This window comes from Marmota monax, unplaced genomic scaffold (assembly GCF_021218885.2).
Source record: "Marmota monax isolate L192 unplaced genomic scaffold, Marmota_monax_Labrador192_F-V1.1 WCK01_AAM20220418_F8-fsc00038, whole genome shotgun sequence".
Lineage (NCBI taxonomy): Eukaryota > Metazoa > Chordata > Mammalia > Rodentia > Sciuridae > Marmota > Marmota monax.
Window position 1 is genome coordinate 3,062,626 of NW_026692498.1, and position 69,128 is coordinate 3,131,753.

At 58.4% G+C, this 69,128-nt stretch overlaps 2 protein-coding genes across 8 annotated transcripts in view; one reads left to right on the plus strand and one right to left on the minus strand.

Moving 5' to 3' along the window:
- Positions 1 to 29,875: 29,875 nt before the first annotated feature.
- On the minus strand, positions 29,876 to 60,020 carry Nadsyn1 (NAD synthetase 1). 2 transcript variants are annotated; one of them, XM_046444908.1, is made up of 21 exons: positions 59,796 to 59,999; positions 58,720 to 58,780; positions 55,943 to 56,059; positions 52,967 to 53,020; positions 52,503 to 52,592; positions 49,533 to 49,584; positions 48,578 to 48,666; positions 48,284 to 48,401; positions 47,531 to 47,662; positions 44,877 to 44,951; positions 43,526 to 43,650; positions 43,013 to 43,061; positions 42,495 to 42,597; positions 41,989 to 42,157; positions 40,894 to 41,029; positions 39,533 to 39,639; positions 36,564 to 36,695; positions 35,767 to 35,836; positions 32,436 to 32,564; positions 31,715 to 31,891; positions 29,876 to 30,114 (listed from the first exon to the last, which is right to left on the minus strand). In XM_046444908.1, the coding sequence occupies exons 1-21, from the start codon at positions 59,878 to 59,880 to the stop codon at positions 30,064 to 30,066; spliced, it is 2,121 nt and encodes a 706-aa protein (XP_046300864.1). In that variant the 5' UTR covers positions 59,881 to 59,999; the 3' UTR covers positions 29,876 to 30,063. The 2 variants fall into 2 exon arrangements, with proteins under 2 accessions (XP_046300864.1, XP_046300865.1); XM_046444909.1 differs by lacking the exon at positions 58,720 to 58,780 and having other exon boundaries at positions 59,796 to 60,020.
- A 3,091-nt stretch (positions 60,021 to 63,111) lies between these two features.
- The window catches only part of Dhcr7 (7-dehydrocholesterol reductase), a 13,960-nt gene continuing 7,943 nt past the window's right edge, over positions 63,112 to 69,128 (plus strand). For 2 of the 6 annotated variants that reach the window (XM_046444914.2, XM_046444910.2), the window contains exons 1-2: positions 63,112 to 63,249; positions 67,225 to 67,340. The gene's annotated coding sequence lies outside the window, so the exon portion shown is untranslated. The other 4 variants (XM_058579382.1, XM_046444911.2, XM_058579381.1 and 1 more) reach the window with 3 other exon arrangements.

Below are 69,128 nucleotides of genomic sequence, written 5' to 3' on the forward strand. Positions count from 1 at the left end.
CGGGCTGGGAGTCAGATCCTCCATGCCACAGTGTCAGTGAGGCACAGCGGCTGTCCATTGTCAATGGAAATGGACATTTGAGTTTGGGCCCAAGCAGGTCCAGCAAATCCAGAAAGCTCCACAAGCAGGTGGCCCAAACCTCAGTGTCACCATGTCCACTGTAGCTCACACTTGATGCCTGAAGGGAGCCCCCTCACCAGCTCGGAAGAGGGGAGCTTGGGTCTTGCTCACGGTTGGTGGGTGTGTTGCTCCAGGCTTAGGATGGACTTTTCCATGCCCCAGGCCTGCCCAGGGGAACCCCAGGGCAGCAATAGCAGAGTTACCACGGGCAGGGCTGCAAGTATCTCGGGCTTCAGATTCCACGGAGAAGGCCAAGGTGTGGAGTCAGGATGTCTGAGGACTCCTGGGCAGTGGCTAATGGTGGGTTGGTCACCAGGGTCTGAGAGGCAGTGATGGTCCCTGCAGCCTCCAGGGCCCAGAAAGTGCTCAGGACCCTCAAGGACGAAGGTACAGGTCATCCTGCAGCAGACAGAGAGCTAGCCATGGTGAGGACATCCTGAATGCATGAGGGAGGAGGGGTGAGGAGCTCTGACTGTGGCCCTGGGGAGCTGGCTGTCACCTGGAGCAGCCACCCACGGTTCTGCAGGCTCAGCCAGGCTTGGGCTTGCATGGGGCACAGGTGGACTCGAGCAGTGTGGGGCAGAAGGGGGCGGATGGGGGAGGATGCCACCTGCCCCCCACCTCACATCCTCTGGGCCTCTCCACTGATGCCAGGTGCACACAGATATGCCTTGCTCTGTGCCCGAAGTGCCCCTGAGAGCTTCCTGTCTTAGCTTTCTGCCCCGGGGCTTCCCTGGCACTGTGAGGCAGGAAGGCAGGAACCAGCCTGGCACGCCCAGGCAGCCTGGTGTTCCCGCTGTTACTGGTGACGAGTCCTTGCTTCCCCAATGCTAAAGTATAACACCAGAGAAGCAGGCCGAGGCAAGATCAGAGTGGAAAGTAGAGGCTTTATTAAAGGACAGCAGAAAAGACTTCTCCCGGAGGAAGAAGGGGACCCAAGAGGTGGAATCCGTGGAAGGGCGATGTCTTCCCCTTTTTATAGCTAAGGACTTCATCTGGTTCGCCCCCCCCATTCCTGTCCTTTGTTCTGTTATTTTTTAGTGATGGAATGTAGGTGGGAAGGCCCGAAGGGTGGGCCAAAGGAGTAATCTGGGCAGGAAGAACTTTTGGGTCAGCATCTCCACGTTTGCTGGGAGCTGTTTCATTAACACTTCTTTGGGATGGGCTCTGGGCCTTGGGGACATTAACATTCCAAGAGTTGTTCTGCTTTTTCCGGACTCCATTCTCAACATGGTCTTCATTTTGGATCTTACTCGATATTAGACCCAAGTTACCTAACTACTGACTACCTAACTTTAAATCTGGCTTCACTGGTGCCAGGGCTCTCTCCTGGGCAGCCCTCGAGTGGCAGGGGATGGGAACCTCTGGTGCACAGCTCTGAGGGTGTACTGTGTGCCCCTCAGCAGGTTCTGGCTGGACCCAGACCCAGTGTCCAGCAGCTGCAGCAGACCTGTTCTCTCTCTGTGCACGTGGACCACCTTATTTCCTCTTCCTGGTCCCCATCTGTGCATCCTGAGATTGTCTCCTAAAGAAATCATTCCCTCCCAAGTCCTCCTTCCAGAACTTGCTTGCAGGAGGCCCCTGGATCAAGACACCTTTCACTCAAGGGCAGTTTTCTGGGCTGGGTTTTGGGTCTTTCTCTTGAGAATGCCGCAAGAGGAGCTCAGCCACTTGCTGATCTGCCTGGACTCATCCTTGTGGAATTCAGAGAATGTCAGGGTGGGCGACGACCCCCCCCCTCCTCAGCCCTAGCACTTTCCAGCATCCCAGAGACAACAAGGGACAGCTCCTGGACATGGTCCAGGGGAAGGCATCCCAGGCCTCGCACAGTGTGTGCTTCCAGGCTGTGGCCAGGGTCCGCTCATCCCCATAGTGCAGGGGACACCCCCGGTGCACGCGAGCCCGTGGAGGCAGGGTTTGGGCTGAAGTTCTCCAAGCCTCCCCAGCTCCCCGGGCGGGACTTTCACTTCTGAAAAAACAGAGGAGGCTTCAGGCTATAATATCACTGGAAATTCTTGGGAAAAAAAAAAAGAACCAACATCTTTTTAAGTACATGTCAGCGTTTCTGTAAGGCGGGGAGATTCCAGGAGACTAAGAAGGGGGAAGCTGGCATGGGCGCCTGTCCAGATGGACGCACCACTTCCTGGAACTCAGGCCCTTGGATTTGAGGAGCTCGTGGGTGAGAACCAACAATGAAAACCTCAGAATAAAGCAGGGGCCCTGCTGGCCCATGTCCCTAAAGCACTGCCCTGAAGGGTCCTGTCGGTCGGCGATGGAGAGATGGAGAGGGCACTGACCTGAGGCCCCGGGCAGGAGGCGATGCCCGAGCTCACAACCACAGGCCATTGTCACGTGGATAAGGGGTTTGGGTTTTAATTTTCACCCCTCCCGGGACACCACTATGACTGACCCTGAGGGTGATCCCTACATCCCACAGCTCTGACTGTCCCGCTCCACCCCTGACTTGGGAAGACCCCCCACCCCAGGATCAGAATGGGGAGACCTACTGGTTCTCTCTGAGTTCCCAACTTCTGAATTTGCCCTGGGAGTGAGTTGAGCTTGCATAAGAGACCAGGCTGCACCCTGCCCAAGGAGCAATAATTCAAATGACCTTCATCTCTTGTGGTCCCAGGTTGTCCTCAGGCACCACCCAGGCTACGGCCAGGTTTATCCTACCCACGTGGCTCCTTGCTTCATCCGACCTGGCCCAAGTCCGCCACCCTGGCCTTCCAACACTGCCAGGAGCTCGTGGCTCTCATTCCACGTTCCTGACGCACAGCCGCTCCCAGATGGTCTTTCCACCTGTCTTCCCTGAGTGACAGCTTCTGGCAGATTGAGGGAACTCATAGCTCCTGAGCTGGGAGCAGGCAGGAGCAGGGGTCCCACCATCCTCATCTCCACTTTAGATCATTTCCCTCCTCTGTCCCAGACCCTCAGATTCTGAGGTGCACAGACTCCTGGCTGCACCGTGGTGGCCAATCCCTGCTGATCCCGGCAGCCAGGGGGTCAGCTCCTCATCTGCCGCCTCTGCACCTGAGCTGGTTCCTGAGCATCTCCAGTGACCTCAACACCACACATGTGATCCACTCGGTGCTCTGGACGCCCGGTTCCTGATCTTGCCACGTCCTTCTGTCCTCTCATCCAAACAGCCATCGCTCCACAGGGTGTTCTGTGGGTCCTGCAATACTGACCCCTCCTTCAGTCTCTGATAAGCACCACTCCCACCTTCCACCACCTGCTACGTTCCAGCTCATCTATTCTAGTTCCTTGAATTCAGTCACTTCATGTCATTGGTGCCTTCAAATATCTGATCCTATTTGGTTTTCAGCATCTGTGGAGAGGTTGAGTCCTGCTCTGATTTACTTCAAGATGTATAGGACAGCAGTCCTCAGGCTGCTCCTGCCCTGAGTGACTCCATGGTGTGTAGAACAGCAGTCCTCAGGCTGCGCCTGCCCTGGTGACTCCATGGTGTGTAGAACAGCAGTCCTCAGGCTGCGCCTGCCCTGGTGACTCCATGGTGTGTAGAACAGCAGTCAATAGGCTGTGCCTGCCCTAGTGACTCCATGGTGTGTAGGACAGCAGTCCTCAGGCTGTGCCTGCCCTGAGTGACTCCATGGTGTGTAGGACAGCAGTCCTCAGGCTGTACCTCCCCTGAGTGACTCCATGGTGTGTAGGACAGCAGTCCTCAGGCTGCTCCTGCCCTGGTGACTCCATGGTGTGTAGAACAACAGTCCTCAGGCTGTGCCTGCCCTGGTGACTCCATGGTGTGTAGAACAGCAGTCCTCAGGCTGCGCCTGCCCTAGTGACTCCATGGTGTGCAGAACAGCAGTCCTCAGGCTGTGCCTGCCCTAGTGACCCCATGGTGTGCACAAGAGCAGTTCTCAGGCAGCACCTGCCCTGAGTGTCTTCATGGCGTACAGACTATATAGAGTTCCCAGGCTGCCTGGCCTGACTTATTCTATCTTAGAAAGCACTAGTCTTTCATGACTGTCTCCATTTTGAGTTTGAACACTGAGGTGCAATGACTCTACAGCTTGTTTATACAAGTAAACAACCTCCTTCTGCCTGGCACAATCATAGGCTCAAACTGATAAATAAATTAACTGTACTAATAAAAATGACCTGTGGACTTATCAAATTAATCAGAAGCATGTGGTGGGTGATGGGCATATCCACTGGGTCAGGAAGCCAGGCCCAGGAGCGTAGTGAACACACCAGACCACTGGATGAAGCAACCCCTCACCTGACACCCGTAGAAGGAGGAGTACTCAAACTGGACACAGTGGTAGCCTGACCACACCTGGCCACAAGCCTTACCCAGGAAAATTGCCACAGCAATGAACCTTTAATCCTCTGTCCTCGGGCTTCAGCAGGACGTGGTTCCTCCTGCCGGTGACCACCATCACGCCCCACTCCAAGCTGCCATCTTGAAGTGCTACTCCAGGCTGACACTCTGAAGCTGTGGTCATCTGGACCCTGGGCCAGAATAAGTTCCTGTGGTCTGACAGCTCTGGGCCCTGAGCAAGTTCTTCAGCTGGTTGGGATTAGTTTCCAATCTTATCTGACCACCTACAGTGTCTGCCTTTGTTCTCAGTTCATGGTCTGAACCCTGTGGCTGCCTTAACCCTTTCTTAGCCTGTCTGTGATGGCTGGGCTTAGGACTGGCAGGTGACCCAGTGTTTTCAGAACTCCACTGCTGATGGTGGCGCAGCCTGTGGATTTCTCTATTGAATAAATTCTGACTTTGTGGGAAGAGGCAAACATGTTTGGTCTGTTCATGACATGGCTTGCTCATGACCGCACGCAGTATCCTGTACCTCCTCTTCAGCAAGGTGTCTGGTCAGGATCCTGCCCATTCCCAATGGAATTGTTGTTTTTCTTGTATTTGAATTTAGTGGTCTTTGTATAGAAATTGGATAAAAGTCTCTTGTTGTATATATAATTTGAAAATTTTCTCTCATCATTTTAGCATGATCTTTCTCAGAACAAATACTTAAATTTTAGTGTTTTGTCAAAGAACTCTTCATCCAACCCCAGGTCATGAGATTCTCACCTCTTTTCTTATGAAAGTGTTATAAACCAGCCACGTTTGTTCCAGTGCAGGCTGTGTGCTGCAGTCTGGCTGCAGCAAACTAACCGGGGGGTGACGAGGAACTTGTGAAGATTGATACAGCAGGAGTGGGAGCCGTTTATTGTAGGACAGGAGGGGTGTATATACATTACTGAATACACACAGCTTATCTTAATTAACATAAACTCGATACAGCAGTCAACCAATAAGGAATCATCATCTTAATTACACACAGCTTAGCTTAATTGACATCATCTAGACACAGCAGTCAGTCATTAAGGAATCTATCATCTTAATGGCTCTCTAGCGTTACTTCTCAAACCACTCCCTCTGGCAAAATGCCAGGCGCCATCTTGACTTGTTTACGAACCCTAACAGCTGTGGACTGAGAGCCAGGAGCACCAGTGCCTGCAGGCAGGAGAAGATGGTGTCTCCTCTCAAAACGAGAGTGGACTCATCCTTTCTCCACCTTTTTGTTTTATTTTGGCCCTCAATAGATTGAGTGACCACACTGGTGAGGGAGTCTTATCTCAGTCAACTGATTTGAGCATTCATCTATTTCAGAAACAGATGCAGACCCAGAAATAATGCATTCTGTACCAGCCATCTGGGCATCCCTTAGCCCAGTCAAGTTGACACAGAGTCAAACATCACACTGCCCCCGCACCATTTATTGGAAAAATTTTTTCTTATACCATTGAATTTCTTTTGCATCTTTGTTTAAAGAATCAATAGACTGTATTTGCAAGGATTTATTCCCAAACTCTTTATTTCATTCTAGTTATTAAATATCTGTCTTTTTGCAAATACCAGATTATCCAGATTTTTGTAGCTTTGATACTTTAAAAATTAGATAGGGTGAGTCCTCCAACTTTGATATTTCTTTTTCAAAATTACTTAATATATCCTAATTTCTGTTTATATATGCATTTTTTGCCTTTATATATGTAGCTGAGACTTTGATACAAATTATATTAAACATATGATTAATTTGGGGACAGCTGACATCATCTTTACTGTATTGAGTCTTCCAATCCATGAACATAGTATGTTCTTATTTCTTTATACTTTCTTTAATTTTTTCCACTTGATTTTTATGAATTTAGCATATAGATCTTGTGCATGTATTGTTAGATTTATACCTAAGTGTTTCAATTTTTAGGAGCTACTGTAAAAGGTATTGTGCATTTAATTTTTGTTTCTCATTGTCCTTTACTAATATATAAAATTATGGCTGATTTTTTTTGTATTGACCTTGTACTCTGTGATGATGCTAAAATCACTTATTAGTTCTGGGAGTGATTTGTTAAGTTTCTTGGGCATTTTTTAAATAGACTATGATGTCATTTGTAAAATAGAAATATATTTATTCTTATTTTCTGATTCAGATATATTTTCCTGCTATATTATTTATTTATTTATAGATAATTCTTTTCCTGGGCATAGAATTCTAGATTTGTTGTTATAATCTTATGTCACTCAGTTTTTTATTCCATTATATTTGAACTTTTGTGGTTTTCAACAGCAATTTAGCTATCAGTCTTTTAATTAATAATTTGAAGGCAATGCTTCTTTTTTTTCTTGACTTGCCTTAACATTTCCTTTTTTATTTTTGATAGTTATGTGACTCTGGTGTACTCAGGTTGACACTACTTGTATTTATTTTGCTTAGGGTTTGCAGAAATTCTTGAAATTATAATTTAGTGTGTTTTGTCAGTTTTAGAAAACTCTCAACCAGTCTCTTCAAAATGTTAAAGAATCTCCTCTTCCCCATTCTCTCTCTCCTCTATGAGACTGAATATATGTAGTAAGACATTTTCATCTTATCTTGTATATCTATAATGCTCTTTTCTGGATATATACATCTTTTAATCTCCATGCCCAAGTACACAAAGTCTTCCATCTTCTGCATTTAAGATGCTGTTAAATATATATATTGAGATCTCAGTTTATATGCTTTTTAGTTCTAAAATTTCCTTTATTTGTAACTTTTAATTTTTAAATAATCATAGATTCTCAGGGAGTCAGGATAAAGAGTTCCCATATACCCTCCATGCATTATCTGTCAAAGGGAGTGTTTTATAGAACTGTAGTAAAATATCAAAACCAGGAAAGTCACTTTGTCACAACCCCCAGGCCTGACCTAGATCACATTGTTTTAAATTCACTAACTTGTGTGAGCACACTTTGTGTGTGTGTGTATGTGTGTGGTGTGTAGTCTTGTGCCATTGTATTGCATGTGCACATTTGTGTACGCAGGACAATCAAGACTCAGAACCTCTCCATCACCCCAAGATCCTCCTCCCACTCCTCTTGCCCCGCCCCAGGTTTGGGCTAGTAGGAACAAGGCTTCCTCCTTTGGTAATCCAAGAAAGTGGTATAAGTGGCGTCCTACGGTGTACCATCTTTCCTGATGAGCTGTCTCCACTCTACACAGTTCTCCTGAGACCCTCTGGTTGCTCGTGTTTTCTTATTTCCCTCTCCTGCTGGGTAGTACGCCATGGCTTCACCACCCACCTACTGAAGCACCCTTGGCCTGTGCACCGTCCCTGGGTTTTGGTGATTAAAAAAGGACGTGTTGCCCACATGCACATATGCGTTTGCGTAGATACCAGCATTTATTTTGGGGGCTAAATGGCCAGGAGTCAACGCTTGGACGTTACGGAAAGTGTATGATGAGTTTTCAAAGACATCTTCAACCCCCCAGTAATTTCCCGAGTGTCTGTACCAAGGTATCATCCCACCAGCAAAGTAGGATGCATCCAGTTTCCAGTTGTAGGAGAGGTCAGTTTCTCCACCCACTTTCCAGAGTTCATGTCCTCACCATTTTTTAAGTGGTTCTAATGGGTATTTCTCCACTTTGGGACAACCTCCATATCTTTTGATATGTTTTCTAATTTCTATTTTTTTAATGCTGAGTTCCTGAGAACCCTTTCTATATTCTAGACAGAGGTCTTGGCAGACACGTAGTCTGCATATATTTTCCCCACCTGTCTAGCTTCTCTCTCAATCCTCCTAACATGGTAAAAATTTTTAAATTGGATAAAGTCCAATTTATCAAAGTTCACTCTTTTTTTTTAGTTGTATATGGACATAATACCTTTACTTGTTTAATGTGAGGATTGAACCAGTGCCTCACACATGCTAGGCAAGCATTTTACCACTGAGCCACAACCCCAGCCCCAAAGTCAGCTTTTACAGATCATGCTGTTGGTGTTATGTGTGAGAGCTCGCACCTCGTTCTACGTGCTCAAGTTTTTTCTCCTGTTTTACATTCATATTTATCAATGAGTTGGTTGGTTTTTGCTTAATATGTATAGGTGTGTTTTTTGTTTTGTTTTGTTTTTGTCTGTCTAGTTACTCCAGACCATTTCTTGAAGATGACCATCTTCTCTCCAGTGAATTGCCTTTGCGACTTCGCAAAAGTCAGTGGACAGTACTTGTGTGGGTCTTTCTGATTCCCTCTTCCGTTCTATTGAACTCTCTGCCTATCTCTCCATTCCTACCTCGATTGTCATGCTATAAAACATGCCTTAAATGTAGAGGGTAGAGTGGCTCCTCCATTTTCTTCTTTTCAAAACTGCACTAGCTATTTGAGCTTCTTTGTCTTTCCACATTAATTTTAGAGTGGCCTTATCTATATTTAAAAGACGTCTGGCTTAGATCTTGGTGGGAATTGCATCAGACCCATAGACCAGCTTGTGGGGAACCTGCGTCCACTACACTGAGTCCTCCCGTCAGGACATGGCACATGTTGAAGGCATGTTCACCGGTATCTCTCTACATTTTGCATAGCTTTCTGATTTCTTTCATTGGCATTTTATAGTTTTGATTGTACGCGTTATGTGCACATGTTGTGTTTATGTCTAAACATCACTTCTGAGTGAAGATCAATAGCATGTGTGATGGTTGGATCTGGAATGTCCCCCAGAGGCCCTGTGTTGAAGCCTTGGTCCCCAGTGCAGCAGTGCCCAGAGGCTAGCATTGGGGTGTGATGGGGTCACCAGGGCTCTGATCACTTCAGTGGACTCATCCATTGATGGATTCATAATTTGACGGCGTTATGGGAGGAGGTGGGAACCTTAGGAGGTGGAGCTAGTCAGAGGAAGCCAGTCACTGGGGTGTGTCCCTCACCCTGTCCCCTGCTTCCTGAGTGCCTTGGGCTGAGCAGCCCTCCAGCACCAAGCCCTTCCTCCATGATGTTCTGTTTCGCCTCAGGCCCAGGGCAATGGAGCCACTGAGCAGGAATGGAGCCTCGGAAACCGTGAGCCAAAATAAATCTTTCCTCCTCCGAGTTGATTTTCTCACGTGTTTTGTCACAGTGACAAAAAGCTACTAACACAATGGGGTTTTAAATTTTTATTTTAGATATAATGGTAGTAGAGTGTATTTTGACATATCATCCGTGCATGGAGAACGACTTCCCACTCCTGTGGTTGTACGTGATGTGGAGTGTCTCTGTCCTGTGTTCGTGGGAACATGGGAAGGGGAGTCGGCCCCACTCCACTGTCTTGCCCATCCCCCTCCCCCTTCATTCCCCTTATCTCATCCAGTGAACTTCTATTCCCCCTCCACATACTGTGTTTTTAGTTTTTATATTTGTTACCAGTATGTAGAATACGCTTTTTATGTATAGATTGGGTTCCCCAAGACCCTGCTGAACTCACAGTTGGTTCTTGGAGTTTTGTTGGGGAACCCTTGGGATTTCTGCAGAGGCTATCACGTCCCGTGAGTATTTACCTGATGCCTGGGCTCCTCTCTAGTACTTTCTGTAGCCTCTCTGTGAATGTGTGTGTGTGTGTCTGTCTGTCTGTCTGTCTATGTGTGAAAGAGAGAGAGAGGGGGGAGGGATAGAGAGAGGGATAGAGAGCGCTTCCCCAGTTGCTGTAGCGACTCGGTTTCCTTACACAGCTATTCCATCCAATCAGAAGAGGAATTCTCAGTACTGACTTCAAACATAGACGAATGGGTCATCTGTGAGTTCTAAACATTCAGGTCTCTAGGATGGACTTGTATTTATTTTGATTTGTTCCATCTGGCCCAGGCCAAGTGGATTTCTTTCAAGAATAAGCAGTCTATTTTTTTTTTCCTGGTAAGTTCTAAGCCAAATTGAATAGAATCTTTTTTTTTTAATGCTTTTTAAGGTGGAAGACATGTGCGGCGTCTAAGACCAGCTGTAGCAGCATAGTGAGCCCACAGACCCCCACCCCACCCACCGCCCACACCTGGCCGACTCTGCTTCCTGATGGTCTCCGCCCTCTGCCCCCGCCCAGGGCAACCCCCAGGTGTAAGGGAATTTAATTTACACTTACTTCAGTGTGTGTATCTAACAGGAAGGCTCTCAGAAGGCCACGCCATTGTCATACCTAAAAACACCAGCACTTCCTACGCCCAGTATCATCAGTGGTCGGTGAGGCTGTGGCCAGGAGCATTGTCCTCAGAAGGCCAGGCAGAGGTGGCTCTGGGATCCCGGGTGCGGCCCCGGCAGTGCGAGCACACACATCTGGGCCCAGCTATTTTTAAATGCTTTTTCTCCCATTATCTAAATGGGCGTGGAGCTCCACCATGACACGCCACTTTCTGGAACCATTGCTACTAACGGGTGAATCCTACGGGAAGGTTGTCCTCTGGACAGGCAGGTTGCTGAAATGGGGGTGGCTTACCGTCCTGAGGGGGGCTGAGGGGGGCCAGAGCTGCGGAACAGGGCTATCAACCGGGAAGCCACTGCTGCCCTCCAGCCCAGGGCAGCTGCCCTCCCAGGACCAGGAGAGACAGGGCCCCAGGCAGGAGCAGACTCTGGTCAGAGGGCAGCGTGCCTGCAGGAAGTGTCCCCCGCCCCACTCCCAGCTGGAACCTGACTCCTAGGCAGTGGATACTGGAGGAGGCGGCCTTTGGGAGGTGATTGGGTCTTCCTGGCCCGGGCCTTGCAGAGATGGAGGAGGCCAGGCTTCTCCTACTTCCGTGTGACAACGCAGCTCAAAGGCGCCATCTATGGGTCAGGGAGCGACCTCTGCAGACCCAGGGCAGGATCTCACCAAGGGTCAGAGCTTTGCCGGGCAGCCAGGGAGCTACGGCCTCTGCCTGGTCATCTGAGGACAATGCTCCTGGCCCCAGCCTCACCGACCACTGATGATACTGGGCGTAGGGAATGCTGGTGATTTTTAGGCCTGACCACAGCGTGGCCTTCTAAGAGCCTTCCTGTTAGATACACATACTGAAGTAAGTATAAATAAATCACGCCACAGGCCGGCCTGTGGCTGCCGCCCTCCACTACCGTCTGCAGCCGGCCGCCTCCTGCTCCCTGGCTCCTCTTCTGCTCTGATGTCAGTCTCATTGGGTTCAGGGCCACTTGGATAGTCCGGGAGGCTCTCATCTGGAGGTTCTTCACTGAATTACATCTTCAAAGACCCTTTTTCCAAACAAGGTGGCATCCACAGGCACCAGCAGCAGTTAGGGCTTGGACAAGTCATTTTGGGGTCCACCATTCGGCCCTCTCCAAATCTCTTTTTGGCCCAAGACCTCAGAGAGGGCACAACCCCAGAGATGGCCTTCATGGTCTGTGTCAGGATAAGTGCACAGAGAAGCCTCCTAGCAGCCGGCGGAGTCTGCCATCAGGTGGGACTGGCTGGGGAAGGCGGGACAGGCATGTGCATCCACCAGATGGGAGATACCTGTCTGTGCGGCTGGGGTCCTCCTGGGCTCCAGCTTCTGGTATCCAGCCTCGACTTGTGGGCCTCTGTAAGACACTCAGGTGCCGATGCAGACACTGGGAACCCTGACCCGATGACCGTGGAGACGAGATGGAGACGAGATGGAGTCGTACGAGCACGAATTCACAGCTGAGCCTTGGCTGGGCCTCTGCCTGGGCAGGAAGCCCCAGCTCCACAGGGAAGTCCAGGCCCACTCCTGGAGCCCAGGAAGCAGCTGCTCAATGGCTGCTGGGGTGGATTAGGGAGGCATGACGCAGGCGGACCTCAGCTGGTGCAGGCCCTTTAACCCAGGTGTCTTGACCTGCGGGAAGGAGGAGCCAGTGAGGCACCTGGCTCTGAGGACACCCTGTGCAGTGTGAGGCGGGTAAACCAGGCACCTTTGGTATCTGACAAAGTGTGGGTGAGGGTGGGACCTTTCCAGGGCCACCAGGGAGGAGTCAGGGCAGGAGGGCATCTCTGTCCCTACCATCTCAGGTGGTCATTGCAGGGGACGGGGAGCCTGGCTGGTCTGAGGTGGTCTCCAGCCCAGGCACCCATGTCTCCAGAGAACAGGAGGCCGGGCTGAGCCCTAGACCATGCCCTATCTGGACTAGCTCACGGAGGTGGCAGTGGCCAGGGACAGACACTGACAGTCTGAGCAGCTAAGGGCCACTTCTGGATGCTTCTACCCCAGGAATAGGTTTTCTTTGATTGGTAAAAAAGAAGCATCTAGAAGAAAGACTGAGACTAAAATAACGATCCAGACAGGAAATGTTTACGGTTCACACAGACCTGACCTCCTCCTCTGACCAGCAAGAGCAGGAGCAGAGAAGGCCACTGCCCAGGGCCGTGTCCCCGACTTTCCTTGTGAGTGGGCAGGAGTTTTGGAAGGCTCTTCACCACAGAGGACAACAGCCACGTCCACCCGGTAACCGGGCTTGCAGACTGAAGCCAGGGCACCGGTCACCTCATCTTTCACAGTTACCAGGACCCTAAGGACAGACCCAGGAGGAGTCATGGGAGGGCCAGGGCTTTCCACATGGGCAAGGTGGACAATGCCGGGAAGAGCCGAGGGCCTCTCAGAATCCAGTCTTGTGCCCGGAAGTGAAGAAAGGAACCATCCCCCCGATGAGCCAGCTTACAACAGAAGCTCAGTCCCCGCCCTGACGCGGCGCTGCCGTCGCTCTGCCAGGGACGCCTCCATCTTGGAACACGAGTGTCGATCTCTTTCCTTCTGTCTGGAGAACGAGAGCCTTAAAGGTGTTTTACTTCAAAGAAGGAAAGAGGTGTCTGGGCACCAAGCTCCTGACCGGTGTTCCGGGTGGACCCTGTCCCCGCTCAGTGGGAAGGAAAAAAGCCCGCGGACGTGCACTGGGCGTATTGGAAGTGAGTTTCCTTTGAAAATTGTGGTTCAGAGTTTCTGTGTGGCTGGACGCAGTGTTCACACCTACGGTCCCGGGGGCTCGGGAAGCCTGAGGCAGGAGCACCACGTTTGGAGCCAGCCTGGGCGACTTAGCAAGACCCTGTCTCCACCTCAAGATAATTAAAAAAATAAAATAAAAAAGGTTGAGGGAGGGTCGCACAGTCTGACACTTACTAGGATGCACGAGGCCCTGGGTTCAATCCCCAGCACGGAAAAAAACCACGATTCCGTGTGCTTTCAAGTAAAAGAGAAAAGAGGCGACTCAGATGAGGAAGAATTCATTCCCGTGGACTGAAATGCGTGGACACAGAGCAAGCCGCCTGGGGACAGGTGGCTTTTCTTCTCCTCTCTGTGTTGGGGATGGGTGGGGGCCTCGAGCCTCGTGGGTGGAGATGGCGCGAGGCTGGGGACTTGCGGCCTCACTAGATGGCATCCCTGGCTTGTTGTTCCAGCTTTCACTGGGTGAGGTCCAGCCCAAGTTGTGGCATTTGGGGACATGGTAAGGAAATAAGAGGCTGCTGCAGGCCAAGGAACGACCTTGGGAGGTCCGCCTCCAGCAGAGGGCAGAGCCCAGGTCAGGGGTGCCTGGCACTGCTGGTGTGCGAGGAGGCTGAGCAGAGGCCCCTTGCCTGGAGCAGGAGGCCGGGCCTCCTCAGCTGCCTGGGTTGTCCAAGGAAACAGGAAGCGTCCACAGTTCCATATCCGACTGGCAACTGTGGGAGAAATCCCTCTCATCCTCGGATCTACTCAGAAAGTTCTCGAGGGCCTGCTGGGGCCACCACAGTGGCTCTGACTCACCAGCCAGGTTTGCTGTGACCGGCCATCAGGCTAGATGGCCCAGGGCCCCTACCGGCAGAGCCTCTTTCCTGGGCGTTACCCATGTCCACTGTGATCATGTGGCAAGGAAACACAGTGCGTAGGAGCGGACGTACCCCATGTGGACACCATAACCCCCAAAGCACAGCTGTGAGCAGCTCGCATGGCCTGAAAGCTATGCCTCCGTGACAATGAATCTTATTTGTCTCATCCGTTATGATAGGTAGGTCTCTGTGACCACCTCACTGGGAACCCCCCCGAGAGCAGAGTGTCGTCACATGACCGCAACAGGAGGACTTGATCTGGACCCAGCTCCCCACGAGGCCCAGGAGACCAGCCTAAGGCAGCCGCTGGGCTGAGCTGCCCCATCCCCAACCCAAACTCAGCTGTCCACCTGACCTTCTGTGAATCCCAAGGACAAGGCGGACACTCTGCCCCAACCTGAGAAGGAGCGTGACTCCCCAGGGCCACCCTGCCTCCCTCTGTCTCTGTGGCCTCCTCGGCTCGGCTCAGAGTGAGGCCTTTCCGCTGCACCTGCTGTGATCCCGTCCTGTCCCTGTCCCTGTGTGGCGAGCAGGTGCCACTATCCAGACTCTTTCGAGTGGGGCACATCTGACCCAGGCATGTGGCTTTTCTGGCACTGGTCAGTTCTCTGGGTCCAGCTGGTCAGTTCAGTTCAGTCTTGACACGGCCCCCAGAGCCGGCTCACAGGGGGCTCCATGGCCCCTCTTCAGACCGAGCCGAGTGGCCCCGCTATGGTCGCATGTGAACGTCCCCCAAGGCTCCTGTGCGGAAGGCCTGGTCCCCACGGCAGCCGTGTTGGGAGGTGGCTCCTGGGAAGCCATGGGGTCACGCGGGCTCTGACCTCATCAGAGGTGGACAGGCGGGGCTAGTTGAAGGGAGAAGGTCCTCTGGGGCATGCATTGGGGCCCTGGATTTCTCTATCTCCTTCCTGGCAGCCACGACCAGCCACCTAGCCGTCCACGGCCTGTCGGGATCGCCACGACACCCCCAGAACTCAGGGGCACACCTCACTTTGCCAGTTCATTGTAATGGACATCAGAGGGGACCCGGTGGACAGCAGATGAGGGTGTGCAGGGCTAGGCCTGGACAGTCCTGAGCGCAGGGGCTCCTGTCCCCTGGAGCGGGGCACGCTGCCCTCTGGCAGATGGGTGTGTTCGCCAGCCTGGACGCTCGTCAAACCTGTTGTTCCAAGTCTCTCTCCAGCCAGACCTCAGTTCCCTGTCCTTTCTGGGGTTTGTGGGTGACCCCGAATGTCCCCACCCTTCAGAGAGGCCTGTTCCAGGAGGTGGGGGCCACCTGGTCAGCTCATCGGCAGGACAGCCGTGATGGGAAGGCTCCTGGTGAGCAGCACTGGCTCCCCGCACCCGCGGCGGGAACCAGGGACAAAGTCCAGGCAGACTTCCTGTGCCTCAGCAATGCAGGGCGGAGTCTGAAGACGACCTGCCAAGTTGGGCGTGTGGACACCTGGGGAGGGGGGGGACGGACACACCTCTTCCTGAGGGGCAGCGCTGGGGACCAGGTGGATGGTCAGCCGCGGCTCTCAGGTGCACGACAGGAAGGGGCCAGCTGATTGACAGGTCCTGAGTGTCTGTCGCTCTAAATCCACAGGAGAAAAGGACAGAAATGAGGGCTCCCGGGAGACGTTGCTGTGAACACAGAGGATGCCACCCCACCAAGCGGCTTGCGGCACCCCAGAGCGGGCAGGCAGGGCCCTCAGGTGTGTGCATCTGATGGCTGACAGGACAAGAAAGGGCAGAATTCAGACAAGGCTCCAGCCTGGACCCAGGACTCTGCAAAGTCAGGCCTGAAGAAAGGAGGGGGAGGATGAGAAACGACCCCCAAGCCAGGAAGCAACCCCAGATTCCATAGGGCAAGCCGAAGGAGGGCTGAGGACGCCAAGCAGAGCACACGGGAAGGAAGAGACACCTTGTTGAGGACCACAACCAAGTCAAGATGGCGCCTGGCGGTTTGCCAGGAGGAGTGGTTTGTGAGCCAGCGCCACCGAGCCATTAAGATGGTGGGGACTGCTCATTGGCTGACTGCTGTATCTGGATGATGCTAATTGAGTCAAGCTGGGTGTCATCGGTTAGGTATATATACCTCTGCTGCCCCACAATAAAGCGGTTCCGCTACCTTGAGTTCCCGCTCAGTTCCCGCTGAGTTCCCCGGCAATAAAGCAGTTCCCGCTTCAACCTTCAAGTTGCTTGTCACCTCCCGGTTATTTGCCCAGCCGGACTGCGGCAACACCCGGATTCAGGTACCCACAGGTGACAGCTGGGGAAATCTCTGGCTGAGGCAGTGACGGATGTCTGCCACAAGAGGGCGCTGCTCCCACGCGACTATGGTGGCGGCTGGAGCTCCAGTTGGTGACAGCCACACCCCATGGGGAAGGGCCACAGAAACGCTCAGTCCCCGGCCTGAGCCAAGGGTGGCTGGCAGTGGGCGCTGGGCTGTGATGGCCACACAGGTGTGCCACCGAGCGGTGCGGGGATAGCAGAGACAAGGAAGGGACGCGGGAGGAGCCAGCCAGGGTGGAGATTCCTGAACACGTCAAGGTGCCTGAGCACGGTCCCCCACTGCCCACGTGCAGGAGCCTGGGGGAGGCCGGCCTCAATCTGGAGCAGGCTGCCAGAGTCAGGGCTGGGCGGGACCTGGGCAGGCTGGGCGGGACCTGGGCAGGCTGGGCGTGCAGCCTTGACCCCAGGCCCGTGTGCCCTCACTCCTGAAACCCGCTCCTGGGCTGCTCACCAGGAGACTGCTTAGACCACGCAGCCCCGGGCTTGTCCCTGGTCCCCTTCTGGACACTTCCCCCAGGAGCAGCCTCTGCCTGCCTGGCTTGTGGCTCGGCGGCTCCTCAGGGTTCCTTGGGCTTCAGGCCGGGCAGCGGCTCCAGCTCTGCTGGGAGATGGACTTCCTTCTCCGTCTGGGGGCTGGGAGTGTGGGGGCAGGGCGGGGGTCCCTGGGTGGGGCTCAGATGCTCAGGCCGGCTTCTCCCCTGAAGGAGTGGGAAAGTGTCCGAGAAGCTCCAAGTTCCCTTCGGGTGGGCCTGTGGACTCTGGCGGGAGTCACGGGAGGGGTGTAGGGGGACAGGAATTGGCGTCCACGAGAAGTCAGGGCAGGACCGTCCACGCTCCTTCAAGGCCTCTCCCCTGAGTGGCAGGTCACTAGCTGGAGGGAGGTTGGTGTGGGCCATGCAGCCTGGAGAGAAGACCCTGCCCAGGATGTCCTGTGGAGGAGGTGACTGGGTGGCAGGGCTGAGCTCAGCAGGACAGCAGGCGAGCCGAGGGGCAACAAAAGCTCTGGTCCCAAAGGCCCCTGCAGAAAGAGCAGCCCGAGACGCAAGCAGATGTGAACAGACCCTCCTGAGGCACAGATGGGTGACCACTGGGGTCTTTGGAAGAAGAAAACCTTTGCAGAGAGGAAACCAGAAGGATAAGGCTGGGCCCCACCCAGAGGACTGGCGCCAGCAGAGCCTGCAGGCCAGGGGCAGGGCAGGCAAGGCTCGCTGATGTCCTGCACCTTCTCAATTCACCTGAATCCTGCCCCCCATGGAGGCATGAGGAGGTGGGCAACCGGGAGATGCAGGATTAGAAGAGGCCCGGGGGTGCCCCACAGATGGCTCTAGTGTCTTCCTGAGACTCCCAGAGAGGGAGGAGCCCCCACCTCTAGTGCACCCAGCAGGATACTGGAGTGGTCATCTCCCCATTAAATGCACCTCAAAGACCATACCCAGCAACGGGGATGCTCCCAGAAACAGCCCCACGTGCCTTGTTGGCAGACACTCAACCCAACTTGGGTGGTCATGAGCGTGCCGTGCCAGGGAATGACGGACACTCTGAAGGGTGTGTCCTCGGTGGGATCTGAAAAGGCTGATGTCGGAGAAGCTGAGAGTGGGAGGGGAGAGGACGGAGCGCTGGGCCCAGGGCAGCGCTGCTGCTATCTGCAGGAGGGACAGTCCCTGTGCCGCCGAGGACAAACGAGAGCAGTATTGTTCTGCGGATCCCAGAGTGTGAGAGGGTCCACACCACACAGGTGATGAGCGCTCAGGACGCTTGCCCTGCTTCAGACAGCGTTGATGGGCACCGAGGTCCATGGCGCAGTGCCCCAGCCACAGGCAACCTTCAAGCTTCCCTGTGTCCACTGAGAATAGAGTGTGAATTTCTCTTCTGTTTCCCGAGCTGGTGATGTGTCAGGCACCGCCGAGGCTCCCTCTAATTTTCAGGGATGGCTGCCTTGAAGCGCAACATGGCTGAGCGCTGGCCCCAGACCCACGTGTCTCTGAGAGTCACCAGAACATTTCAGACCCAGCCTGTGCATGGATACCCCATCTGTCCACAGATCCCCTACCTGTCTGTGGATCCCCTACCCAATCCACAGATCCCCTACCCATCCACAGATCCCTGACCTCTCCACAGATCCCCTACCCATCCACTGATCCCCTACCTCTCCACAGATCCCCTACCCATCCACTGATCCCCTACCTCTCCACAGATCCCCTACCTCTCCACAGATCCCCTACCTGTTGTGGATCCCCTACCTGTCTGCAGATCCCCTACCCATCCACTGATCCCCTACCTCTCCACAGATCCCCTACCCATCCACAGATCCCTGACCTCTCCACAGATCCCCTACCCATCCACTGATCCCCTACCTGTCCGTGGATCCCCTACCTCTCCACAGATCCCCTACCTGTCCGTGGATCCCCTACCTCTCCACAGATCCCCTACCCGTCCACAGATCCCTGACCTCTCCACAGATCCCCTACCCATCCACTGATCCCCTACCTCTCCACAGATCCCCTACCCGTCCACTGATCCCCTACCTGTCTGCAGATCCCCTACAGACATGAGCAGTTTTAGGTTCCGTGGGAACTAGAGATCCCTCGTGTGTACCTCTGGGAACATGGCACAGAGTGGGGAACACCCCTGCCCGACATGAGTGATGGCACTTCTGAAGACGAGGGATGAGACTGGCTGCCAGCACCTGTCCCCGGTCTGTGTCTGTCCCTCTGGGGACTTCCCTGTGGTTTCCCAGAAGCACACACATCAGAGTTGGCAGGTGGCTGTGGAGCCCCAAAGCCCAGGAGAGCTGAGTCTAGTACAGTGAACCTGGGCATCTGTGCTTCCAGACCCCCTCCTGAGCCCTCAGGCCCCCCGAGCCAGCGCGCCTCCCCACGTGGTGCCCCCTGAGCTCACGCTGCCATCTCCGTCCCCCGGGACTGCATGGCTGGCAGCCTCTCCCAGGGGACCCCCTGCCCTTCACCAAAGATGCGACTATTCCTCCCCTGAGGCACCTGGTCCCTTTCCCCTGCAGGCTCCCCTTCGGGATGGATAAGCAGTCACCTCCCTCACCACCTGTGGCCTCTGGCCTCCCTGGTCCTGCGGGTTAAGTCACTCCATCTGGACTGGAATCTCTCCTGCTCCGTCCCAACACAGGGGGGGTATCCAACCCAACACGGTGCACATGTGGGCAGCTCCTCCGGGCCCTCCAACACCCCACTGCGTGGCCCTCAGCTCCAGAGCGGGTCCCCAGGTTCCTCAGGGAACACCTGTGACGTGACACGAGCCACTCTGTCCACCTGGACATCTTGCCTCTAAGTGTGCACAGGAAGCCACAGAGGCAGGGTCTTCATCTCATCGTCCATGATGACTTCTCCCACGACTGCAAGGCTCCGAGGACACACCCCAGGCAGTGCCTGTCCCCTACCCGTGCCAGCACCCTCGCATCTCTCCATTATATGGACGTCACAAATAAAAGGATGAAACAAGGGTCTCACCCGTGTCCTGCGCGGGTGATGGAATTTGGGGTTCCGCGACGTGGAGTGAGGTGGCTGCAAGATGAAGCCGAGAAAGAAAAGGTGGCCACAAAACCACGAGGCACAGAACGCGGCTTTGGAAAGGGGCTGGGCCGGCCCTCCGCCCCTCGGGTCCTGGCTGGGCCCAGGGGCACGTCCCGTGCCGTCAGTGTGCGGTGAGAGTCACAGAGGGCAGGGGTGGGGACCGGCCAGGCGGCTGGGCTGAGGCCTTTGCCTGTGGCCCTCGTCAGGGCAGGCCGTGGCATCCGGGGCACCCTGCCAAGCACCCAGGAGGATCCCCACCATCCTGGGACTCAAGGCACCACAGCCCCCAGGTTCTGTCCCGAAACCCAGGTCACTAAGGGATTTGGGGGTGCTGTGGGTGACTGGGGAATCTGAAGAAGCGGAAGTTTGCGATTTCAGTGTCAGACCCCGTTCCTGGGCCTTCCCAACAGCGGCAGAGGCAGCATGCCCTCCGTCCCCGTGCCATGCCCAGTGAGGACCCTGTGCTGCTCCCACCAGCAGCCTCTGGGTGCCCCAGGCGGAGCCACTGGAGCCTCCTCCCAGCCAGGACCCAGGGGAAGGCGGCTGAGGGGCAGAGCCAAGGAGCTTGGGTAAGCGCGCTGGGCAGGGGCGCAGGCCCACAGCTGACCCATCTGTGGCTTCGTGAAGAAAGGCAGCTGTGGTGGCAGGACCCGAGGGAGGAGGCCGCAGCCCGGGGTCGGGAGGACCTGCCTGCTGAGCACTGTCATCCCTTCAGCCTCATGCTGGCCTGGTGACACTTCTGTTAGGACACGTGAGAAACTGCTGCACGGACGTTGTGTGACATGAACTCTCAGGCAGAATCAGCCTGAGTGATCCATCTCCTGGTCCCTCTTTGGGGAGGCCATGTCTTGAGACACCACGTGTCATCGTTGGAGGGACGCAGCCCTGCACCGCCCACGTCTCGAGGGTGCTCTGTGCACAGAGGGAGGGGAGCAGGCCTGGGCAGCAGGAACGCCACCCTCCCTGGGCACTCAGGGCCTGCGGACAGAGCCGGGGTGGGGGACACTTCTGCTCCATGGTACCTCATCCAGGACAGCATGCGGCAGGGCTGGCTACCCCACTCTCTGTGGCAGCTTCCCTGGGAATCGCCAGGGCCTGTCCTCAAGGACTCACCCTGGGTCTGTGTCGGGGGACCCTGGGGGCACACTGCCACAGACGTGGTGGTTTAAGACCACGGGAAGGCCAGGCCTCCCGGTCCTGGAGCCAGAGTCGAGGTGCAGGCACGGCAGGGCCGGCTCTCTTCAGATCCTGGGGCCCTGTGCAGAACTCGGTGCCCTTGGGTGGCTCTAGTCCAGGGTGTCCTTGCAGGGTGTCCATCCCCTGTGAGGGTCAGCTCCTGCACTTCTCTTATCACCCTCCCAGTGGTGGGCTTCAGGGCCCACTTGGTGCCAGTGTCACCTCAGCACATCCTGACCACATCTGCAAAGACCCTATTTCCAAATAAGGACACACCCAGTGCCAGGTTTGGGCACAGCACGTCTCCCCGCAGGCCGTCCAGATCCTCTGCGGCATCGCGGTTGTGAGCACGGGCCTCCCTGTGGCCTGCACCCCCTTCACCCGTCACTTCAGCCTTGCGGTCTCCAGCTTGGCCATCTCGGGATACTCATTGTAGGCGCCAAGTGTGTGAGTGGATGGCGGCGGGCGGGCAGGTCTCGGGTGGGGAGGCCATCCAGCCCACTCGCCAGTTACCTGCCAGGGTCCCCTCACTTGGACAGCAAAGCTGCAGGGGAGTGCCTTGTTTTGAGGGTCCCCTGCCAGGAGTGGGAGCAAGCTGGGCGGGGGACGGGGCTCTGCCGTGGGCAGCGGTGACTCGCTGGCTCCAAGAGCAGCTGTTCTGAAAATCATCTGAGGCTGATCCAGGGTCCTGGCCCCGGGGGTTCCTCTGTAGATTGACCCCATACTTCACAGCCCCAGTGGGGCCCTTTTATTGAAATGAACAGGGTCCTTTCACTCACAATTATGCGTGACAAGAGAAATGCCTAGGATGTCCCTGGCACACGGGGACGCAGGATCACCTGCTCCTTCGCACACTGGGAGAAGCACGGGGGTGGGGACAGGAGGGAGTTAGGAACAGGAGGGCCCCGAGCTGGCGGGGGTGGGCAGGCGGTCTCTGGGGTCTGCTCTGGGGGCGGTGTGGCCAGCAGGGACCTGAAGGTACAGAGAGCGCTGAGGGCTTCTGTCTGCAGCTCCCAGTCTCCTGGCACCTCAGGCCTTCCAGAGAGTTCTGCCCCAGACACAGCCTGCCATCTGGAGGCCTTGGTCAGCTCAGGCCACCGCGACAGCCTCACGGCCACTTCTCAGTTCTGGAGTCCTAGGCCAAGGCACAGACCCAGTATCCGGGGTCTTAACCCAGGACCTTCAGTCAGAGCAGCCCCCAGCGATGGGGAGACACAGTGGAAATGCAGAGCTTACTGTGGACAGGGCCTGATGGCCACAGGGCTCACCTGAGGCCCCACACAGTCGTGGAAGTCAGGGGACGTGGGTGACGGGTCCGTGGGCACGTGGTTACTGGGCCCAGGGTGTTACCCAAGCAGGCTTCCCTCGGGCTGTCTGAGAGGTGGGCTTAAAACAGGAGGTTGGGCTGTGGTCGTGGGGTGGACACTGTGGCACTGCACTGTCCATGTGGGGCATGAGGTCAGACGGGCCAGCTGAGGTGGCTGCACGTTGCTGTCCCAGAGGGAGGTGGCCACCAGGGAGCTGGCGGAGAGGGCAGAGGCATCTGGCTCTCCCTGCTGAGGACCCGGGGGGAGGAGGAGGCAGAGCTGGACAGTTCAGGGGTGACCGAGCCCTGCTTCCAGTGGGAAAGGCCAGCGGCCTTTAGACGTAGACACAGAGGCTGTGTGGAATGGCGAGAGGCTGCCTCCCCACAGAGGGCACCCTGAGTCCTCATGGGGTGGAAGGGCAGAGGTTGCTCTGGGGCCCCCCTTGGCAGGACTCCCCTCTGGTGACCGATCACTTCCCAGAGGCCCACCATCACCTGGGGTGACCTCGACACAAGCCTTCAGACCACACAGGGGCTCCAGGAGGGCCTTCATCTTCCTGCCCACACCCGGAGCCCTCCTTGCCCTCTGGGTGGCTTGGGCACCCCACTGCTGCCCTCTCCAGTTCTCTGTCTGGCCATCGTGTGTAGGACCACGGGGAAAGCCCTGGAAACACCATCTCTCCACGCCCTACGGAGTTTTCCTACATCACAGCTACTTCAAATGACCCCACTTCCCCAAATCCATTGTTTTCCCTCAGATAACCCAGAATCTACTATTTGTCAACGACCTTTTCATCACAATGTCCCGTCTCCCCGTGTCCCTTCTGTTCTTAATTCTCGTCCTGGTGGAACCCAAGTCAATAAGACTTTAAGGCTTCTTCTGAGCAAACAGCGTCTCCACGATTTGGTCAGCTCCACAGGGGCGCGTGGCCCACCGTGGCCCCCTGGCCTGTCTGTGGAGAGTCCCCGTATGTGGAGTGACAGCCTTGTTGGGGACCTCTGCCTGGTGAGTGTAAGTTCTGCTCTTCTTTAACGCAGGCATTTGCAGGGAATGGCCCAGCCACCTGTCACTCACCTTTGCAGGTCAGCAAGGTCCTGGTCATTTCCAGGCCACAGTGGCCTCCCTGCCAGGACCCCCGGCCTGGTCTGCATTTTAACTCCTCAGAGCCCAGAGCTTGAAGCCACGTCTGCTTTCTCTCCACGCCTCTAAGTCTCCATGGACGAGACCCGTGTCCTCGCCGCCCTCTCCCCTGGGAAACACCACCTGGTCCCTGGAGAGTGCTGGGCCCGTGGCCCCTTTATTTTGCCCTGGAGAGACTTCCCTGAGGTGCCCGGGCCCTCGCGGAGCTTAGGTTCTTCATCCTGTGTGCGCCTACCTGCCCCACGCGGAGCTGCAAGCCCTGAGTGACGGGGTGGCCCGTCCTCCAACGCGCTCCTGCTGCCAGCCTGTGGGGTGCTCCTTGTTGGTGTATGAGGACACGGCGGTTAGTGGCAGGGACATCGACTGGTCCCTTTCCTCTTTTCTGAGCAGTTTATCATTTCTGGATCACTCTCTCTCATCTTGGGGAAGCAGCCAAGCAGCCACTTGGTGAGTACAGGTGCCATGGCCTCTCACCCAGAGTGACGCAGAGGTCCCCGCCCAGGTGCATCTCCCCACCTTCAGGGAAGGGACAGACCCCAGAGGGCCAAGGGTGCCCCGGCTCAGCGGTGATGTTGGAAGCCCAGAGTCCTCAGCCACGGGGCCATGCCCTCGTCAGGCTCAGGGTGATCCATAGGAACACCCTACTTGCCGTGACCAGACTGCCAGGGTCCCTGTCTTTGGTGCCCACGGGGGACTGGGACACTATTTGCTGAAAAGCAGGGATTTCAGGAGATGGCGGTTCCTGTGCTCTCGTGTGAGCAGGATGGGGCGGGGTGGGGGGTGTTTGGTGACAGGGCCCTTCTGACCCACAGGTCTGCAGAGTCACCTCCAGCCTGTGCTTGGCAGGCCTGTGTCAGGGCAGAGGGGGCGTGTTGGAGGGGCTGGTGGCCTAGGTTTGAGGTTCTCCTGGTCCTGACCCTGCTGCCAGGCCTTGGGCAAGGTGCCCAGGACACATAGCCGGGGCCAGGGTGCAGAGCCTCGGGCTGCCCTGTGGCCAGCCTCCCAGCTGGAGGAGGAGCCCCAGGTTGAAGCTGGGCCCCCTGCCCAGGGTCTGCTCAGGGCACCCCTTCTGCTGGGCTCTGGAGGAGGGAGCCTCTTCAGGGCACCAAGGGCCTGGGAAAGCCAGGGGGACACAGGGGTAGCCGAGACTTAACAAGCGCAATGAGCATCTCCATATTTCAACTACGGCACAGCCCATCCGGACAGTTCTGTGCACGTCTCCACCTGTCCTCCCTCCACCTGTCCTCCGTCCCAGCCGAGTCCTGGTGGAGGAGATACTGGGGCAACATCCACCACTGTCCACCCAGAGGCCTGTGCTTGGTTCGCACATGCAGGCACTCAGCAGGGTGCAGGGGCTGCTCGGGTGGGGTGACCCTGCATGCCTCCTGTCCTGCAGAGCCCCATGTGTGGGAACACTCGGGAGGCTGGGTGGGATGAGGTTGCGTGTGGCTCAGGGGTGCAGACCCTGACGCCTCCTCCCCGTAGGCCTGGAACAACTGGTCACCAACCTCCTGAGCCTCACGGCTGCTACCTTGGGCTTGACCCTCCTTGGTGTCACCCTGGCTGGGACGGTCCCTGCAGCCAGCCAGTGTGAGCTGGACCACTTAAGGGATGAGAGGAGTAACTGCTTTGTGGCCCTCTCGGGTGTGCGGGTGAGTGTCTTGGAATGTTCCAGACTGGTGATGTCCTGGAGAGTCTCAGCCTCGTCTGTGCCTTCTCCTGGGGTGGACTCTTAGCCCAGGACAGGGGAGGAATAGCGGGCATTAGCAGATCTGCAGCAAAAGTGCTGCTTCTAGAACAGTCAGTGAGACATGGCCTCAGCTGGACAGAAATCATTACCTCCAAAGCTGGGGTCAAGTTCCAAAAGGATTCAGCCGTCATCTCAGGGGTGCACTTTCCCAAACAAGACCCCAGCGTTGGGAGCAAAGAATTGCTCAAGAAAGGCCAGAGCCCAGGGGGCCCTTAGGACCCTGGAGAGGTGGCCCTGGGTGGCACCTCCAGCACAGCAGGGCAAGGGCAGAAGGTGAGGCACAAAGGGGCATCCCGACTCCTCCGGGGCACGAGGGGCAGGTGGCAGTTAAAGTGAGGAACTCAGGAGGATGGCCCACAAACTTGGGACACACAGGAAGGGGAGGGGCCTGCTCCTGCAGCCAAAGGGAGGGCCAGGGGCAGGGGCCAGCACATGAGGACTGACTCTGGCTCCCTTCGGCCAGCTCCAGCCACCTCCGCATGCCGATGCTGGAGGAGGAGCCGGGTTCAGCCTGGCCCCTGCCCAGGGTCTTCTTGGGCACCCCTTTCCCACCAGATCTTGTGTTCATTTCCTGTGTCTGCGGTAACAAGGGACCACAAACTGGGGGGCACAGAGTAACAGAAATCACCTTCCTGACTCTGGAGGCTGGAAGTCCCAAGATCTAACTGCCACCAGGATGTGCTCCCCTGAGGCCCCAGGAGGCTCCGCCCTGCTCTCCCAGCTCCTGGGGCTGTGGGTGCTCCTTGGTGTGTGGCCACAGCACTCTAGCCTTCTCCGTGGTCCTACGGCCGTCCCCTGGGTGCCTGTGTCTTCTTCTCTCCCAAGGATACCAGCTGTTGCTTCAGGGCTCTCCTTAAACCCACGATGACCGCACCTTGAGATTCTCAATTAACTGCATCTGCAAAGACCCCATTTCCAGACGCGGTCACATTCAGAGACATGACTTGCCAGGTGGAGGGGATACTGTTCAGCCCACCATGGTCATGGTCAGCTTAGACACCATTCTCACACCTGTGGCCTCCTGCTCTACCTGGAGGCCATGGATCCAAGGAAGGTGACCCAGGAGTGGAAATTTTCGGTTCCCCTCAGCAGGTGCCTCCTGCAGTCAGCACGAGCATTAGCACTCACTTAGATTGTTCACTGTGTCCCTTGCTGCCCCCAACAAAGCCAGGCAGGCCCCCAGGGCTGAGCAAGGTGGGTGTCCAGGGCTGCTGTCCTCACACACCTCCACCAGAGCATGCGTGTTGGTGGAAACGCAGCCTCAACAGCAGAGACCCCCGGGAGGTGGGTGCTGCTCGGCCTGGGGTGCCACCTGCCATCCACTCCGCTGTCCCCAGAGTGGCCCAGGACACTGGACTTCATGAGGAACAGGTGGAGCCAGGTGTGCAAGGGGAGGGGAGTGGTTGATATCCACCCTAGCCAAAAGCAAGTGGTCATCTTGGGCCTTCAGCCCTCTGGCCATTCCAGGTAGACGGGGGCTGGTGTGTCCAGCAGGGGCCCTGGGCATCTTGCGTTTCAGGGCATCCTGACCATGATGCTGCTCTTCACTGGGCTGGAGCTGGGTGTCTCTGTTCTCTCTGCGGTGCTGTGCTGGAACCAGGCCCACTTGGACACACCTGGGGTGAGTCTGCAGCTGCCCAGACCTGGCCCTGTGACAGGACCTGTGGGGTGGATGATCTTGCGTGACCACCACAGCCACTGTCAGGATGGAGGAAGGATACGGCTCTGGGGCCCATGCAGACAGCACTGACCACAGACCAGCTAGGCCACTCGGCTGAGGACTGGATGGGCACTGGGGCAGGGGCAGCACAGTCGGGGCGGAAGGACCAGGAGAGCAGCAGCTGAGGTCCAGAGGTCCTGGGCCACCTGTGCCCAAGCTGGGCGGCTGGGTTTGCCCCCCACCCACCTCCATGGACAAAGCTGGGTGGGCCACCTTCCCCACCCAGTGGCACTTGCTCTAAATTCCTTGAGATCGCCGCCTCTCTGCAAATCAGTGAAATACGCTCAACCCAGATTCTGTCTCAGAAAGAGATGGATCTGCTGGTCGGGGACATCTGAGATCTTGTTAAGGGACAGCCGGCTGAACCTCATGACAGGGGCTGTCACCTGTGCCTGCCAGGGCTTTGTGACCAAGCAGCGGCACAGTCAGCCGTCTGAGGGTTGCATGTCACAGGAGGAACTAGGATTAAGAAAGAGACGCGGGGGGGGGGGACCCGGGGCTCAGTGCTCACCACCCTCCCCTCCGGGTCCTCTTCCTGACTCAGAGGGACACCGTCTTCGCAGCAGCCTGTCCCCATCTGCAGGGCAGGCTCCCAGCTGTGCTCCCCGGGGAAACTCTTGGGGAAGACAGAGAGGAACCAAGGGAAAAGGGGAGGGAGGGAGGAAGGAGAGCCAGGGGTCCCGGTGGCCTGAGGGTGGGCATTTAGGCCCACTGAAGACGCTCCCCAGAGGTGACCGAGGAACTCTGGAGCACTTTCTCCTTCCTCTAAGGAGCCTGTGGGTTCAGCGTGGTCCCTGGTGTGTCTCGCCATGGTCCACAGCAAGTGCAGAGGTGACCAACCTCTCAGGCCTCTGCCTGGACCCCAGGTGCTTCTGCCAGACCCCAGAGAGCCAAGCTAGGCAGTCACCGTGATGACCACGAAGTGCCCCTGGGCCCCCTCCTTCAAGGCCAGGAGGACTGCAGGACTTGGTGGGATGACCACGCAGACCCAGACGGTGGAGTCTCTGCCTTAGCACCGTGACCCCATCCTGGGCCTCGGGCAGAGCTCTCCGGGGACCTCAGGAACTTTCAGAGAAGCCTGCTTTGAAGTGAAAACATCTCTGACCGCGTATCTGCCTTCAGCCGCTTTCCTTTTAGTCAACAGACACCGACGGAGGGAAAAGAATCTAGAGAAGTTGGAAAAGTCTTAAATGAGTACCGGAGAGGAAAACAGGGGTCACAGCAGGAAGCCCCGCAGAGCCGCCCTCCACACCGCGGGCCACCCAGGCGCTGGCCAGTCGGCCTCTCCCTTTGTTCTTTTGCTGGCCACAGCCATGTCCCCCCAGGGCAGGACCTCGGGGCCTCTGCTGGGGATCTGAGAGCCAGCCTCTCCCCTGCTGCCCGGAGCCACGCAGAGCTCAAAGCGGGAGCTGCTCGGTGGCCCTGGTGCAGAGGCAGTCCTCCAGGCCCCGGGTGACCCCTCCAGCGGGAACCCTCGGGGCCTGAAATCAGTGCAGGGGATCAAGCACAGCACCGAGGATGGCAGCGGGGCCTTCAGAGCCGTCCTTGCCCCCAGGCTCAACCACACTCAGAACCTTCCTTCCCTCTCCCTGGGGGAGCCGGGCCGGGCGGGGTCTGGTCAGGACCCACTGCACACCTGCCCCAGTGGGGCCGCGCTGTGAGGACACCCCTGGGCCACGTGGGGACTGTCTGTCCTCCATCCCTTCTTCCCTCTGTCTGTCTCCTTCTCTCGGCTCACGGCAGCTTCGGCGGCTCCCTCCGTGCTGATCCCAGGCTCAGAAACACAGGGTGGTCATGACCCACCCCAGCTGAGCTGGTTCTGACTGACCAGCACCTGCCACCTCAACTCCTGCTCACCCTCCCCAGCGTGTGTCCCCAGGCTGCCCCAGGGCCCTGTGCCCTCAGGGGCACCCAGGCAGGGCGTGGCCCACCCTGCAGCTGGAGAGCCCGAGGCCCTGCTGAGATGCCCTGCTCTGCTGGTGCCACCACCCCACACTGCCTCAGCCGGGGGGGACGGGACCAAGAGGGTCCAGCCTGCCGACTGGGCGAGGGCCAGCCCCAGTGACCACGATCAGGAGGGGCTTCCTGGTTCAGAGCAAAGCACGGAGAAGAGCCGCACACAAGGACAGCAAGGAAGGCCACCCCGCAGGAGACCACGGGCCAGTGGGCAGGGTCCAGGTTCCAGGCCCTGCTCAGGGCCCCCTCCGTTCCTTCCTGGTCAGCTCTCCCCTGCCTCTGGCCCTGGCTCCAGGGGGGCTCCGAGTGCGGCCTGGACACCCTGCTCTCTGGGCCGTGGGGCTGGGCTGGGGGGATGGTGCAGACCCAAACCAGCTCCGCTCGTCCCCAAGGCCTCGTCTGCAGAGGTGGCTTCACGCTGCCCGGCTGGGAGGCCCAGGCTCCTGGGGCCCAGCCCTGCAGAGGGTTCCAGAACACAGGGTGTGGGGAGGAGGGAGCGGCTGCTCCACTCCACTCGTGGACTCAGGCACCCAGAGAGGGAGGCAGCCCGCAGGACGGGGACCAGGTGTGGACCAGGCAGCTGCCACTCAGCTCCGGTCGGCAAAGGTCAGGACACAGGAGGAGGCAGTGGCCTGGAGGCTCCTGCCCAGCGGAGGCAGGGGCCGCCGGACAAGCCTCATCCCTGGACCTGCAGGACATGGGTAGGGAAGGTCAGCTCCCAGGTGCCCAGCAGGAAGCTGTGCAGGGAGCCCAGGCCAGGAAGGAAGGTGAGGGTGGGAGGAGGTCTCTCCCTCTCTCCGCTCAGGACCCTGCTCTGCCCATGCCAGCCCCAGAGAGGCCCTCCTAACTGGCTCCGATGGCTTTATTTCAGCTTCTTTTAGAGGAATCAGATTGAAAGTTCCCTCTGCCTTTAAAACGATCAAGGCTGATTTGCCAAGTGGCTCCAGGTGGGGAGTGTCCCTGTCCTTGGTCACAGTGATGCCAGCGTCACAGTGAGCTGCGGGGAGGGAGGCCTCTGGCAGGTGCTGTCCGTCAGTCCAGGCCGTCGAGGTCCTTCTGTGCTCTCTTCTCCAGCTGCAGGACCTGGAGGGAGAGGCCGTGAGAACAGTGTCCAAGCACCAGCTGCCCCAACACACCCACCAGCACTGAGTTGGCCAGCCGTGTCCTGGCACTGAGAACACAGGTCACCAAGGAACCCGCACGACCCCAGCACAGGGAGCACAGTGTCCGGGGTGGCTGAGCAGGTGGGCACTGGCTCTTGCAGGATGCAGGACATGGGCACCACCCAGTGACAGCACCTGGGTGTGGGCAGCAGAGCCCTGCCCAAGTCCCTGCTCCGCAGCCCGCCACCCCGTGTCTCCTGCTGACTTCCACCAAACCCCCAGGTCACTCTGCCAGGAAGCGCATCTCCACTGCACTCAGCTGGACCCGGCATCTCTACCTGGCAACTGTGAAGTCCAGGGGCTCCTCTGGCCCCAACATCAGTGTCCTTCAACCTCGGCACCACGGATGCCAGGGACCAGCAATTCTCTGCTGGGAGGGAAGGCGTCCTGGGCACCATAGGCCATAAGCAGCGTCCCTGCCGGTCACCACTAGATGCCAAAGCGGGGACGCCCCCCTCAGTGATGACAACCCAAAGCGTCTCCAGACACGGGGGCCAACCATCCCTGATGGGGACAGCCTGGCAGATGGAGGGCACGTCCGTCTGCACACCAGCTGCTCAGAGACCTGCACCTCCTGCCAGGCTCTGGGCACGAAGGCTCCTCTGGTTCGTCAGGCTCTAGCTCAGCAGGGCACTTACAACTGACCACATGTCCCTGTGTGGACGAAGTGGCCACTTTCGCCTCTCACCGAGACGGGGCTGGGCACGGCTAACTTGCTTTCTGGGGCTCCTGCCTGGGGCCTGGCAAAAGGAGAGGAGAAGGAGCGCCCTTGTTTAAGTGACTATCAGTCCTTCCTTTATTCTGTTACTAACTGGAAAAAGAAAGGGGAGGGTGACCCATTGTCCCACAGGTACGTGGCCACAGGAAAGAAGGCAGCCGGTGTGGTGACGTCGGCACCACAGTGTCCACCGCGGTTGTCCCCTGCACATGGTGTGGCCCCAGCCTAAGCATCCGCCCGTGGACAGCTGGGCAAGGCAGTGTGGCACGTGGACCCCGTGGAATATCACCCAGCCTCAGGAAGGAAGTCCTTCCGGTGGGACCCGGCGAGCCTGTAGGATGTCATGTCCAGTGAAAGCAGCCAGGCCCAGCACCGGGGGACCACAGGCTCTCCCTCACACATGGAGGTGGAAAAGTCAAACTCATCAACAGACGGGCAGAGCGGGTTCCTGGCCGTAGGAGGAGCAGGAGGTGCCGACCACAGGACGCGGTCAGGCAGGAGAAGGGGCTCTGGAGCTCTGTCCTGTGGCGCGGTGGCTGCCGCTAAGGTGCCACGTCTCACACGTGGGCCAGGGGCAGATGCAAAATGTGTTCACCGCCCGGGGCCGGAGCCGTGAGGGCTGCGGGCGGAACAGCTTGCTCCGGCCAGTCCAAAACGGGCACGTGTCCAGAACGCCACGCTGTACACACCAACGTGTGTACGACTTTTGTCAAAATAGATCACAAGCAAAGCGCCCCCTTCACATCCTGCCTCCGTGCAGGACGGGCTCCGTGGCTCCCGGGGAGGTGGCCGCCGCACCCACCTGGTCCTCTATGCACCGGAACTGCCAGGGCCAGCGCGTGTTGTACAGGAAGGGCCGCAGGTCGAACCTGTTGTCGTCAGGGCTGTAGTTCTCTGCGTGGTAAGCGGGTGTGAGCGTGGTCATCTTGTGCCTGTTCAGGGAGTACCTCGAGAAAAACCGCTTCACCTTGTCGGCCACCTGTGGGCATGCGATATGTGGGCGTCGAGGTGCAAAGGGGAAGAGCACCAGGCAGTGGCACTCTGTGGGACGAGGCGTGCACACAAGGCTGGTGGGCCACAGCCCCTCTCGGGGCCTTCCCTCAGGGCAGCTGTGGACACCAGGCAGGGCTGGCACTGGCTGAGGTGAACACGGCAGAACAGCCAATTCTGCCCCAGGAGGCCGGGGCAGCCAGAGTCACCCCACAGGGTCCCAGGCAGCTCTGTGGGACTAGCACGCTTGTGGGCTTTGGCCCCAACAGCTCAAAACAGCGCTGTGTGCAGGATCCGACCTGGAGCCCTGGTGCTGCGCTCATAGGAGGCTGGGCCACCTCCTCGGTCACTGGGGAGGCTGAGCCTCTCTTGGTGACAAGGCAGACAAAGGTAAAGACTGGGCCAGGAGCCTAGAGCACACAGCACAGGTGGTATCTGGGAGGCAGGGCGCTCGCCTGCCCCAGTGGGCCGGAGGTGCCTCTGTTCGGGTGCTCCTTGGGTGGCTCCGTCTGTGACACCATGCACGGCCTCACCTGCCGAGGTGTGCAGGTGTCTCTCCACATGTTGAGCAGCTTGCAGAACATGCTGTAGGGGCCCATCTTGGCAATCTTCCTGAGCCGCCCGAACACAGAGAGCTCCGTGTATGTCATCCCCATGTCCTCCTGCAGAGAGCAAAGGTCACTCCAGGCAACGGCCAAAGAGGGCAGAGAGGCCCACGGTTGAGGGCAGAGGCCCAGGGAGGTGAGGCTGCCTCAAGAGCCAGGAGTGGACACTGGCTTCATTTCCAGCTTCCACTGGCCAATCTGGAGGTACAACTTGGCTTTTAGGACCGCAGGACAGTGCTGGGGCCACCAAGGATGTGCCTATGTCCTGAGCACTGGTTCCTGTGAAGGGGACCTTATTTGCAAAAAGGGTCTTTGCAGGTGTAACGAGGTCATGAAATGACCCTGGTGTCTGGTGGGTCCTAATCCCAAGACAGAGTCCTTATAAAGCGTCAGAGGAGACACAAGGAAAGAGGAGACGCAATTCTGAGACAGAGGCAGGGACAGAGTGACGAGCGATGTGGCCACAAGCCAAGGGCACCTGGAGGCCCCAGAGCTAGAAGAGGCAGGAAGAGCTCCCCCCAGGGCCTTTGTGGGGTCTCAGCCCGGCCCCACCTTGATGCCAGATGTGGCCTCTGGAGTGGAGAGGACCCCCTCCTTGGTTCTGGGCCACGTGATCTGTGGTCATCTACTACGGACCCACCGGAGGCCAATCTGGAGACCAAGCCACCCGAGGCATGGCACACCTAGCAGGTGCATCCTGTCTCCTGCCCCACTGAGCTGCTGCCCTTGGTGGCCTTGGAGAAAAGGGAGCAGGCTCACGGAAGTCAGGGCCACATGGGAGGACACGGGAGAGCTGCCAGCCAGCTCAGTCAGGCCCGCCAAGGTTAATGTCTGCTCCGGCCCTCAGGGCTGCCCTCCCCAGAGCCACCACCAGACACGCAGTGAGGCCAGCATTCTGGGACACAGCAGCGGGGCCCTCACCTCTGGCTGGGCCTTAGGGCCCTCTGTGATGTGGACATGGCCTCTTGTCCCCATGGCCCATTCAGCTTTAGCTACCCTGGCCTTCCTCAGGCCCCAGCCCCGGAGTCCCTTCATGTCCCCTCGTGTCCCCTCAGGGGCCCTGCCCTGACCCCCGCCACCACCTCCTCCATCTCTCTCCATCTCACCTCCCTGGATGACTGGCCTGCAGCACCCACAACCCCTGGGGCTGTCGTGGAGACGTCTTCAGGGGACTCAGCATTTTAAGAGCAGTGGCCACCTCTACCGGTTTTCCTGGTTCTCCACCTTGTCATGAGGCTTCCTGGCCTCCAGAATCACATGGGCCAAATCCCCGATCAGTCCCCTCCCGTCTATCTATCTCCACATGTCCCGAGGGTTCCGCCTCCCGGTAGAGCCCTGAGCAACAGGGATACCAAGCGGCTCAGGAGGAAATGTGAACAGACTTCTAACGACATTTTTATCACTAATGAAGATATTTCTGACAAAGTAAAGCCCAGCTCAGATGGCTTCCCAGGAACTCTACCAAAAAATTTTTTGAATGTATTTTGTTAGTTGTAGGTGGACCCAATACCTTTATTTTATTTTTATGTGGTGCTGAGGATCAAACCCAGAGCCTCATGTGTGCTAGGTGAGTGTTCTACCACTGAGCCCCAGCCCCAGCTCTCTACCAAAATTTTATATGAGAATTACAACCAGTTCTCACACCCTCTTCCAAAGGACAAAAGGGGCAGGATACCTCCTGACTCTTTCTAGGAGGCCAGCATTTTCCCGATACCAAACTAGGCAAAGATATCACATGAAAAGACAACTGATGAGAATCCCCTGTGAGTAGGCAAAAAATCCTCAACACCACACCAGCAGACCCAATCTAGCAGCATAGAAAAAAGATGATCTGCAAAGGGACTTATCCCTGGAATGCAAGGTCGGTTTAACAACCAAAATCGTAGAAAGAGTATTTGGCAAGATCCTACAGTCTTGTAAGATGAAGAGGAGGAGGAGGAGGAGGAAAAAACAGGTTGAAGTAGAAGGGAACTTCCTCAATACATACAGGGCACATGTCAAAAAGCCACAGCAAACCTCCTCCTTCCTGGGGAAAGACGGAAAGTCCCCAGATCAGGGCCAGGAAAAGGATGTCCGCTCCCATCACACTACACATTCTAGCCAGGGTTACTGGGCAAGAAAATGGAAAAAGGCAGCCAGGTTGGAGAGAAAGAAGACATCTGCTGCTTGCAGACAGTGTGTCTTGTAGGTAGGAACTCCTGAGGTGAATCCAACACGTTGTGGGATGCAGTCTCGACACTGAAGTCACATGACTTTCTACACAACAATCCAAAATGAATTTAACGAAACAATCCCACTTACAATCAAAGAGAATAATACACTTTGAAATAAGTAAATTTAACAAAAGACATGTAAACTAATACTGTGAAAACTATAAAACAGAGTTTAGTGAAAACGAAGACATCCCATGTTCATGAATCGGAAAATGTCATACTAAGGCGGTGGCATCCCCAGACCTGGTCTACAGGTTCTTTACAAATCCTTATCAAAATCTATGCTATTGTTTTTGGGGTTTTTTTTGCAGAAATTGCCAACTGTATCTTAAAATTCATATGAAAATTTTAAGAACCCACAGTAGACAAAATTATCTTGAAGAAACAACAAAGTTGGAGGACTCACACTTCCTTATTTCAAATCTTACCACAAAGCAACAATAGTCAAGATGGTGAGGAACTGGTGTAGACAGATGCAGAGACTGACGGAAGTGAACTCCAAGTCCAGAAATAAACCCACACGTTCACAATCAACTCATTTCAACAAGGACGCCAAGACAATTCACAGGGGAAAAGAACAATCTAATCAACAAGTAGCGCCGGAACGCAGACCTTCCTCACCCCACCCACCGAAGCTGGGAGCCCTGCACTAGGGCCTCAACCTCCCCGAAGAAGACATGGGGCAGGTCTGGTGACCAAGAGGCTGCGGGGTCTGGTGATGTCCTTCAGCAAGGGCCCAACAGCCACCGGTCAGCATGAGGTTGCTCTAAACCAGATGTCTCACCCTCTGTGAGGGATCTGCATCCCTCAGCCTGCCATGGTGGTCCCCTCCCTACCTACTTTGTCACCCCTCTCCTGGAACCCCTCACAGTGAGAAAGCCACCAAAGTGTCAAAGGCCAGGGGGGGACTGACGCTGGGTCCCTGAGCTTAGGCCGGGACGTGGCAAGGGTGCACGGGTTCCTGGGCAGAGAGAGGCTGTGAAGGAGCCCGCCCTGCCACACAGGCCATGGGGCGTGGGAGAAGCCTGCCACGAGAGAGCCCTTACCTCATCCGTCTGGGACACCTGTCCGTTGGCCAAGGGCTCCAGCTCCGCGGTGGCCGGTGCACACAGGATGCTGTGGCCAAGAACACGGGTTGGTCACCACAGTGTGGATGGGCTCCTGAGCCTTGGGAGGAAGCCCCAGGCCACCCGACCCGGCAGGTGGTCAGCAGGCAGAGCCACGCCAGGGTTTCCCTGGCAGAAGCGAGTGGACGTTCTTGGGGCTTTGTGACCTGACCGTGATGGGCTGATGGCAGGAGGGCAGCCACGTGCCTCTCCTCAGCACAGTCTCACCTGGGGCCGGGCAGACCTGAGGGGTCCTGTGTGCTGCAGGGCATTTAGGAGCCCCCTGGCCTGCACCCGGGAGCTGCTAGCAACACAGCCTTGGGACAACTAAAAATGCCTCAGCCACTGCCCAATGCCCCTGGGGACAAGACTGCCCCAGTCCTCATTGGGGCAAGGAGAAGGTGGCCTGGGCCTGGGGAGGACGCAGTGAGCCGGACAGCCTGGATGCCAGTCAATTCAGCAGACGCCATAAGGGGCAGGTGCCTGCTAGGTACCCGCATCAGTCCCCCGCCTTAGGTGGTGGGAGAAGAGTGGAGAGGACAGGAGGGCAGAGCCGGCCTGTGCAGGAAGCAGTGGCTTGGTCATGGGACCCCAGTGTCCGGCTGAAGGGCAGGACTCTTTCCCCAGGTGATAGGGAGCTACAGAAGGTGTCTGGGTGGTGGTGAGGGTGGCCCTGGGCTGGGCTGGCAAGACCTGGGCTCAGGAGCAGCCGCTGTGGCGTGCTGGCGCACACTCACCCCTGCAGGGCGGGAAGCCGGAAGCGCTCCATGCAGAACTGGACGAAGGCCCTCAGGTCCGTCTTGCTGATCCCCCCTATGGGGTTGATGTCTGCGCTGGAGCAGTCGTACTTGGTGAGGTAGCCGAGGAGGCTTCAGGAGAGAGGGGGGTGGGGAGACAGGGACAGACTGGCTGGGAGAACCCGAGGTCCCCAGGGCACGCAGTCAGGCTGCAGATGCTACCAACTCTGGACATCAGAGGACTTGCTTCTTCCAGGAGCCTGGCGGGTTCCAGGCTCCTGGAGAAGGTGGCATAGCTGGGACAGATGGCCAAGGGGGCAGGGACTGCAGAGGCCTCAGAGAGGCACCGGGATGCCAGGACGTCCTCGGGTCTGGGAAGCAGATTTGGGAGTCGCCAGCATTGGCCTCTGCAGGCTGAGGCCGGAGGGACCTGGCCTCTGGGTTCCTCAACCTTCTCTGTCAGCATCTGTCACTGTCACAGCCTCTGACGTGCCACTCACCAGGACCTGGAGCCTGCAGGCCTCTGCCCACCTTGCCCGTGGCCGCCCCTTGCCGCCTCTCCTCCGCTCTGCCACCCACCCCTGCTTAGCAGCGCCACCACCCAGCCTGGAGCGGTCCCTGCGGCACAGACGGCTGTAGAGGAGACACCCTGCCTCCAGGTCTCGCGGCCCCACCTGCCATCACCTGTCTCAAGGCAGCGTCTTGTCCCCTCCCCACGTGTCACCCCTTGCTCCCCCCACCCTAGTGTGGTGCCAGTTCCTCCTCCTTCATGGGGAAAAAGCCTCTCAGAGTGGACCCTCACACCCCTCAGTGCCCCCTGTGCCCTCCCGTGGCCCTCTGTGGCAGTGGAGGCTGGTGGCTCCCAGCAGAGCCTGCCCCTCGCCTGGTCTCTGCTCTCCTGCCTCACGGCCCTGCTCTGTCCACTGGCCTTTCCCGTTGGTGACTTAAAACAAGGAAATGTCCTCTCCTGTCCCCAGGCTGCCCAGCCACTCCTGCAGCTGCCCTCTCCTTCAAGTGTGACCCCTGGAAAGGCCTGTCTCGGAGTCGCTGCACCCCCACCTCACTGTCCCCCCAACCTGCCCAGCAGGTCTTTCAGTCTCCCACGCTTGGCTTTCTAGGGGACGACGGCAGCCTCTAATCCTGACATGGCCTCACCCCAGGGCTCTGTGTGGGCCCCTCCGTGAGCTGTGTCTGCCCCTCCCGCAGGCCTTTCCAGTCCCAGGAGCCTCCCACCGCCCGCCCCTCGAGCTCTCTCTGCAGACACTGTGCACACGTGCCACATGCTGTTGTCTGTCTGCCTCCACCAGGGTGACACGGGGCAGGGTGACACAGGAGCTGCTTTTGTGTTTTGTTCACAACACCAAGAAGACCCACAACAGGGGACCACAGTGCGCAGTGAGCACACCCAGGCTGCGGAGCCAGGAGCACAGTCAGAGGCAGGAGGAACAATTAGAATTAAACACCCTTTAAGCTCAGCACTACAGAAATGTCCACCCGCGTCTGCCCTGGAGAGCGCAGGAGAGAGGGCTGTCGGGAGCGAGAAGGAGGAGTGGGGCACAGCAGGTAAAAACAGGCCCGGCACACTCAGGAGTCCAACGGCAGGCGGCACCGTGGGACCCTGTCATGGGACCCGACAGAGGAAGGTCTGCTCAGCGCGGGGCCCGTGTGCCTGGAGGGCGGAGCAGCGGGAGCTGGACGGGGACGGGCGGCCCTCAAACGCCCCGAGTGCGCCACCTTGTCTTCCCGACATTCACCCAGGACCTGTGAGTCTGGAGTGCGCCCCGCCCTGGGACGACGCTTGCTTCTTGGTAAAATGTTTAGTAACAAAAGAAAAAAGGAGGGCAGACAGCGTGGGGGGAGATGTCCAGCAACACACTTCACAGACGGCCGCTCTCGTCCTCTCTGGGCAGCACGGTGCTCCCAGGACACCCCCGCCGTCAGCCCCCAGGAAACAGTGCCCTCCACACAGCACTGGGGCGACAGAGAGGCATGAACAGAACAGCACGAGGAGGGCAGGGTTTACCGGACACAGGGGACATAAATTAGGATCCAAAAGCTTAAAAAGTAGGACTTAAAAGACATCTGCAGACTTGCAAGGGTGTAGAAAGATTTGACAGACTGTAGGTGAAGGGCGGGTGGGAAGGGGCGGGTGGAAGGGTATGTATGGGGGTGGGACCGGGGGACGGGGGGTGGGTGGGTGGATTGGAGGATGAAGGATGAGCAGATGGATGGGTGAGTGGGTACGTGAGTGGGCAGGTGCTCAGATGGATGGACAAATGGATGCATGGATGGATGGATGGACGGACGAGTGGTCAGATGTATGCATAGAATGGGAGACAGGTGGGTCCATTGATGGATGGACAGGTTGATGCAAGAACTGACAGACGGGTAGATGACAAAGTTCTTGAGATTCCTCAGCTGATAAGAGAAGAGCTGAGCGGCCTGGAGCTCGCCTCAGGGAAGAGGGAACCGCGGCTGGGAAGACGGCCCAGCTCCCCCCGCTAAGCCTGAGACCAGCCTGGTTTATCTGGACAATGTGAGGAAGGGACTATTTTTCAGTCCATGTAACAAATGAGCCGTTGAGTTTGGAGGTGAAAACTACAGGCAAAGAAGTGACATCAGTCACCGTTGAATACCTAGGAGCAACAGGCCCTGGATCAGGGTGGGGCACAGCCCCAGTGAGCATCGTGGAGGGAGGAAACAGGTTGGGGCAGGGCGGGCGGGCATGGGCCAGAGGGACAGCAACGTCCAGCCAATCTGCACCCTCCAGGGGCCTGACGTTCTGGGACACCACGTTGCTGTGGGCACCAGACTCCCCGAGCCATGGGGTAACACGGCTCCTCCCTGGGTGTTGTGTGGATATTGCGAGAACCAGCCGGGTGCTGGGGGAGGCTGCCTCTGGAGGCATGTCACCCTGAGATCAGGGATGTCCAGGAGCCCACCGCTGCACGCCCGCCACACCACCATACCTCTCATCCACGTTGGCAGATCCGAGCACGAGAAGCCCCCCACGGGCGCCCCGGGACCAGAGGCTCAGCTGAGCAAACAGGTAGGCGAGGACCATCCTGATCCGAGCCTGGGCAACAGGAGGGAAGGAAGAGTCACCCAGCGAAACCCGGGACAGGTGTGCTGCACCCTGACCCCATCCCGGCCCAGGAGCAGGTCCCGGCAAGGCCTCCAGGGGGAAGCTGGCTCGGGGGCGTCCTCCTGCAGGGAAGGCCCCTGAGGCGTCCCGTCAGGCCAGCCTGCAGAGCTCTTAGGGGCCTGCTCTCCAAAGACGGAGGACCTGGGCCTCCTCATTCCTCACCACTGGCATTTCTGGAGGGGACAGGCCATCCACGCACAGGAGAGGGGACGGGGACATGACAGCCTGGAGCAGTGGCGCCTAGGGCCTCTTCTCCCTCCACTGATAAGCAGCACCCAACTCGAGGGCAGCAGCCCAAGAGGCAGGAGCAGGGCTGCTCTGATTGCCCCTGCACAGCCCTGCGCACCCCGAGCCCTGAGCCCCCGTGCACTCCTGCTCACCCCTGAGCACCCCGAGCCCTCGCGCCCCTGCGCGCCCTGAACACCCCGAGCCCTCGCGCTCCTGCGCGCCCTGAACACCCTGAGCCCCCATGTACTCCTGCTCACCCCTGAGCACCCCGAGCCCTTGCACCTCCTGCTCGCCCTGCGCACCCCAAGCCCTCGCGCACCCCTAAGCAACCTTGAACACTCTCACACACAAGCCCATGCTCACACACTCCTGCACATACTTTTGCATTCCCATACACAATCATGCCATGCTTGTGCTCACACAGTAACACACACATGCCCATGTTCACTCCCGGCACACCCTTAATTATGAGCATGCTTGTGCTCACACACTCCTGCATACTCACAAGCACCATGGAAAACTCTCAAGCATGCACATGCCACCTATGCACACACATGCTCACACATGCCCACACACACACGCCTCCATGTGCTCACACATGCAGGAACAGAGACTCCTACTCTGGCACATACACTAACACACATGCACACACACTGCACACACATGTTCATGTGCTTGTGCGTACACTCCACGCACAGCTACACACACATATGCACACTCACACCCATGCACACACAACATATTTAGGCATATCTGTGCACACCTGTGCGTACACGCACACTCTTATAACCCTGTGCCCTCTTAGATGAGCACGTGCTCAGCCGGCAGCCGCGTCCTCATGCCTGTGTGGTTAGTGTCCCCAGCGAGGCACAAGGCTACTGACCCCAGCACCAGCAGTCCCCAGGGCTTCCTGTGCCCCACTCCTCTCTGGAGACAACAGCCCAGAAGTGGAGTCACCTGCACATTCTGCAGGGCCAGGTTTTCCCTGCTGCTTCCTCCATGAACTGCAAATAGAGGACTTTTCCCCGTCACCAGGCGGAAGATGCCCAAGATGGCCTTCACAGCTGGGTCCATGTTGAGGCTGATGTGGTGGCTGGAAGGAGAAAGGACCAGTATGGGGGGCAGTGCGCATACGCACACCTGTGAAAAACACATTCCACTGGCCCTGGCCACCGTGCGTGACCCAGGGTATCTGGTGCATTCACGGCATCACGTGACGTCACTGTCATGCAGGTGCAGGACTCCGGCACCTGGAAGCCCGACCCCGCCAGGGTCACTCCCGCTCCTCTCTGACTCTGGGCTCTGCCTGATGAAGACCTTCCACACAGGCAGAGCCACACGGAGGGAGGCCTTCGGCAGCTTTTGAATCTGGGTTCCTGGCTCGCAGTGACTTGAAGGCTCACACGCATGTGGCGCGGGTCGACGTGTGCCCTTCGTGTAGCTGAGTGACACTCCCTTTCCCACCGCACTCTGCCTCTTCCCTGTCTGCAGATGGGGCTGGGCTGTTTCTGCCTCTCGGCGACCGTGGGAGCTGCGCCGTGGTCATTCCTGTTCCAGCCCCTGCTCAGGCCCCTGCTCCTGTCTCCTCCACTACACCAGGGGTGGGACTGCTGGGGGGGCAGCCTTTAGCGGAGCTCAGCAAATGGGGCGAGGCGGCTCCTCCTTTCTCCCTAGGAGTCAGCGTAAGTGGGCCATTCTGAACGGCCACGCCTCGCCTTCCCCACCGTCCTCGAGGAGAGCTGCCTGAGGAGGAGGCAGTCAGGGCAGCCTGTGAGCAGGTGCCGGGGGGGGCGGGGGGAGCCATGCCTTCCGTAGGCCACTCCTGTGCCCTGGTGCTCACTGGAGGTGAGGAGGCTGCCCTGGGCATGGAGGAGGGAAGGAGGCGGAGACGGGACGCTGTCGAGGACCAGGGAGGGCAGAGGACTGGCTCAAACCAAGGGCAGCTAGACCCCGTCAGCTCCTAGACACACACTGAGGGACAACGCAGCCACGGGTGTCCACAGCTGGCTCCTGGCCACCGCTGCCTGCCTGTGCTTGCACCACCGAGTCTACCTTCCGATCTGCTGGGCCAGCTCTCTGGCCCTGCTGCAGGTCTCCTGGGAGGAGTTCTCGCTGGCCATGTAGCAGGTGGTCAGCAGGCGTCCACAGAGCTCCCGGGGGTCCTGGGGAATGTAGCTGTTCTGGTTCAAGATGGCCTGGACATCGGCCAGCACTTCCTGATCTGAAAACCACCAGATCAGAAAGAGTAGAAGTCGCTGTGAATGTCCAGCCAATCCCAGGCTATCCCCAGGGAAACTCAATGGAATCCCAAGACATCCCCGGGCACCTGCACAGTCCCCAAAACGAGTTCCCCCCACAGGGCCTCACTGTCACGGACGGCAACAGGCTTAGTCACGATGACTCTGCAGTCAGAGCCACAGCAGCAACAAGCCCCAGGAAAGGACCTGAGTGTCCTGCTGTCCTTGGGCTCTGACTTCTGCACACGGCCACAAAGCCTCCTTCACCCACTATGCCACGACCGCCCACCCCGGAGCTCCTGGGTCAAGGACATCACCTACTTCCGTCCCTCACGGCCTCGCAGACCTGGAAGCACATGGAGTAGACGAGGCAGGCAGTGGCCGCACTGTCCATGCCACCGCTCAGGGGCAGGAGAAACCCGGCCTGAAACGGGCCAGCCGGGCACAGGGTAAGCCAAGCTCCCGACACACAGCAGCGTGCCAGAAGCGCAGCCCAGCCCTGCCCACCGACAGGCCTGACAGAGGGCTCCGCCTGGTAGGAAAATGCCCACCACGTGCAGAAGGAGGGAAGGTGTTCGCGGGCCTGAGCTGACTCTCCACAGGGCATCACAGACCAGCATGGCCACAAACTAGCACAACGTGGGCCTCGGAGCTCCGAACGCCCAGACAGTCCCGCCAGGCTCCCGTGGCCAAGCCGGCCGGGCCCACCTGGCGTCCAGCCAGTGCAGACGGCTGCCCCAGGCAGTACCTTTAGCTGCATGCACAGAAAAGAATCCCAAGCCTGTCCCAGACTGACGCAGGCCACCCAGCAGAACAAGCAGTGGACACGGGGCACCTACCTGGTGGCTTCGCCTCAAGAAATCCCAGAGCCAGCAGGCGGGTCCGAGGCTGCAGGGCAGTAAGAGCGCTGAGTCTGGGGCACCCGAGCAGCCCACCTGCGCAGGTTCCCCGGGGGAGATCTGCCCAGCAGGGCTGGCTCTCGCCAGGCCCCGGCCTCCATTGCAAATACCTGATGGGAATTAGGGCTTCTCAGGTCTGAAACAAGCCTGGGAGACACATATCACTAGTGTCCCCTTTTGAAATGGGGACACCGAGACTCAGAGGACGGCACCTTTGTGCCCAAGGATGCAGCTCAAGGACACTGCTGGCCCAGGAGATGAGCTCAGTCTCTCCGGCTCCAGCATCCAGACCCTCGGCCCCAATGAGGCACAGAGTCCTGGAGCCCAGCGTCCACCCCAGGCTCTGAAGACCCACTGGGCGCACGCAGTGCCACCCCACCCCAGTGCAAATGGCGGCAGCTGCTGGGCGACGCGGCCACACGAGTGAGGGGATCCCTGCCGGGGGCTGCCCACCTGATCTCCTCCTCCGGCCTGTGGTATTTCCACTCCAGGGGCTCAGAGACGGGCTGCAGCAGGTCCTCGTGGCACGAGAGGGCAAAGTCCACCTTCACTCTGGGATAGGGGCTCACCCTGCTGGCCTGTTGATGGACGTTCAAGACAAAGTGAGGTCCCCCATCAGGAAGCCGGGGAACAAAGACCAAGCCCTCGGGGAGACTGGGAGGGCTGGAACCCGAGCAGCAGGCGGTGGCCAGCGCCGGTCAGGGCCCAAGACATGGCAGCCGCTCCCTGCTGGTGGGAACGGAAGTGGTGCAGGGCTCAGGAACAGCCTGGCAGCCCTGGGGCTACACAAGAGTCACCACACGAGCCCCCGGGGTCACTCCTGAGTACGTGACCCAAGGGGACAGACATGAGTGTCCCAACACCTGCATGTGGACATCAGGCAACACTGTTCCTAATGGACACAGGCTAGTGCCCCAAGTGCCCTCAGTGGTGGAGGGTGAGCACCAGGGTCCCTGCCCGGGTGGAGCAATACGCAGCCATGAGGAGGAGCGCGGCTCAAACATGTGCCCTGCCGCAGGCGAGTGGAGCTCTGCTGGTGACGGCAGCAGGTGTGAGGCTACGCCTGGTCTGACCCCACCCTGTGACGTGTGCGGGGTAGCAGGTCCTTGCAGACAGAGGCTGGGGACGGGGCAGGGTGAACACTCAGGGGACAGCTGCTGCCCGGGGTGCTGGAGATGCTCTAGCATGGACCCCACGTTACTCGACTCCAGGAATACAGGGAAACCCCACTGGGCTGGGCTGGGCGGGGGACAGGTGTGGGCACTGCGCCTCGTAAGGCGGTTTCCAAACAGCGGCTGTGCCCACGTTGAGCTGCACACTTCTGGGCTGCCTGCAGAGTCGCCCAGTCACAGTGACCACTGGTTGGTGGCCTGTGGGTGATGGCATCTTAGGAATGTGGGGTTGGGTCCTTGGCCATAGGACTGGGGGGCCAGGGCGAGGGACCGTGCTCACCTTCAGGAGTCCTGGACACGCTGGCTCACCCCGGACCTCACCCTGGCTCTGCTGCCTGCCCGTCCTGCCTGCCCTGGCTGCTGCCCCCGTGTGGGGCCTTCTGGCTTCCCAGGCTGCTCCCATGTCTGTCCCCGTGTCACAGCCCCCAGGGGCCAACCCTCAGCCTCTGCTGCCCTGACCTCACCGTGCTGCCTGCGCCCAGGACTCAGGCCGGCCTCCAGGTCCTTCGGCCCCTCCGCAGCCCCGAGCTCCCGCTGCATTTCCACACCCTGCAGCTGCCGTGAGCCCGGCCACCTCCCGGGCCCCTTCCAGGACTGGGCAGGCTCCCCGCAGGGGCTCGCTGGGCGCTCACCGCCAGGTTTCGGGAGGAGATCTCTGCCCTGTAGCTCCTGACGTCCTCCAGGTCCAGGGTGGCCGTCAGCACCTCCTGGGGAGATTCCAGAGAAGCACGTTTCCTTCCGTTTCTTTCCCCTACATGTAACTGCCTCAGTCACTGTGCTGTGTGGACGAGTCACATCTACAGAGAGCCTGGGACCTGTGACTCCTGGGGCCCAGGGACAGGGTGAAAAGCATCCTTGCCAACCTAGACCCTTCCTCTGTTTCCACCAGAGCCTCTGCTGCTTTCAGGCCCTGGCTAGTGATCCACCAATCCCAGCATGAGACGCAACTCTGCCGGTAAGCACATGCAGGGACTTCCAGGGAAGCGCCTTTCTTGTGCAAAAGACACTCTGAACACAGCCAGGTGGAGATGAGATGGCTGGAGCTGCTGCGGCCATCCTATGCCCATGAGCAGAGGCAGCCTGAGAAGGAAACCAACACGGGAAGGTGCAGTGGGGCCTGGCAGAGGTGGAGCCAGAGCCCTGGCCACCCATGCCTGGGCCCTGACCTGGTGAGCCTGTGTCCAGGAGGTCACCTGCTCTGGCTCATTGTGGGGTCTGATACTTGTGACATGGAGCAGAAAAGAAGTTTTAACTCACAGATATCATTCCTTTCTTTATGAACAGACATCACAGTCACATGACATTCCTAGAATCAGTCACTTCAAACACAAGTATAGGACAGCAACAACAGCCTCTGTTCCCCATTGGGTGACGTGGGACACTGTGGTCACCTGGCTGGCCCCTGGCTCCCTCTACCTTGAATAGTGGGCCCTACTCAAGCTGGAAGACACTCATCAAGAGGAAGCAAACCAGGGGTCCCCATGCCCCGGGGCTCTCTGCTATCCCCTGAAAGGACGGGGGGCTGGGGCTGGCCCGAAGCCCAGGGTTTCATCCCCAGCACCACAGAGAAGACCCCGAAGCACAGGGAGGCACAAGCCACAGAGAACCAGGGCCGCATGGTGCCTTTTTCATGAAAGGTGACCCGTCCCACCGGAGTATCCAGGGAGCCAGACACCTGAGACCAGAACTGAGGGGTGAGGGCCTGGCAGGACGGACAGGCCAGCTGCCCGTAGCGAGGGCGCCGGGTGGCTCTGAGAAGCTGGCTCATGGCCCGGAGTCACGGAGGGCAGCCTGGAGGCCCAGCCTCTGCCTTCAGCCTGAGGACGGCTCTGCCACCCCCCGTGCCGCAGGCCGGTCACTCTCTCCTGCCTGTCCCTGAAGCTGTGGACAAGGTCAGAGGTGGGAACTGTAGTAGCCGGGGGATTCCACGCGCTGGGAATCACCTCCTTGCTCAAGGCAGATGCCGAGGATTATCCGGGGGCCGGGAACTGCAGGGCCTCCAAGGTGCCAGCCAGGGGTGGGCTGCAAAGAAGCCTGTGGCTTGGACATGTGGACAGGGTCTTGGCCAGGCTACCTGACTGGCAGGCAGTGCCCAGCATTCCTGCAGTAGGAGGGGCCTGAACCCATCTTTCCACCTATGCTGTGGTTAACGCCAACTGACCAGGCCTCCAGGACGCTGCCGCTTGGAAAGCAGAACTCGGAGGACATGCCCAGAAGACCCCAAGGGTAGAGGAAGGTCCCCAGGCACCAAGCAGAGACTGCCAAAGCTGGCCCAAGTGCTCTGGGCAGGAAACCCCCCAAACACGAGGGATTCTTCTTGGGGTGACCTTCACAGGCTGCTGTGAGGTGCGTCCCCCTGAGAGCCCGAGGCGGCTACAGGAGGAGCCCGCTTGCTGCCCGGAGCTCAGAGGAAGCATGGCGGCCTGAGCGCTGCTCACACCTCACGCCCGGCTGGGCGGTCCCGGGAGACTCCGCACACCAGCCTCTGTGAGCTGCTCCCACGGCACAGCTGTCCAAGGCAGCGCCAAAGACTCGAGGTGAGCCTGGACCCTCCCTAGACCCTGCAGGAAAGGAACTGACATCTAATGTGACTCAACACACTGTCGTGGCCCCGCGAGGCTGTGGACCTTCTCTGAGCAGTGACCGGCTGCAGCGAGGTCCAGCTGCCGTCTCTGCACGCCCTCGGGGTGGTAAGGGCACTCGTGAGCACCCTGGGCACCTGGCCCTCACCGCTGCCATCTGTGAGCTCAAAGAGCCCCTGCCCCACCAGAGGGATGGGTCTCCACTGCTCCCTGGAGCGCAGGGCACTGTGGGTGAGACCTCATGTTAACACGCACTGTCCTGGAAAACCGCGCACCTTAAAGGACCCTCTGTTCCAGGGGACAATGTCCTCAGCCAGACACAGGGCCCTTAGTCTCCAACATGGCACCGGGCTCCACGCCTGTCATCCCTAAGAAGAGGTTTCCGTCCACCTGCTGAGAGTCACTCCAAGGAGCCCCTCGCATCCCGCAGGGCACAGCATCGCCCAGCCCCACATCTCCACGGAGCCTGTCCAGCGCCTGCGGCTCACCATTGGGTGAGCATGGCCTAGGTTCAACCCCTGTGGCCTGTGGCATGGCCCCAGCCGTGCACGTGACTGGCAAGCTGTGCCCAGCTCACTCTTGGGTGCCCAGCCAGCAGTGCCCAGGCACAGTCCTCCCTCACCACCCACAGGTGGGCCACTGGGACACTGAACCAGACACCAACCCGGGAGGTGTGAGACCACCCTCTGCACCACGCTCATTACCACGTCGTCCAGCGAGAACTGGGACCCCTGGGCGAAGATGCCCCCGTTCATGGCGATCAGGGCACAGCCGTCGTAGTACAGCCGGTCGCCATCGCAGCCCTTCTGGTTGGCCAACAGGTAGATCCCGCCGTTCTGGAGAGGCAGAGGGGAACGGTCAGCGGTGGTCATCGTCCTCACCTCCGCAGGCCCCACGGGGGAGGCCTGGCCATGCCAGACTCTCCCTGTCCCACCCATGTCACCCAGAGCTCCTCCCCACAGCGCCTGTGGCAGGACAGCCCAGCAGCCGGGGTCCTTGTGGACCCCCGCCCCCCACCGCTGCGGGCTGCTGGCAGCATGCCTCCACTCCCCACAGCGAGGTGCACTGACCCCAGTGCTCGGCCTGGCAGAGCCCAGGCTCAAGCCCACGGCAAGAAACCTGTCGCACGAGTGACGGGTGCTTCTGTCCCTTGCTGTGCTCAAGTGCCCACTACAGTGGCCGACACGAGGACGCTCTCTTGTGTATTCCCTGAAACCAAGTCTCCCACCAACCAGAGGTGTCGACAGAGCCTGATTCCCAGGGGACCACGAGGGCTAGCAAGGCCACTCAAGGGAGCCCCAGGACGACGGCAGCCTGTGCTCCCTGAGTACAGGCCGTAATCATGGCCCCAAATTCCCACTATGCCTGGCCGGGCCCTGCCCTAGGCGCCAAGGCTGCAGAAGGCTCTGGGCTAGGGCTGGCCTGGGCAGCCCACCAGCAGCCCCTCCCAAGCCTACCTTGGTGGTGGCCATGGTCACCAGGTCCACCCTGGCGTGGGCTTTGCGCAGGACATGGTGGCTTCCTGAGGCGTTGGTGATGATCTCCACGCCGTCCAGGCCCATGTCCACGTGTGGGCTGTGGCGGAAGCACAGAAGACCAGCTGGGCTCCTTCAACTGCCCCTGGCAGCCCCTCCAGTTACCCCTCAGCAACTCCGCACCCTGCAGCTATGACCCCAGGACATCTGCAAACCCCAGGTCCTCCTGCTGGTCCACATGAGGTCATGGACTGGACAGCAGAGGGCCCAGCTGACCTGTGTGGTGTCCAGAGCTCCTCGCAGATCTCGCTCCCAATGCAGGTGTCCTGGGTGGCCAGCACCGCATCTCCAAATGGCACCGTCTCCTGCAGGTGGAGAAGGCAGACTCAGCGGCCCTCCTGTCTGGGCTGCGTACTGACCCCGGCACTACACGTCCCAGGAGACCTCTGCGAGGGCCACCACGCTGAGCCAAGCCCACCCTGGGTCGTCCTCAGGCCAGGGTCTGCCGGCCCAGGGCTCCTCCTCTGCCGATCCCTAAGGGTCTCGAGTCACCCCAGGCACAGCCCCAGCCAAGCTCTGAGCCGCTGTGGCTCAGGGGCAGGGCACTGCTCTGACTCACAGCCCCGAGCTCCGCTCCCACCCTCTGGACACTGTCACCAGCCAGTCTTCCCATCCCCTCCTCAAGGGGACTGCCCTGACCCCTTCCTGTCTCTGTCCGTGCTCCTCGGCCACCACGAGGCAAGCAGCCACCTCTCGCACAGGCCCAAAGCAACCAGGAGGAGCCTCTGAGGCCGAGCGCAGAACAGGTCCCCCTTCACGCCGGTCGCCTCAGGTGGGTGTCCAGCAGGGAAGCTGGCCAAGGACTGCCTCTGCCCTGCGGCCACGGCTGCTCACCCGCCCCCTCCTCATCCAAGAGATGCAACAGCAAGGGGACACCAGAGCCCCTTCCCCAGGGACTCAGTGGAGATCTGACACAGTCCTCCCAGGGGTGAGAGTGCAGAGGCCAGGTCCTGCCTCGTGGAGGGAAGGAGAGCAGCGGTGGGGGTGGGGGTGGGCAGAAGCGACTCCCAAGACCCCACCGCGCTCGGCACCCAAGTCCCTCCTTGGTTTGCCTCTAACGCCAGCCACGGAGCCTCCTGTGACTCTGTCCGTGAGCTCCTGCCCACGCAGCCCGCCGTTAGCTGGCAGAGGTGAGTGTGGCTAGGAGGCGAGTGTCCAGGGCAGGACTCACCTGCTGAGTCAGGTCCTGCAGCATCCGAGGGAGGAAGTGCTCCTCTGTGTGCCTGGAAGGGAACACTGCAGCTCTGAGGCCGGAAGGGACACGGACGGAGCACGGCCTCCAGCCTGGACAGACGCACACGGCCCCCAGCCCGGGTGGAGCACAGGCTCCCAGCCCAGGTGTCCCAGGTGTCCACAGAGCCCGGCAGCCCTCCAGGGCACTGTGACTCCTGTCTAAGGTAAACAGGACAGCAAGGAGCAAAGTGGACGGCTGCCTGGGCGCTCCTCCGGGGCAGCGGCTGTGCCTGTGGGCCTGAGCTCAGCAGCTCCATCCTGGGCGCGTGGCTCTCTAGTGCAGCGTTACCAGCCACAGCCCGTGACGGGAAGCTCCCGTGCCATTAGCCAGCACGCTGACCCATGCCGTCAGCTCCTGGGCCGTCAACCCGCACGCTGACCACGCCGTCAGCTCCCGTGCCGTCAACCCGCACGCTGACCCATGCCGTCAGCTCCCGTGCCGTCAACCCGCACGCTGACCCATGGCTTTGGTGAGATGGTGAATGACGCCGCACATCCACAGGATGGGCAGGGGCCAGGGCAGTGGGCTGGGAGGCCCAGAAGGGCACCAAGGGTGGTGGTGGACACACAGTTTACACCCTAGCTTCAGGTGGGCTCACGAGATGCACCAGACAGACGTGCCATCCTATAACGAGCACTCCTGCCCCACCTGCGGGTCCCGTGATGGCCACTTGGCTGCACCAAAAGTCTCCTCCCTTCCTTCTTGGTCCAAGCAGACACCCAGTGAGAACCTGGTCAGGAAGTGGACCTGCCCAGGGCCCTCCCCACTCCCGCCCAGGGCCAGCTCCGTGGCCCCCTTTGCAGGTGGCTCTAGGCTTCTGGCCCTGCTTTAGGGGGCTGGGACATCACAATCAGAAGTCACTGGTGATGCTGCCTCAGCTGGCCCGACGGCTCTGCTGGGGACGCCCTCCCTGCTGGGTGTGCTGTGGCATCCTCTGCTTGTCCTCCCAGAGGATCTCCCTGCGGAAGCCTTGGAGGGCACCTGAGCCAAGAAACCACTCTGGCCATGCTACGGTGAGCGTCCATGGCCCCGGGAGCCTCAGGGCTCCTACGGTGCTGCAGTCATGGGATGCTGGGGCTGGGAGTCCATCCCAGAGCATCAAGACAACGAGCCGCTGCTGAGCCCCCAGCAGGCGGAAGCAGGGCCTGGTGACTTCCCCGTGAGGCTCTGCGGTGGCACCTTGAACCTGACGCACTCGGTGCTGAAGCAGGCTGTGATGACCTGGCCATTTCACTGTCACCATCTGGCTGTTCCCACAAGGTAAACCTCCTGCCTTTTCTAACCTCACCAAAATGCAAGCTCTGGCTGCTCCAGCGCAGTGTCCCGGCCACCCCTGCCACAGGCAGAGCGAGATGGGCACTACTCTGGAGGGTGCCCTGGGACAGCAGGGCACTCATGTGACGGAAGAGGAAAGGGAATGAGCTGTGCCTGCTCCCAGGACAGGTGGGTCCCAACAGCAGCCTCAGGACAGCGGGCAGAAGTCGGCCTGCAGATGGAGCCGGGCCAAAGAGTAGGAGAGGTGCCAGGGAACCGGCCGCACAGGAGAGTGTTAGGGATAAACAGCAGGAAGACCAACGGATGAAGAGACAGCAGGTCAGAGAGAGGGGAGAGACGGGGAGGCAGGCGGGGCGTGATGTGCTCAGGACTGAGGTCCCCGAGGAAGAGGACAAAAGCAAAAGAACAAGACCCTTGAGTGCAGAAACCAAGCAGACCTCCCTGAAGTGACGGCATGGAGCCAGACACTCAGTCCCCATGGCAAAGGAGAGCTGTCCCTGGACCTCAAGGAGACGGTGACACCCCAGGACTCCTAGCAAACAGCCGGCCCCCACGATAGCAAACCCGGCTGGCCGGAGCCTCCCTCTAGCATTCCTTACGCAGAAGGGCCAGCGCGTGGGGGCCTGGAGGTGGGCCCTCAGAGCAGGCCAATGCACACGCCTGGGGGAGCAGGTGCCCTGTCGGAGCCCAGGTGTGTGCCCTGGCCCTGACCCACGGGGCCACCGGGGCCCTGGCTTGCTCTGGAACTTGGCATTGGCAGAGCTGCCCCGCACACTCTGTGAGGGAGATCCTCCTGAGGCCGCCCGGTACACTGAGTGCAAGGTGGATGGATGGCCAGTGGCCACGGGAGCCCCTCACATGAGGTCAAGAAGCCAGTGACCACCCACGCGAGACCCCTCTCCAGCACCAGCAAGCCAAAGGGCAGTCCTGGAGCAAGTCACAATCATGAAGAGAAGTTCTTTGTCACCTAGAGCTCTTTCCCAGGACCTGCCCAGCAGTGACGGGGACACTGTTCTAGAAATGTGGCCCCCGGATGTTGGCGTGAGTATGGAAAGGAGGGGGATCGGCAGCCCCTGACCGGGAGACCAGGGTGACGAACAGAGCCAGCCGAGACGCACAGAACCCAGTAGGGCATCGGCAGCAAGGCACACTCGAAAGCCACACGCCTCGTACGCAGGAACACCAGCCACCGGAAACCCCATGTCAGCGCCTCCGCCCACCTCGGAACACAGGGACCCTGTAACGAGGAGAGGGACCGGGCTCCTCGAAGGGCGCGCTCACCTTCGGGGTCTGCAGGTCTGGGGTGCTCTGGCTGCCTCAGCAGTGAGCCCCTACCCAAGGCCAGGGAGGCGGACAGCCACCGTCAGAGCACCAGACGGCCCTCCCCGGGAGGGAGAAGGATCACTCAGGATGTCAGCGGGCTGACCGAAGACCTGACGCTGCCCACTCAGGGTGCAGTGTCACCTGACGTGACTGCCCACCACTGACCCCGGCAGCCTGGCTGCGCTGTGATCAGCAGACTGAAAGGCCACGCTGCGGTGACGGGCAGCCAGCTCCCGTGTCCATGACCCGGACCAGGACCACGGAGGTGAAGGCCTTCATTCGCATCCAACCAGCGGCCACCGAACTCACCGGCTCCTGGACCACGGGGTGAACCAGCGCAGCTCCCGGTAGTTGGCCTCGTTGGCCAGGGCCATCTTGGGTCTGATGAGCAGGATCCGCCTAGAGACAGGAACGGGCTCACTCGGCGCTCCGAGCCACCGCCACAGAGGACTGGGCACCGCCACACAGAGCCAGCCCGAGACTGCAGCCCCAGACAAATCCCGTCCCTGCAAGGCAGGCCCTGACAGCCCACCCACCCAACGGGCAGCCCTGGGGGGCTGGGCTTGGCAGGTGCCCTCTGCTGGACATGGACCAGGGCTGCGAGGAGACACCCCGCCTAGCCCAGTGTCCAGGTAGCACACAGGCCCCAGGGCCCACCCTCTGGGGTGCACTGGCCCCACTGGGGATACCTCCAGGGGAGTCTCCAGCATGGCTCCACCAGCTCCAGCCCAGAGCAGGGAGGGGCCCAGGCCACCCTCCCCGGGGCCACCCACCTGTTGAGAAAGATGACTCGGCAGTTGTAGCGGACATTGCGGTGCATCACGGGCCTGCAGAGGAAGAGGCCATGTGTCTATCCTCTTAGGAAAGCCACATGTGGAGGGCGGGCCACGCGGACCCCAAGCCACTCCAGCTTGGAAAGCTGCAGTTTGCCACAAGCTAATCCACTGTGAGTGCCAGCGCCAGTCAGTGCCAGTCGGTGCCAGTCGGTGTGACTCTAGACCCTGTTTGCATAGGCACACACCCACTGCCCCCAGCACGACCTCAGGCACCATGACTTACCTGTGCTCATGGAAAGTGGCCACCCGTGGGCGCACGGAGTCCAACAGAAGCGCATGAACTGCAAAGCCAGGCCCAGAGCTCTGGGGCACACCCGGTGGCAGCGAAGCAGGCCCCTGACCCGGGCCCTTGGCAGGAGGGGCACCCAAAACTGGACAGGACAGCACTCTGACCCACGGGCCCATCACCTCCCACAGGCCTTGCTCAGGAAAGCCAAGCAGCAACAGACCTCTGATTCTCTGTCCCTGGGACTTAACTTGTGACCAGGACGTGAGGCCATTTCAAGCTGGTCACTGAGGACACTCTGAAACTGCGACCCCTGACACTCTGCCCAACTGGCCCATCAAAACCCACATCGGACCACCCAGAGACGCTGCCTTTGCTCGGGGCTCTGTGTCCCGTGACCTGCAGCCCCTCAGCCCTCTCTTGGCCTTTCTGTGACCTGTGACACCAGGGCAGCGTGACCTGGGGCTTGGGTGCTACCCACATTAGCAATCACGACGGAGTGGAATAAAGCAGCCAGTGATGGGCCGGCTTCTGACCACCAGCTGGCCCATGGGTCCTCCACGGCTGCGATGACCGTGGTGTGGCTGTGAGTGCACTGTCACTCAGACCCTGGCACCAGGAAAGGCACACACGTGCTCGGTTGACGTATGGCTCAGCTGGCTCACAGCACCACCGCACGCACCGGGGTGGCTCTGGCCGCAGGACCCCGTGTCCTGGCTGGACGGAAGCCCCCTCAGCTCCCTCGGGGCACCGTGAGCCTCTCCCACAGCCTTCTCAGTCCTACCTCCTCCAACCAGTTCAAAGTGAGCGGAACCCGCCCTCCGCTCAGGCAGCAGGGGCTACCTCTGTAAGGGAGCCCAGCAGATGGAGCGCACAGGCCTCTGTCCTCGGGCTCCTCCCGGCCCTCCTGGGATGTTCCCAGGCCTCGTGGGGCTGCCTGACCCACCCCTGCTGCCTGGCCACCTCGTCGTGTGCACCAGCCCCTGGGTCTGCAGGTCCCCTGCCCAGCAGCCGCTCACATCACCTCGTGGGCACCTAGTACATCCCCAGCTGCAGACGAGAGGACCAGGGTGGAGTGGCTGGTGGCTTGATGGGGCCACTGGACTGGTTAGAGCAGGGTAAAGGGCAGCAGAGTGGACACTGCCCCCCAGCCCAGCCTGAGTGACAGCCAGGAGGCTCAGGGCTGAGCTCAGCCCACACAGGGGACAGTGGTCCTCACAGGTGCTCATGCTGCCTAACTGAACAGGGCAAGCTCGTGCACACGGGGGCACGGGCCACAGGAGGACGCAGGTCACACAGGGATGGTCCACACGCAGCATCCACGAGGACAGAAAGGCACACCGTCAACAGCGGGGGCTTCAGAGCCAGCTCTCTGCCACAAGCTCAGGTTCCAGCCTTGCCACTGGCCGAGAGCACTGGCCTGATGCTTCCCCCCCCAAAATGGGGTCATAGGGCAGGAGGGGTGCAAGGACATCCCTGGCCCCCAGTCCTGGCCACAGCACCCCGACGGCCACCGTGAGCGACTTGCAGCTTCTAGCCCACTCAAGCCAAGCGAGACCAGGCTCCAGGATGGCGCGGTGTTCCCGGTCACGGAGGGTGCACGGGGAGCTGGATGGACGAGACCCTTGAATAAACGGGGCCTCGGCAAGCAGCTGCGCCGACTGCAGCAAGCCCCTGAACAACACAGACACAGGCACCAACTGAACAGGAGCTGTCCCCACGTGGGGACTCCAAAGCTCATCACATAAAGGGGATCAAACAGCAAAGAACACAGAAGTCCGCACGCCGTGCCCGTCCTAACGCAGGGCTCTCGAGATCAGTGAGAAGAGCCGCTAAAGGCAACAACAAGCCCGCAGCTCCCACAGGACTGCCACCCGCCACGCCACGAGCAGGAGAATCCCACCTCCCAACCAACAGGAAAATACAAACTTCCGCCAGGACTCACGCAAGCAACAGGCGGCTCCAGCCCCACCACCCTCAGCTCCCTCCCCTTCCTGGGGGAGCCAGCTCTGCGTGGCTCAGACGCCCCAGCCTCAGGGTGGTCTGAGAAGGCATTCCAGGTGCCAGGGTTCAGTGACGTCCTGATGCCCTCTCGTTCTGTCCAGAGCAGCTTGTGCATCCAGAGAAATGCCACGTCTCAAATGAGAAGAATCTTCAATACGTGGCCATCAATTGTTAAAAACTGGAAATTTAATAGGACTATAAAGCCCAGGCCAGCAGAGAAGAGTCTGAGCAGAAGTAACAGCGATGACGCGGGGTAACGGCTGAACAAGCCCCCTCAGAGACAGACGGCCCCACCCTGATTCCCAGCATGACTTCACATCACAGGGTCCCCTGGGAGGTGCCGTCAGGGAGGAGGTGGGGCCCGCGGATGCTGGTGGCAGGAGCAAGAACCCCCAGGCGAGGGAGGCAGGTCCCAAGGCTCCTCCAGGCCTGCGGGACCACCAGGCTTGCGGGACCACCAGGCTTCCGTGACCCTTTGTAATTCAGGCCGCTGGTGTTCCTCAGGCGGGAAGGGGCTGGGCACAGACCCACCCACATGCTGCTGAGGAGAACCCCTGAGCGGACGTCACCTGAAGGTCATGAGGCAGCAGACACGCGCCCCAGCCCTGCCGCAGTGGAGGGGCCGGGCCCTGGGCTGTCCTTTCTCTGGGCCTACCCTCCCACACACTCACACGGGCACTTACATCCCCACGTCACAGATGATGTCCTGGGTGACCGGAGACGCCAGGAGGGCCGCCAGCACTTGGAGCGAATGCAGGAGGGTGTCCGACTCGTAGTAGTGGTCCCAACACCCGTAGCCACTGCAGGGAGGGGCAGGGAGGGCAGAGGTGGCATCAGCAGTGGAGGCCCAGGCCAGCTCTCCAAGCCCCCAGGCACGTCCACCTCGCAGCCAGCAGCAGGCGCCCCGCCACAGCCACCAGGCACATCACGGGAGATTCCTGGTTACTATGAGGAGCGCCTGCCCTTTAGTGGCCCAAGTCACCTGACCTTCAAGGAAAGAACCAAAAGAAACAAAGGTGGACCCGCCAAAGACGTCTGCCAAGGAAGACCATGGACGGCCACTCGGCCGCCTGCTGTGGGCTGGACGGTGGCCCCTAACGTCTCTCACGTCCTAACCTCGGGGCCTGTGCCTGCGGCCTCGCTTCAGAGAAGGAGTCTCTGCAGACACAGTGGAGTCAAGGTGTTCAGATGCGGTCAGCCTGGACTTTCCTGGGTCTCCTTAAATGACCAGTGTCCTTATAGCGGTGGACAAGAGCCAGACCAGAGAAGGGGAAGGCCATGCAGAGGGAGGCAGAGACAGTGAAGTGGCCACAGGCCAAAGGATGCAGAGCCCCGGGGGCTGAAGCAGCGCGAGGACCCTCCAGGACCCTAAAGAGAGAGTGAGACTCTGCTGCACCTCGAGTTTGGCCTCCTGGGCTCCTACGCTGCCAGGGAATGCATTTCTGTCATTTCAAAACACTCCATTTGTGGCACTTGGTCACGGCAGCCCGGGACACTAACGCCGTGCTCCATGGTGCCACAGACTGTGAGGAGTGCTTCCAGTACCTTCTGACAGTAAAACGTAGACAATCCGTACGAATCCCCAACACCTTTGCCTTTCTGCACTGCGGCAGCCTGGAAGCCGACCGGGCATGTGCCACAGAGACCCAATCTGGCGCCTGCTGCGTTTAAGGCTGGGAAAGCCTCTCCTGCCCCTGCCTGGTGCTCAGATGAGAGTGGCACTCAGGAGAAGCCACGAGGGCCCGGCCCCAGGATGCCCTTCTCTCCCACAGCTTCCCTTCAGCTCCCAGGCCTGTGGGTGACAACACGGAATGTCTAATGCCAGGTGGCCAGCCACCAGTGACTGCACCCCTTCAGCTGGCCAGCAGCTGGAGGAGCCCTGTATGACAGCGGCTGGTCAGTAAGTGCCTGGGACCCAGATGGCCAATGACCTTCCATCGGCAAGGCCAGCTCAGAGAAAATAGCCGCCCTTCCAGGTGAGAGCCCTAGGTCCATGAATCAGAGGTCCACCTTCTGTTCCCGGATGTCCCACACAGGAGCTGGACCCCAGGCCAATAAGAACAAGAGTGGGGCTTGATGACGTGACCGGGCTCCTCTCCTGCCTGAGTCACCTTCCTCTTTGTCAACAAGGCAAATGTTGAAGGGAAGCCTGCTCAGAATGCTGTGACCGTGTGAAGCCAGCAGGGCTGCCAACCCCCGACACAAACACAGCACCCGGGGGTCTTGGTTAGAATCCTCCCTGGCAACGGTCAGGCCAGAGGACGGGGCTGCACTGCCCCTGGCAGGGAAAGGGGCAACCGGCACACGGGCCAAGTCAGGAGCTCAGGAGCAGAAGCCACGTGGCCTCGGGTGACTGTGAGTCCCAGGTCCCTGGCAGTTAGAGTCTTCAGAATTAAAGGAGGGGTGTAAGTTCCCTGGGGTGGTCTGGGAGAATCAGGGCCACGTGAAGTCATCAAAACCTTAACCTGATTAACCAAATGAACTTGGAAGGACAGAAAGCTGCCTTAGAACTACCCAACAGCACCTGAGAGAGGACAGTGCCTGCTTCCTCTAGGTCCAGAAACCAGAGCCAATGACGGAAAGGGACCAAGGCACGGGCGGCCTTCCAGATTCCACAGGGGCCCCGAGGGCAAGTGAGGCCAGCACAGCGCAGAGGCACGGGGTCCAGGTCAGAAAGAACCACAGCTGGTGAGGGGCTCACAAGCAGTGACCCTCTCATTATTTTTTAACTAGACACCAGAAAGGAATCAAGGATCCGTTTTCTTGATTCTTGCAAAAAGGTGTAGAGGACACAGCCTTTGAGCTTGCTCACGGGAAGCCCCTGAGATCAGCAACAGAATCCCTGTGGCCAACGTGCAAACCAAGACCCGTGGTGTCTTAGTCACGATGGCTGCCACAGCACAGCATCCAGACTGGGTGACTGACACCCAGCAGAAACCAGCTGCACACCGCGCAAGCTCCTGTGCAGCCGTCGTCCTGGAGAGGGCTGCTCTAGACTTCCAGGTGGCTCACACGTTGCGGGGGAAACAGGCTCCCTTAGGCCTTTTTTATAAGGGCAGCGATCCCACTGACCATGGCCAATGTGTGTTCCCAAGGTTGAGACACCATGGCCCCGGGCATCAGGTGTCAACATGTGAATACTGGTGGGGGGAGCACGGACGCTGAGACCACAGCACCGGGGCACGGGTGACCGGGTGCACCCCAGTTTTAAAGTCAGCTCCACCTGGTAAAGCTGGGTTCCTCTAATGACTCCATGCAGGATGATGCGGGAGTCTGGAATCACCAGCGTCCCTGGGCCTGTCTCATTCAGGTGTCCAGTGGCATCAACCCCATCCGCAGGCAGGTTCCTGACAGCCTCCTAAGTGGGCTTGGCATTTCGGCCCTGGTTGGTCCCACTGCTTCCTGCCCTCTCAGCGAGAAAGACCACTGGCTGCCCGCCGGGCTGTGGGTGTGTTCTCACCAGATTTCCAGCTCAGGTCCAAGCCTGTATCTTGCTCCTCTGTTTTTAGCAATTTCAATACCTGTATGTACAGAGAAGGGGGCAATTTCACTCCTACAACCCGTCCACGGGCAGAAAAAGCCTGCTGCTGCAAGGCCGCAGAGGCCAGCACACACCTGCACACGAGCAGGAAATGAGAAACAGGGAGGGCCTGCAGGCTGACCCTTGGCCCCACGGAGGAGGAGGTCACATCCTGTAAGCTCATGGACAAGTGGGTGCCAAGACCAGCTGCAAGAAGAGGCTGGTGACCGAGGTGGTGCTAGCATCGGGCTTCAGGAGCAGCTGCCAATGTGAAGTCATGGGAGGAGAGAAGGAGAGGACAGTGGAGCAGAGACCACTCTATACACCTAAGATGGCCTCACTCACCCCACTGAGATCTGCTCTGAGGAAGTGAAAGGAGGTTGATACATGGATTAAAAAAAAAAAAAAAAAAAAAGCCAGTAATATGTTATCACTTGAAGCACTGGAGTGACCACACCTGTAGGTCTGCCTTCATTAGCCCCAGTTTGGGCACAGGTCATCAAGGGTAGGCTTACACGAATGCAGTTATATAGTGACCACTCAAAACCCACTCTTCTCTGAGCTGACAGCTCTCCCCTCCCTCTACTTCCCTCTCAGGAAGGCTTTTCCCAATGCCCACCCATCAGGAAGGTCCTCTGGGACCAGAGACCCTCCCATCTCTGGTGTCTGCACAGCATCCTGGCCAGTGGCCACATACCCCTCCAACCTGGAGGATGGGCAGCTCTGCCCAGCCTGGCCACCGGGACCCCAGAGACATCTGAAGGCAGGTGCACCCTCGATCTTCCCCACCTCCACCTCTGGGGCAGACTTCTCTCAACTTGTGCCTCAACGTGTCCCCCCCTCCCCACAAACCAGGAGGATCTGGGCACTTGACACTGACGAGTCCACTATCCACTGTCCTATCTGTCCCCACTTCCACGGCTGCGAGTTTCTCCAGGGCAAAGCAGTGCGCACGACGGGACGAGACCCGCGCGGCTGGACTGTTCTTTCCTGTCTCCCGCCGCCCCCAGACTCACTCTTTAAAATTCTTTGCAAATTGCCCTCGAAGTCCAGGGCCCACTGGTTGAGGGCGCAGGTGGCTACGGTCACCTTCCGGCCCATCGTGGCCGCAGTCACTCAGGAGGGAGGCCGGCCGGAGGGCGGCAGGTCCCGCTGTCCTCCAAGCTGGACAGGCAGCCCTGGCGCCTGCCCTTCCGGACCGCCCCTCTCTGACCTCCCCGCGACCCGCCGCGGACCGCCCCTCAAACCAATCACGGGTCCGAACTGAAGAACCGCTGAGGAAGGCCACGCCCCTGCCCGGGTCGGCGAATCACGGGCCACAGACCTGCAGAGTCGCCGCGGCAGGCTCCGCCCACAGCGGAGCTCGGATGCGCCTGCGCAGCAGAAGATCCTCCCAGTGCGCTGTTTAGCCACGTTAGGTAACGTGAAAATTATAACACCCGCTCCGTGCCCGAAATAATGCATTGTCAATGCTGCCGGGAGCCTGGGCGAGGCTCACACCGCGCCTCCCCGTACCCACAGCGCTCCGAACGCCGTGTCTGTCCCTCTGGATCCCGCTCTCCTCCCTAACCAAGCGTTAGGTAACCCTACGCAAGGAAGATCTGCCTTGCTTCTCTGAAACTGTACACAAACTACACTTTAACGTGATTCTGTAATTGGTTTCTCCGCGTTAGGTTAGATACATCCTTTTGATCATTTTTCTGCAGTTTGGTAATCCATCGTAGGAATAAAGCCCAGTGTGTCCTCTCAGTAATGAATGGGCATCTACTTTGAAGCACTTTGCTGACATGCGAGCATGCCCATAGCTGCTGTTTCCGCCACAGCGGTCTCTGCAGACACGGGCCAGTTTCTCCAGCGCTTTGCTGAGTGGCAGGGTGTGAACATGTTCACCTTTATGAACCACTACACCTCTTCTCCAGGTGCCTGTACCGAGTCCTACGGGCAGTTTTCCATTTCATTTTGTGTCTGTGCACCCAGGGCCGGAATGCCTTTTTCCCCCTGTGAATAACTAATTGCCTCCGTCATCGCTGGGATCCTCAGTCCCTCCCTCCTGTGTTCCAAAGCTACTTCTGTCCCATGTGTACTTATTTCACATTTTTTTAAATCACTTTTTGCACTTTTAAAGTAATGCTTGTTCTTGGAGACTCCAGAAAAGCACAAGAATGTTGTATGTGTTCATTTAGTCCCAACTTAATTTCCTTGGGATAGTTTTCTTCCCCCAAATCAAAGGGACTGCTTTCTTTGCTCCTTCAGATTTCTGCTCAGTATCTGCAGCCAACATGGCTAATCCAGGGCTCGCTGCCTCAGAAAATGAGGGGGTTTTAATACCAAGCCGTTGATGGATGGGCCCTAACCACCTGCCAGGCATTGACTGTAAGAGCAGCTCACAATGGTAAACGTGTGTCTTTTGCAGCTCAGAGCATCTCCCAAGGACCTGGGAGTGGTTCTCAAGAATGTAACCTTCAACAGAATAAGATCTCAGTGTCTGAGACTCCAAGGGAGGACAGGATCCTGACTTTATTGTTGCTGGTCAGCGAGCACAGCTGGCCTCCCCTCTTCTATACAAATCAACCCTTTGTCCTTTCTACTTTTCTGGGAGGCCCTATGCTGCCCCTTAGTTACTTGCTTTTAGTTGACTTTAAAAATCACCAGTGCTGGAGGTCACAGAGCTGGGCAATGATTAGCCTCCCGCTTTTTTTGCTGTAGATAACACCTCTGACATGGGATTACAATGATGGTTGCCAGGGTGACTTTTCAGGGACTTGAAGGCTGTTTTTGTTGAAATCACTGACTCTTCACTTCAGCCTGTCTGATAGCTGACTTTTGGCAGCAGGAGGCCAAGAAGTCTATCCTCAGATCATACCGATACTGCCATTTTCTGGGTGTGCATCCCATAAAGGGCCTAGAAAATTGATTATGTGTATAATGGAGTCATTTTAGGTTAGGGAACCGTGTGGGCAGATGGAGACATTTTTAAATTCCCTAACAGGTATGTAACCACAACTGTAGCTCTTTTCCATGCCCTCCCCAATTGTAAATTAGCGAATCTCTTAGATTGTACCCCCAAACTCTTCCTATCAGAGCCACAGGCAGTGCTTCCTTGGGGGTAAAACTGGAAGCCGCCCCCCCCCCCCACACGTGTGCTTGCTCTGGTATTCTCTTAGGGGGTGCACTCTTCATCACAAGGACAACTGTGCCTTGCTAATCCAGTTTTAGCAAGTGCTTGATTTCTGACAGTCGGTCCCTATTTCTAAGAGTATCATGGTGTCTTCAGCTAACTAATATTTCAAGGGGGAAATAGAAAACACGCACAAAGAATTAAGTGAGATGAACGAAGTGTGGCAAACTTTGCAGCTCCTGCACCCGGGCACAGGGGGTTCATCTTATGTCCCAACTTGTATTCATGCTGGACCTTTTCAAAATAAAACGCTGCGGAGGAGAACAAGCCGAGCTCGGTGAAGGACCTGACAGACCCCACTTCCAATAGGTCTGTCGCCTAGCTGCCAACCCCTCCAGGGGTTGTCTCGCCTTGGCAAGGCTGGCCTGCATCCAGGGACTGGTGGCGGCAGGAGAACATGGCATGGCCATCCCAGACCATCAGGGCAATTCTAGGGGCTTCTTCGCCGCAGTTTCCGCCGGGGTCGACCACAAGGTTCAGCTCGCGCTGTGTCTCGGCTGTTGCCGCTGCTAGGTCCCGCTGCTCCTAGCGGGGGCGCCTGTGTGGTCCCTAATAAGCACCCACTCTAAGCTCCGTCTCCTCGTGACAGCCCGCCAGTCCGCCCGGAGACCCCTAAGTAAAGCTGCTGCCTGTCCCCCTGGATTCTTACACGGCTGGACTTTTGGGTGCCATTTCTCACCTCTGGACACCTCTGGACATTGGTCATTTCATTTTGGTAACATAGGAAAATGTCCCCTCCGCTCCCCCACAAGGTGAGCTCAAGAGCAGGAATTGGGCCCATTTTGCTCTTTGCTGGTCACGCCGAGCTCGAAAGCGTGGAGCATCCTTGCAGGGAAGACACCGAGGCACCGGGAGACGCACGCCGCCCAGCCGACCCGTGGCCACGAGGCCTCCCGGCTTCGTCCTGCTAGTCCCCGCCCCTTTCTGCGACCCAGCCCGGCGGGCCAGGTGGCCCCCCCCCCCCCCCCCCCCCCCCCCGGCTCGCAGCCCCGCGGAGCCAATGCCAGCCGGCGGGGCCGGAGCCTGGGCGGGGCGAAGGCTGGCGGCCCGGGCCGTCAATCTCGCGCCCGTAGCCGCCAAGTGGCCCGAGCGGTGGGCCGGGAGTCAGCTCAGGTGCCTCGCCCAATCGCGGAGCTCGGGGACGCCGGCCGCACAAGCACCGCCTCTGATTGGTCGCCTATCGCAATATGTCGCCTGGGGGCGGGGGGGGCTGCGGAGTCGTCCAGCGCGCGAGCGGGATTGGCTGGAGGCCTGCGGCGCCGGCGTCTTCGGGTGCCCAGGAGAGCGCGCAGGTGAGCGGGTCGTCGGCCCTGGTGGGGGTGCGCTGTTGGGAGCGGGATGCTCCCTCGGGTGTGGAGATGGACTAGCGCTCTGGTGAGGTGGGGCCGGTGGAGAGGGGCCCGCGCAGCTGTAGCGAAGGTCCAGCTCGCAGGCGAGCAGCTGCCGGCGCTCAGGTGAGGAGGGACAGGTGTGGGGATGCTCCTTGGCCCACCCTGTTACCCTAGGTAATGACCCTCTCCTGCTACGACTTGGTGAACCTCCTTTCAGCCGAATTGTGAATACTGCTATTTATTCTCTCAAGAAATATGTGGGTTGTATGGCCAGAGTGAGGAATTTGGGAAGCTTGGGGACAGAAAGGCCAGGGGTGGCTTGGACAGCCCCAAGCCCTGGAAGACCACCAGGTGGGTGGCAGTGGCAGTGCTGAGGATGGGCACTAGTTCCACCTGCAGGACTTCTTTTCTCCTAACAATCGGGATGGTTTGTAGAGTGGAAGTCAGGAATAACCAGTTTCTGACTCTTGGGATCGCTTCCGACACAACCCTTCCCTGCAGTTGCTGCAAGTAGGAGATCTACAACCCACACACCGCGAGCCAAGCACAGGCGTGCCCCAGTGGAACCCGGTTGCAAAAGGATTTGGGGAAAGAAAGGAGAGAGAGTGGATGTGTGTTAGGTGATAAATAATTGGTGGGAACATATTCACCAAAGTTTAATGATGCCTGGGGGATGGATTGGAAGGAGAAAGAGGTATTTCTTTCTTTTTTTTTCCTTCTTCTATGTTTGACTTATACTCTTACACAGTGAGTGTATATCATTTGACTTGTGAGAAGCAGAAACCTTGTAACTTCCATCAAAACAGGAGTTTACCCTTGAGAATCAGGGAGCAGGGCCTGTGGGCACTTCCTCCATATAGCGCTCATGCCCATGTCTGAGCCTCAGAGGCTGTCAGTCCGGTGCAGGGACCCAGCCGCTCTAGGTGAGTGCAGAGCCTGAAGGGACGGCTCATGGGGAGCACCCTGACACTGAGCAGGTGTGGCTTGAGAATCTCATGTGGGACCCACGGAGGATCACCAGCCTGTTCGGGTGGATGAGTGGGAAAAGGTACAGGCAAACCCAAGGATCACCCCCAAACCTGCCTCACCACGCCTTGGGTCTGGAGACAGGGTGCCCATGACCTCACTGACTCCTTAGAGACACAAGTGTTCCCAGATTTGTTGTAAGTTTTCATTATTGTAGGAGAGAGAGAGCAAAGCCAGACGCTGAGCCTCCCACGCCGTTTCAGGCCTTGGCGTGCGACTCTCCCAGTAGCTGTGCCAGTGGAACTCTCTGTACCTTGCCCTCTGTCCCAACACACAGGGGCGTGTCCTTCTTCACCCATGCCCAGGGCCCTGTGTGAGGCCTCATTTCTGGTCTGGTCTCCTGTTGGTCGTTATTAGTTGTTCCCAGGGCACTGCTCGTCCCCGCAGCCCTCTGAATATCTCCCAGGGTGAGTACTTGCACTCGCGGGGCCAGTGGCCTCACACAGGAGGGCTCCCACCCCTCGTCCACCCGGGTGGAACTTTTCTCTTTCATTTTGAAACCCGATTTGGGGCATGCCTGTGTCTACCACTGTGAGACTAGTGCACTGCTAAATTGGACCTCTTGTTCTTCCCATGATACTTCAACCAAATAACCGTGTTCCCGTATGGCAGGTCCCCAGAGCAGTGCCCAGCGCAGGCGTTGGGACCTTCTCTCACCATCAGATGTTACTCCACCCCCACCCCCTGCCCCCATGTGTCACAGCAGGCAGAGGTCCCTAGACCCAGCTGGGCTGCAGTCCCCAGGGTCTGTTAGCAGGAGCAGTTCCACCCTCCAGGTAGGTGTGAGAGTTCATGTCCAGTGGGCCCTTGGCACTGGGTGAGGGCTAAATGAGTAGTGACAGACAGGGGGTGTCACCAACAGAGCTCTGGTTTCAGCACCTGTCCATCCTCCATCTAGAGGTGGAGTCTGACTCTCCTCTCCCTGAGTGACAGTGAGCCTGTGGCCAATCGGATTTGGTGGGAGTGATGTCACAGGTCCTCCCAGCCACTCAGAAAAGGCAGCCTCCTTCTGCCTTACTTCCTGGTAAACGCAGGGCCTGAGGCCACCTTGCTGTGGGGAACCCCGTCGGCCTGCACTGGAGACCCCTGGAAGCTAAGTGCTGGCTGCAGATGGCTGGCTACAGGGGCCTCCGCCAAGGCCTGCTGCTCAGACTCCTGACCTGCAGAAACCGTGAGCAGATGAAGAAGATCTCTGGTTTTCTGTGGCACTGGGGCCTGAACCAGGGGTGCCCTACCACTGGCCGGCATCCCTAGGTCTTTGTATTATCCATTTGAGACAGGGTCTCGCTAAGTTTGCTGAGGCTGGCCTCAACTAGAGGTCCTCCTGCCTTAGCCTCCAGCATCACTGGGATGACCAGTGTGTGCCCTTGCACTTCACAAAGATTTGTTGTTTGAAGCCACTGAGCTCAGGGCTCATGTGCTTTGCAGTTGATACCAGAATGCTCTGTGCTGGCACCCCAGGTCTTTGGAGCCGGCTGATTTTGTAGCTGCTTCTGCCAGTCTCACCTGGAGGAGCTGCCCCCAACCCTGGCTGCTGCTGATAGTGAGGGTGAAGGCTGACTCTCAGGTGGACACTCGGGAGTCCAGTGTGGCCCTGAGCCCCTGGCACCCATGATCCCATTCACTTCTCACTTAACAAAGTGGGAGACGTGGCTACTTTGCAGAAGAGGAGCTGAGGCACAGCAGACCTCGGTAAGGGTTGGGTCACCCACCTCGAGGTGTTCAGGTAGGGACATGTTAGCCATGGGGGCTGCGCACACTGGGAGCTGTCAGCCTCGGATGGGGGCCATGGGGCCAGCCACCACCTGCCCTGCTGTGGTGACCCTCAGGATGCCAGAAAGCCACCGCGGGCGGAGTCATCCCAGGCCCCGAGGAGCCGAGTTCTCAGGCTTGTGTCGTGGGACTCAGAAACCCGTCTAGGGGCTGAGAGGGCTGCCCGAGAGACCCGTCCCTCTCCCTGCCTCCTCTGTCCCCACGTGTGGGAGGGGAATCCTGAGATTCCTAAAGAAAGTTGCAGGCAAGAGATGTCGGCGGGGAGAGGTAAGGGAGCTCCCGGGACCCTGCTTCAGGCTAAACCTGTACGGAAAAAGAAGAAGCCCGGCCCTCCTCCCTCCCCGCGCTGAGGACCCCCCAGGGGGCCGAACCCCGTTCTGCCTTTGGAACCCACCCACAAGCAGCAGCAGAAACCTCTGGACCCTCCGTCTGCCCCAGGACTAGCCGTTTCTTGTGGCCTGCCCCTGTGTCCAGCCAGCCGCAGCTCTATACGATTTGCTTCCTGTCCCAAAAATCCATAACGGATGCCCTGGACCCTTGGGTCTGGTGGACGTTTTCCTGACTGCTGTCTGGCCATGTCACAGGTGGCTTCAGGAATTTGTCCCAGGAATGGCCCTTGGCCTTTGGCCAGCCTCTGTAATGGAGCCGTGAGTCCTTTATCCCGGAGGACCCGAGTCTCCACGGTTTGGTTGAACACGCTGGACGCTAAACCCCCTTTATCCATCTGTAAGGGCCACCACCACAGAGCCCCAGGAGCATGGGCTTCGATGCCACAGGACTCCATGAAGGTCACTGAATCCCGCAGCCCAGGTCCCCCTGTGGCTTCTAGAGTGTGCCCATGGAATATGCGAGTTTCAGGTGGCCGATGTCCTGGGGGGGTTTGGTGGACGGAGCTGCTGGCCGGCCCTGCACACGAGTGTCCCGTGTGAGGTGCGTTTCCAGGCAGTGTGGGCACGAAGACCTGCGGACCTCCCACGCTTTAGTCCCGACAACCTCCACCCGATGCCGAGCCAGGCAGAGGAGTCGGTGGGGACGGGCCTGAGTAGCCCCTGCCGTGCTCCAGCGTGGAACTGAGTGCTCTCCCTCGACCCTGCCGGTCACCTCCCTGTGGTTCTGACATCTCTGTCTTCCCTGCAGGGCTTCACTCGGCTGCTGAAGGATCAAGCAGGTCTTGAAACCACGGAGCCCGAGCCGGTAAAGGCCAGTCCAAGAAGGAAACCTTCAATCTGAAGCCGCTGGGCCAGAGGCGGAAGGTAGTGTGCGGCTCACGGCCCTCGAGCGAGCGCGGGAATAGGCAGCGGCTTTGAAAACGCGAGAACCAACTGGGAGACCCGCTGAGGGCTCTCAGCTGCTGCCTGGGCTTCTCAGGAGTCCCCTCGAGCCCTCCGCCCTCTCCTCCCAGTGAGGCTGGTGCCCAAGTGTCTATGACAGCATTCAGTGCCCAGGACAGCAGGTGACTTGGGTACTGAACTCTGAGCCAGCTGAACGCATTCACCTGGTTTTGTTTTACTCCAGGGAGACTTGCTTTTCCTTCTTGGTAACATCGTCCCTTGGCTTTTCACCTGGTTCTCAAGTTGAGGGTCTCTTTCCCTCAGTGACTTTCTGGCATGTGAGATAATCAGAAGGTAGTGCAGTGCCAGGCTTTGTCTCCAGGAAGACGCCAGTCCCTCTGTGGACCCTTCCTCGAGGCAGAGGTGCGTGGGGGCCCTTGGGTTTCACGTGGATTGGCGTGAATACTGGAGATCAGAGGCGGGCGCTGACTTGGTGGGCTTTGGCTGGGAAAGGGGCAGGACTGTCCATCAAAGCTGTTCTCCTGCGAGATGAAAACGCCTTCCAACGTGGAAGTTTTATTTATGTGTTTGTTGGTCCTGGGATTGAACCTCTCAGCCACATCCCCAGCCCTTTTTATTTATGTTATTTATTTTTCTCAAACTTGGGACCTTCCTGCCTCGGCCTCCCAAGTCACTAGGGTTACAGGTGTGCGCCACTGCGCCTGCACCATGGAAGTTTTTTGGATGAATGTAAATTTTTAAAAAGTAATTCATGGTCACTCTTGAGAAAGAAATCAGTGTTAAAAGCTTTAACAGAGAGAAGAGACAGCCCTGTGTGGCATCCCACAGGCCACTCACTTGTCCCAGCAAGCACCTTGCATTCTCTTTCCTGTTTTTGTGTTGTTTGTACCTGCTCATGGGGGGGGGGGCGGGGGGCGGGTAATTTGCTTCAGCCCCTCCCAGCTTCACAGATTTCCTTCGACACATCCAGTAGCTAATTAGGCTACATCGCTGTGGTGGAACTAATATCATTTTATTGTTGAGCCAAGTAATGTTCTGCTTTAGAATGTTTTCTGTTGCTATAACTAAATACCACAGGCAGAGTGATTTATAAAGAATAAAGGTTTATCGAGCTTATATTCCTATAAGCTGGGAAGTTCAAGATTGGGTAACTGTCAGGTGAGGGCCTTCTTACTGGTGGGGATTCTGCAGAGTCCAGAGGTGGCACGAGGAATCAATCACATGTGAGACAGAACTCCTATCCAAGGTCTTTCCTCTCCTTTTAAAGCCACAGTTCCATCAGATTAGGCCTTTACTCTTGTTGCCCCATGTAGCTTTGCTCCTCTGTGAAAGGTCTCGCCTCTAAATCTCATGGTAGTTTCCACCTTCTTAGTAGCTCACAATGAGAATTAAATTTCAGCGTGAGATTCCATGTGACTCAAACTGCAGCATGCACTATATTATGGTTCGGTCTTTTTTTCTTCCATTGTTTGGCTTTCTATTTTTCCTGGGGTTAGTGATCGCCTCATTTTGTGCACTTGCTAAGTTTTTTATGCATCTACCTTTAATTTTTTTTCCTGAACGTTCTGATGTAACTGTCATTACCGGCACTAATTTTTCTACACACCCGAACACAGCAGGATCGATGGTCTTCATTTCCTTCTTCCTGAGCCATTTGTCTTACACGTGTGGGTGGTTTCTGCGCTCCTGCTCTGTAGCTGTTGTCCTGGATTGCCCTTCCACTGAGCGATTCTCTCGATCCCCAGGCTC

What these genes read in the sequence shown, in the direction of transcription:
- Nadsyn1 (XM_046444908.1), bottom strand. Translation starts at nt 59,880, where the DNA reads ATGGGCCGGAAGGTGACCGTAGCCACCTGCGCCCTCAACCAGTGGGCC. An exon ending in CGAGGCCGTGAGGGACGGAA is followed by an intron (nt 42,158 to 42,494) that starts GTAGGTGATGTC and finishes GGTGGTTTTCAG; the next exon opens with ATCAGGAAGTGCTGGCCGAT. An exon ending in ACACCTGCACACCTCGGCAG is followed by an intron (nt 31,892 to 32,435) that starts GTGAGGCCGTGC and finishes GCATGCCCACAG; the next exon opens with GTGGCCGACAAGGTGAAGCG.